The sequence below is a fragment of the Bubalus bubalis genome, chromosome 8, assembly GCF_019923935.1.
Source record: "Bubalus bubalis isolate 160015118507 breed Murrah chromosome 8, NDDB_SH_1, whole genome shotgun sequence".
Classification (NCBI taxonomy): domain Eukaryota; kingdom Metazoa; phylum Chordata; class Mammalia; order Artiodactyla; family Bovidae; genus Bubalus; species Bubalus bubalis.
This window is the reverse complement of record NC_059164.1, coordinates 92,030,942-92,101,068: the sequence shown is the minus strand read 5'-3', so window position 1 is coordinate 92,101,068 and position 70,127 is coordinate 92,030,942. Positions and strand designations below refer to the sequence as shown.

At 47.1% G+C, this 70,127-nt stretch overlaps 2 protein-coding genes across 2 annotated transcripts; both read left to right on the top strand.

Annotated features, from left to right (window-relative positions):
* The first annotated feature begins 19,243 nt into the window (after nt 1-19,243).
* Nucleotides 19,244-29,826, top strand: PRRT4 (proline rich transmembrane protein 4). Its single transcript, XM_006074400.3, has 5 exons — nt 19,244-19,442; nt 20,685-21,388; nt 21,475-21,579; nt 22,465-22,584; nt 26,918-29,826. The coding sequence occupies exons 2-5, from the start codon at nt 20,737-20,739 to the stop codon at nt 28,741-28,743; spliced, it is 2,703 nt and encodes a 900-aa protein (XP_006074462.1). The 5' UTR covers nt 19,244-19,442; nt 20,685-20,736; the 3' UTR covers nt 28,744-29,826.
* Nucleotides 29,827-34,377: 4,551 nt separating this feature from the next.
* On the top strand, nt 34,378-66,360 carry RBM28 (RNA binding motif protein 28). Its single transcript, XM_025291475.3, has 19 exons — nt 34,378-34,622; nt 38,068-38,226; nt 38,523-38,617; nt 39,047-39,122; nt 39,538-39,630; nt 40,401-40,472; nt 41,104-41,272; nt 41,441-41,583; nt 46,080-46,152; nt 48,277-48,386; nt 50,963-51,036; nt 52,039-52,174; nt 53,186-53,250; nt 54,983-55,141; nt 58,212-58,361; nt 58,677-58,751; nt 61,175-61,428; nt 61,993-62,092; nt 64,533-66,360. Exons 1-19 carry the CDS (start codon nt 34,505-34,507, stop codon nt 64,665-64,667), a joined length of 2,256 nt encoding a protein of 751 aa, XP_025147260.1. The 5' UTR covers nt 34,378-34,504; the 3' UTR covers nt 64,668-66,360.
* The last annotated feature ends 3,767 nt before the right edge of the window (nt 66,361-70,127 follow it).

The following is a 70,127-nucleotide window of genomic DNA, read 5'->3' as shown; positions in this document are numbered from 1 at the left end:
CAGGGCCCCCTACCCCATAACCTCTCCCGGGGCCCAGCTCCCCGACTCCGCTCCCCATACCTACTGTCCTCAGGGCAGCGCCCCTCGCCTGCAGGATGTGGACTCACCTCCATCAGCCTCCTTTCCCTTCCCTGCCACTCAAATACGGAGGGAAGATGGGAGGGGTCTGTGACCTGGGAGACCTTGGTCCCCAACTTCCTGCTCCATCCCCCACCCTTCTTAAGCACATTGGCAACATGAGCTTCTGGGCTGGGAGCCAGGGTGTCTGGCTCACAAGTCAGCGACATCCCCAGCCCAGATAAAAGTCTGAGAGGAGGCATGTGGGTTGCAAGGTGCAGTATTCCCCTGGGACAGGTAGGTAGAGACCAGCCTTTCCTAAGTGCCTCCGCCTCATTTTCTCTGTTTGTGATCCTAACCAGGGAAAGAGGAGCCATCCACAGGCACCCCAACAGCTTCTTGTCTTTTTATCACCCCCCAACACACACACACACACACACACACACACATACACACACACACACTCAGCAGCGGCTCCACCTCACCCTTCACTTTTCAGGGCAGGCTGACCTCAGGATGGCCAGGCACAGGGGCTGCCCCAGGCAGGAATCCAACTCAGGAGACCTGGCCTGCACTGAGGATTCCCTTTGAAGCAGGGTGATCGGAGGCTCCACGGTGGGGGTTGGGAGGTGGGGTTGGTCTGACATGCTGTCAAGGTAGGTAGGCAGTTTTTCCCTAGGGAAGAAGAGGGAAGTCCGCACTAGAGCATCAGGGGCTGAGCGGCTGGCAAGGAGGAGGGAGCCAGGAGGGGATGTTGTGTAAGGACCTGGCTGTGACCTTACACGTCATTCTCCCACCCCATGTTAACCTCTTACTCCCCACCCCGCCGCTGCTCTCGGTGGGAAGCGAACGAATGAGAAGCGAAACGTGTGTCTGCACTGCGGAGTCGGAGCTTCAGGAAGCCTATTAAGGGGAGGGGTTTCCTTCGGACCCCGCACCACCGGGAGTCCTGCTCCTCGATCCTCGCCGTTCTCCGGGAAGGACACTGCTCCTCCCACCGCTCCCCGTGGTTCACAGTGCTTCCAGCTCCTTTCCTTTCTTCTAGTCTCTGGGAAAACCTAGGGACAAGAAGTAGGAAGGACTTTTCACGGTGGAGATGCTGGGGCGAGAAGAGGGGCGGGGCAGAGGGTGTTCCCTGCCCGGGGATGCCGGGACTCCCGCGTGTGGGTGCTTTAGGAGCAGTGTGGCACAGTATCCAGCAGGTGGCACCAGAATCCATCGACCTGCTGGACCCCAGGGAACCAGAGTGGGGCAGTTTCCTGGACGACGGGTAGCCTTTCAGAAAGCCCTGCCCTTGGCAACCGTTCCTTGGTTGCCCGTGTCCCTAGTAAATATTTGGTTTCTGAAGGACAGGCTGGGGGTAAAATAATCTAATCTCAGAAAGGATAGAGGCTGGCTGAGGATGAGAGAAGACTCGAAAGACCTGCTCTCTGCTGTTCTTTTGCTAAGGACAGGTCACTGCGGCAGGTGCATCCCACTCTCAGCTATACTGTAAGGCACTCACACGTATCGCTGTGTTGTGGATGGGGAGAATGAGGCTCAGAGAGACAAAATGTCTTGCCCAGGTCACCAGTGATGAGAGGTGTGCCCAGTTGGGAAGCTGGACCTGCCTGGATGACCCTTCCCTTCCACTGCACCTCCTGGTCCTGTGTGAAGGGTCCAACCCCACAAGAGAAGCTGGCGTGGGGGGTGCTTCTGGGGCCCAGACCTGTTGGGAGAACAGGAGAGAGCAGTGAAGAGAAGCCCACCCCTTCCAGCCCAGCTGTTCTCGCCTGGTGTGGGTGGGGTAGTTCTCTATTCAGGGCTCCCTCATCTTGTAGGGGTCTCCCCTCTGTCAGAGGACTGCACAGTTGGAGGGGAGGGGATTTAGGGCTTCTTGGGGATTATGTGAACCCTCTAGGGAAACCAAAGACAGGTGACTCTCTAAGCAGGACACAAAGCTGGAGCCCAGGACTATTCTGGGGAGAAGAATCAGGAAAGGATGCTTCAGCAGCTGTGCAGAAGAGAAAAGCAACTTCCGCTGGGTCAAGGGACAGAGACTGGGGGACTTCCCTGGTGGTCCAGTGACTAAGACTCCAAGCTCTCATTGCAGGTTCAACTCATGGTCAGGGAACTAGATCCCACATGCCACAACTAAGACCTGGTGCAGCCAAATAAATAAATATTGGGGGGGGGGAGGACAGAGATTGGGAGGATTCAGTTCAATGATCGATTCGGCTCTCACTGCCTCGTGATCTCGTATCTCTGCCTACTCCCCATCTCCTTCAGGATACTGAGTAGGATCTCATGCTGAACAGAAGCAGCACCCCAACTTCCGACTCTGTTGTGTGTCCAATGAAACAGAACCAATAGGACATATATACACAATATTTATTTATGCCTGAGAACCGGGAGAGCCATCCAGCCTGAGCCCAGTTCCAAAAGCAGGAAGAGATCTATGTCTGAGTTCAAGGACTTAGGCAGACGGAGCAAATGCTCTCTTAGCCTTTTGTTGTCGTTGTTCTCTTCAGGCCTTCAGCAGATTGGATGAAGCCTACCTTACCCAGTCTTGCAGATTCAGGTGTTCATCCCATCCAGAAATACCTGCACAAACACCCAGAATGTGTGACCAAATACCTGGGGACCACATGGCCCAGTCAGGTTAACACATAAAATTAATCACCACACTCCCTCACCGTCCTCCCAGACCTGGTTCTCCTTAAACTTACCCCATCTCAAAAAATAGCAATTCTATTTTTCTAGTTGCTCAGATAAACAAATAATAACAACCCGCATCCAAACTGTTGGAGCCACCCTCAGTTCCTACACCCCATGTTTAATCCATCAGCAAATCCTGTCTTCACTGTATTCATAATATATCTTCAGTCTGACCGCTTCCTCCACTCTCTCCCATAGCAATGCTGGCCCAGGCCATCACCATCTCTTACCTGGGTTCCTGCAGTGAGTTCCCGTTCTCCCAGCCCCCTGTGTTGTCTCCCTACAGAATCTTCCCAACATAGCAGCCAGGTGATTCTTTTATTTTTTAAAACAGTTTTTATTTTATTTATTTATTCGGCTGCACCAGGTCTTAATTGCAGCATGAAGGATCATTAGTTGTAGCATGCAAACTCTTAGTTGTGGCGTGTGGAATCTAGTTCCCTGACCAGGGATGGAACCCTGGCCTCCTGCACTGGGAGTGCGGAGTGTCAGCCATTGGACCACCAGGGAAGTCCCAGGTGATTCTTTTAAAACATAAGCCAGCGCAACTCATGCCTCTCTTCAAAGCCTTCCAGAGGCCAGGCACCCCTTGTGCCAAAGTAAAGCCCAGTCTGTCTTTTTTTTTTTTCATTTCTTATAAATGTATTACATAATAATATTATGATTATTATCAATAATAATATAAGAAACATAGATGACTTGGGGTGTATCACGTAAGGTTCAGGAGGCCTCGGGACTGAAGCAGGAGGTGAAATCCCTCAGATGGAACTCCATACAAAAGGAGGGGCGAAGCAGAACTGACCCTGTAAAGTTAAAAGCCCCAAGTGAATGGAATCCAAAACCCACAGGTGAGTGAGAGTGTGTGTGTGGCAGTCTGTTACAGTGCCACTGTGTGTGTGACCTGGTCTGTTAGTGAAAGGGTTCCTGGGTGTGAATCTGCCCAGGGAATGGGACCAGTGGGCCAGGGCGAAGCAGGTGGGCACAGACAAGTGTGCCAAACCCCTGGCACACTTCTGCGCTGTGAAAACTTCTGCTTTCTGTATTTTTAAAAATTTTTGATTAAAAAAGCTAAAAATGTAGACAGAAACTTGTGAGTGACATGGATGGAGCTTAGTCCAGAATCCAAACCCTAGGTTTAAAAACATCCTGGGTCCCCCAGCCCACAGGTCATTTCTGAGTGCAAGGAGTCACAGTAAGGGGGGCTGGGGTGCGCACTGGGGTCTTTGCTTCTCCTCAGGCAGTGGCCTGACTCTAGGGGTGCCCCTATGATCCCCTCCTAGAAGCCCAATGGGAGGTGGAGCACTGCTTCCCAGGGCCCTTGGGGGCCTCTCCCAAGCAGCAAGGCTTCACCAAGAAGGCCCCCTCAGGCTCAGCAAGTAAGGCTCAGTCTACTGTGGCCTACAAAGCCCTGTGTGATCCGGCCCCTCTATGCCAGACCTTGTTTTCTCTCCCTCTGCCCTCACCCGCTCTGATCCCACCTCACAAGCCTTGCTATTCTCCAGTGTTTCCACCCAGCCAGAGCCCTCCACTTCCCCAGAAACCCACGGGGCTCACTTCTTCACGTCCCTCGAGTCTCTACTCCAGCTGCCTCTTGTGAGACAATCTTCTCTCTGACACCCTGTATGAAGCAGCAAACCACCACCCTACCCCCACTGCTGGCATTCCCTCTTCTTTCTTTGCTGTTTTTCATAACAATCACAAACATACTCTCTGCGTGAGTGAATGATTCATACATATGCATCGCCTAATACACACCGGTAAGTAGAGCAGTGCTGAGATACAAAGATGGACAGGACACCATGTTCCCGTGGTGGAACCTGGCACCTGGCTGGGCAGATAAACTTGATGTTCTATCTGTGGGCAGTGGCATGTATACATATGATAACATATGATGCCCTTGGAGGGTTTGCCATATGCTGGGCACTGTATAGGCCTGTGTTATGTCATTTAATATAGCCACATGAAGTGGAGACTATGTCCTCAATTCCAGAGGAGAAAACAGGCCCAGAGAGGCAAAGGGATTTGCCCAAGGTCACCCAGCTACTCAGTCACTGAACTGAGATTGTGACACCATCGCTTGCTCTCTAGGCCCCAAGTCCCTCCTCCTCCCACTTTCCCAGGGGATTCCAGGGGTGGAGAAGGAAAAAGAGGAGAGGAAGGGAGAGTTTTTTGCCCCGCAGGAGAGAAGCAGAGTGGGACTGAGCCGGCAGGGGGGCCTGGGTGTCCGTGCACCTCGCCAGCCCCTGCCGGCCTCTCCCCACCCCCTTTACTCGTGTGGCCTCTGCAGCCCTGGGGATTGATGGGGCTCCCTCCCCTGGCACCAGCCTTCTCTGCCACACCCCCACCCTTGCCTGGGGCCTGGCTACACAGGGATCCCTTTCTGGCCCAGTGAGGCATGTAACCCCGGGCTGACAGGCGTCCGGATGCCAGGGCAGCTTGGCTGGCCAAGGGTGAGGTCACGGGCTGAGCACTCAGTGCCTGGCCCCTCCTCCCTCCCATCAGAGTCTCACTCCTCGCCCTGTGGGCTGCAAAATGCCCCCTGCAAACTCCCTCCTGCATCACAACCAAATCTGGCCTTCCCCGGCAAGGCCTGGTGTATTAGTTTACTGTGGCTGCTGTAACAAATTACCACGAGTTTATCTTTTAATAAAACAACACAAATGTTCTATCTTATAGTTCTGGAAGTCTGAAGTTGAAAATGGATCCTCCAGGCTGTTCCTTCTGGTTTTTCTTTTTTTCTTTTTGGCTATGCTGCATGGCATGTGAGATCCTGATCAGGGATCAAACCTACATCCCCTGCACTGGAAGCAGGGAGTCTTAACCACTGAACCACCAGGGAAGTCCCTGGCCTCTGTTCCTTCTGGAGGCCCTAGAAGAGAGAAAACTCCCTTGCTTTTTCTAGCTTCTAGAGACCACCTGAATTCTTCAGCTCTGGGCCCCTTCCTGCATCTTTAAAGCCAGCAGTGCATTTTCAAACCACACTGCCTTTCTGACCTCAGCGCCCACGGTCACATCTGCTCCGACTGACACTCCTGCCTCCCTGGAAAGTGAAGTTGCTCAGTCGTGTCTGACTCTTTGCTACCCCATGGACTGTGTAGCCCACCAGGCTCCTTCGTCCATGGAATTTTCCAGGCAAGAATACTGGAGTGGGTTGCCATTTCCTTCTCCAAGGGATCTTTCCAACCCGGGATTGAACCCCAGTCCTCCATATTGCAGGCAGACGCTTTACCATCTGAGCCACTAGGGAAGCCTCCCTGGAAGACTCTTATAATCATCACTCCACCTGGATAATCCATAATAACAGCCCACCTTGAAACCTTTGATGTGGTCTCATCTGCAGAGTCCCTTTGGCCGTGTGAGACTCACAGGTTCCAGTGACTAGGACATGGGCATTTTTGGAGGGCCGTCATTCAGCTTACCACACCAGCAGGATGCTTACCTCCTCTGTGTTTATGGCCCTTTTACCTGAACCTTGCTCTCTGCTAAATACCACGGACAAGGGACTTCCCTGGTGGTCCAGTGGCTAACACTCCCCGCTCCCAATACAGGAGGCCCTGGGTTCAATCCCTGGTCGGGGAACTAGATCCTAAATAAGAGTTCACATGCCACAGCTTGAAGCTCCTGTGTGCCTCGGCAAAGATGGAAGACCCCGCATGCTACAACCAAGACCCAGCGCAGCCAAAGAAATACATATTGAAATACAGTAGACACTGTGTACCACACCATTCCTAAGAGGTGGTTCCAGATCCCCACTGTATGATGGAGAGCTTGCGGACTCCAGAGCCTGTGGGCTCACTGTGCTCCCAAGATTGCTTCTCCAGATTGGAAACGAACCCCTCCCTTCTGGGAATTCCCACTGGCCGCTATGCTTTAGCTCTGAGCCCCTTGGGTTTGCATCTTGGTCTGGCCAACAGGCTGCCCCGAAGCAGGGGGTTGTGTCTTAGCTTCTGGGGCGCTGGCATGGGGCATGGAGGAGTAGGCACATGGGCAATGTCAGGATGGTAAGAAGAGAGAGGATTTTGTGGGCCGGGTTTTGTGGGCTCTGGCAGCCCCCCGCCATGCATGTAAGGTTGTGTGTCTATTTTTCTGGGCTGAGGAAGCACCAGATTCTTAGAAGGGGGTTGACCTCCGAGAATCAACAAACCCTGCTCTGGCTGGTCCTCACCCGCCTTTTCTGGGCTCCCTTCTCTGAACCAGCCTTCTGCAAAGATTCACCCAGCACCAGGGGCCGAGGCCAAGGAGGCTGTGAGGAGATGCTGGAATGAGGGTTGGTTTGTATTGCACTCTCCCCTGTATTCAGTCCATGATTCAGTATTTTCTGCACTTCCACAGTACGGGACTTCCCTGGTGGCTCAGACAGTAAAGAATCTGCCTGCAATGCAGGAGACGCAGGTTTGATCCCTGGATTGGGAAGATCCCCTGGAGAAGGGCATGGCTACCCACTCCAGTATTCTTGCCTGGAGGATTCCATGGACAGAGAAGCCTGGAGGGCTACAGACCATGGGATAGAAAGGAGTTGGACTCAACTGCATGACTAACACTTTCACTTTCACACAGGATGTCACTCTCTGCCCTCCTCCCATGTCACCCCCACCTCTCCCCCACTCCCCGTATCTCAGTGTCCACTCTGACTTCCCTTATCACCTCCCGAGCCCCTGCCTGCCCCAAGGCTCCTGGCGGTCTCCACCCTTCAAGTTTTTCCTGTCCTTACCCTGCAGACATGACTTCACCCTCCTATCGGCATCAACCCAGCCCAAAGGGAAAAGTGAGCATTCCTCACAGCTCTGCCCGAGCCAGGACTAGAACACTGCCCTCTCGGTTCCCCAGTGAGGCTTCTTCAGACACATCATTAGTTGTTATTATTATTATCACCGTTACTGTTAATGATAGAGTTTGATGAATCGCTTATTTCACATAGTGAAACAAGATACTTGTTATAAACAATCTGCTCCAACTGCCTGAGGCAACAGTATTTCTGATTTGCCCCTCACCCTTGTCTTTCTTCCTAGAAAAGTTTTGCAAGAAACCTCACCGGCCCCCCTCTCACAGGCAACCTGATCAGAGGTTACACATGTGCTGGGAGTAGGGCCCAGAGCACAGAAACACATAGACCATGGGCCACTTGTACCCACAGCCCATGTTTCAGGGTGAGGGGACCCCAGGGCATCCAACTGGGCAGCCCCAAGCCTGGAGCCTGTCTGCTCCCTCCTTCCTCACCCAGCGAAGGTGCTGTGGCAGGTAAGGTAGAAGTGAGTCCCCGGTGTCAACTTCGCCATTTACATAATGAAGGCATCAGGTCTCAGGAAAGGAGGAGATCTGAGATGAGGACAGGAGATTGCTGTGAGGCTCCTCAGCCGGCTGCAGGAGAAGCTGGCTCCGGGTTGGGGCTGCTGGCTTCTCCTCTGGCAATAGAGGTTGAGTAGGGGGCCTCCCCCCATCCATGCCCTGGCCAGACCTCGCGTGGGTGCTGCTGCGGTGGCCGTAGTCATCCCCACCCCGGCCCCGTGGGCCCCTCAGCTGCTTCTCTGTTCCTCCCAGCACCTGAGGGCTGGGGGCATCGCCAGGAGGTTGGAAAAGTGACAGACAGAGGCGCTTGGGCTGTGGGTCTCCACTCCCCTGCTGCGGAAAATGACTGGGTTCTCCTGGCCCTTGTGGGGAGGCTTTCTGCTGTCAAAAACCAAAGCCCAGCTGCGGTTTGCTCCAACCCCTGTTTGTGTGGGAGGAGGGGCCGAGCCCCAGTTTCGGGTCTCAACCTTTTGCCCCCACTGCCCTCTGATCCTAATCCTGGGTGGTCCCAGGGTCTGGGTAGGATGGGAGGGGCAGAGTAGGGACCTTAGCCCTAAGCAGGGCGTGTGCTTTTACACTGGGATAATAGAACCAGGACACTTTTCCCTGGGGCCCACTCTGCCCTATAAAACTTAAACAGATCAACCTCACAGATGGTATCAGTGCTCCTACCAGCCGCAACCTCTTTACTTCTACCTGCTGGGGAGAGTGCACCTTGCCGTCCCTTCCTGGGTAGGAATAATCCTCCTCTCCCAGCCACTTCTATCTCTTACTCGTTCCCACCTGCTCCTGGTACACCATCCCCCTCCAGTCTCTTCTGTATGCTCCCCCCAAACTTCAACCCCTCCACTCACCCCAGAGGCTTTATTTGTCACCCCTAGAATCATAACACCATGGTAATATGGCAGCAAACAGCTCCATAGTATTTTGTGTGCCATTTCTATGTATCCAAAGAATTTTGGGGGCTTCCCTGGTGGCTCAGTGGCTAAGACTCTGCCCTCTCAATGCAGGAGGCCTGGGTTTGAACCCTGGTCAGGGAACTAGGTCCCACATGCTGCAACTAAAGACTCAGTGCAGCCATATATATATATATATATGCAATTCGTGTATATAGACTCATCTAGTGGTCCCAGTTAGTTACTCTATGGAGGAAGGGTTTTTGTTATCCCCATTTGGCAAATGAGGAGTCTGAATCACTGGAAAACAGTAAGGTTGAGTTAAGTCTAAGGACTGCAGAAATCAAGGAGCTAGAGAGCCCCAAAGCAGACATTTGGCAACAGCTGTCCTTGTCAAAAGATGAAAGCACTCTTCTTCTTTTTTAAAAAATTGCACAGTAATGTGTGCAGCAGACCTTCCTGACCCTTGTCCCAGTCACTCCTAATCCCCAAGAGCTAAAGACACAAAGAGATGAAATGCAGGGACTTGCTGGGGAGGCTCTCTGCCAACCTGCCCCAGCTCCTCCACCCTGGGGGCCAGCTTGGTTCCTGGAGCCTCCTTTCTCTTACCATGCTGCTTCTCCTTTGCCCCTATTTGTCTTCATCTCTCTTGGAGAAAACAGGCAATCAGCCGCAGGCACTGGCCTTCTGGGTGCTGGGGAGGTGTTCTGACCTGCTGAGCAGAGGAGCCCCCACCCCAGGCCTGAAACCTGACTCTTCTCAATGGTTCCTGCTGTGGCCCCTCCACCCTTCTGCCTCTGAGGGTCAAACGAAACTCCACTCCCAGGTGGTTGGCTCATGGCTGCCAGGGGCATCCCTGGAATGTGACCTCATCTTCTGTCCGCAGAGAAGGGGTAGGAAGTCTCAGAGCAAGGTTCAGAGGGAGTGTTAGAGAACAGCCGGGCTCAGGAAGGCTGGATTAGGGCAGTATCTGAGGGAAGATGTTAGCCAGGCCACTGGGAGGAGCTGAGAGGGGTCCTAGTGTGGGACTCAGGGAGATTTAGGATTCTTGGGTGATGGAGGTGTTGAAGGTGTTGAAGCACTTGCCTGGGTGATGCATGTTGTACTGAATGTGAAAAGCTCTATTTTTCTGGTTAAAAAGTAATGTTTGGGCAAATCACTGAGTTTTCACGGACGGAAAGTATTTGCAAAAGATGTATCTGATAAAGGACTATCATCTAAAGTAAACAAAGAATTCTTAAAACTCAACAAGAAAAGGAAATAGCTCAATTTTAAAATGAGCAAAAGAGTTGAAAGACATCTCACTGAAGAAGGTGGTAAATAAGCAAAGGGAAAGGTGCTCAACATCCTGTGTTATCAGGGAATTCAAAACTAAAAAAGCAATGAGATTCTGTTACATATTTATTAGAAGGGCTAAAATCTGAAACATTGACATCACCAAATGCTATTGAGCATGTGGAGAAACAGAAACTCTCATTCACTGCTGGTGGGAATGCAAAGTGGGGAGACTGGTTGTTTCAAAACACTTTCTTACCATATGATCTAACAATTGTGCTCCTTGATATTTACCCAGATGAATTGAAAACATACAAAACCTGCCTATGAATGTTGTGGCAGCTCTATCATAACTGACAAAACTTGGGAGGTAACCGAGATGTTCTTCAGTAGGTGGATGGATAAGTAAATGTGATAATGTGAGAATGGATAACTAAACTGTGTGGTTCATCCAGACAATGGGGTATCCTTCAGCACTAGGAAGAAAAGAGCTATTGAGCCATGAGACAAGGAGGAAACTTAGACACATATTTCTCAATGAAGGAAACCAGTTTGAAAAGGCTACATACTATATGATTTCAACCAAATGACATTTTTGAAAAGGCAAAACATATTTGGCCACCTGATGCAAAGAACTGACTCATTTGAAAAGATCCTGATGCTGAGAAAGATTGAAGATGGGAGGAGAAGGGGATGACAAATGATGAGATGGCTGGATGGCATCACCGACTCAATGGACATGAGTTTGAGTCAACTCCAGGAGTTGGTGACAGACAGGGAAGCCTGGCGTGCTGCAGTCCATGGGGTCACAAAGAGTCAGACACGACTGAGGGACTGAACTGAACTGAATGGAGACAGTGAAAGGATCAGTCGTTGCTGGGGGCTGGGGAACAGAAAGCAGTAATCTAGGTGAGACAGTGATGGTGACAGAGGGTGGTAAGGGGTGACTGAGAAGGCTTTTAGAGATAAAGCTCCCTGGGTTTGTTGATGAATTAGATAGAAGGATGAGGGCAAGAGAGGAGTCAGGAAAAACAGTTAGATTTTTGGTTAGTCAACTGAGGAGGGGAAAGTAGTAGCATTACACAAAATAGGAAAGAATGAGGGAGACTGAAGGGAAAGTTCTCTCGGTGGAGAGGTTGCCTGGTGTTTTGTGGGAAATGACTGGGGGATGAAGCTGTGTTTTGGACACGACAAGAAACATCTCTTAGTTGAGCAGAGATGTCAGGTAGGTGGTTAGACAATAGAAGTCTGGAGCCCAGAAGTCAGAGTTGGTATTTAAAGCCAAGTTTCCAGGTGAGATTGCCTAAGCAAGACTATATACCATATGTGGAGGAGGCTGAGCAGCAGAGGAGGGGAGCTGGGCAGGCACAGCGTCTCCAGAGCCAAGAGGACTGAGCAACAGAGGAAACAGCGATGGAGGTTGTCTACTGTTTCAGGGAAGTCAAGAAAGAAGATTCAGGTCCATTGCACTTGGTCTTGACAGGAGCTGTTTCAGGATTGCAGTGGGATGGAGGCCATGCTGGAGCAGGAGGTAAGGAAGTGGAGATGATGGGGCAGACAGCTGGAGAAGTTCTGCCGTGACGAGCAAAGCAATAGGCCAGTTGCTTGGCTAGTGCTTCTTACCACTGCTTTCCCCTACCTGTTGATTCTTGTGCTCTGTTGAGTTACATTTAAAAAAAGAAATCATTGTCTATCGCTTATATGTGGAATCTTAAAAAGTTCAACAGGGATCTCCCCAGTGGTCCAGTGATTAAGTGGGTTTGATCCCTAGTGAGGGAGTTAAGATCCCACCTGCTTCTCGGCCAAAAAGCCAAAACATAAAACAGAAATATTATCGTAACAAATTCAATAAAGACTTTAAAAATGGTCCATATAAAATGTTCTTTAAAAAATAAATAAAAATTAAAAAATAAATAAATAAATAAAAATTAAAAGTACAACAAACCAGTGAATATAGCATAAAAGAAGTAGACTCTCAGATATAGAGAACAAACTAGTGGTTATCAGTTGGGGTGCAATATAGCAGTGGGGGAGTGGGAGGTTCAAAGTACTGGGTGTAAGATAGGCTCAAGGATGTAGTGTACAACAGGGGAAATACAGCCATTATTTTGTAATAACTGTAAATGGAAAGTAACCTTTCATTTCAGTTCAGTTCAGTTGCTTAGTCATGTCCGACCCCATGAATCTCAGCACGCCAGGCCTCCCTGTCCATCACAAACTCCCGGAGTTCACTCAAACTCATGTCCATCGAGTTGGTGATGCCATCCAGCCATCTCATCCTCTGTTGTCTCCTTCTCCTCTTGCCCCCAATCCCTTCCATCATCAGAGTTTTTCCAATGAGTCAACTCTTCGCATGAGGTGGCCAAAGTATTGGAGTTTCAGCTGTAGCATCATTCCTTCCAAAGAACACCCAGGACTGATCTCCTTTAGAATGGACTGGTTGGCTCTCCTTGCAGTCCAAGGGACTCTCAAGAGTCTTCTCCAACACCACAGTTCAAAACCATCAATTCTTTGGCGCTCAGCTTTCTTCACAGTCCAACTCTCACATCCATACATGACCACTGGAAAAACCATAGACTTTACTAGACGGACCTTTGTTCGCAAAGTAATGTCTCTGCTTTGGAATATGCTATCTAGGTTGGTCATAACTTTTCTTGCAAGGAGTAAGTGTCTTTTACTTTCATGGCTGCAGTCACCATCTGCAGTGATTTTGGAGCCCCCCAGTATAAAGTCTGACACTGTTTCCACTGTTTCCCCATCCACTTCCCATGAAGTGATGAGACCGGATGCCATGATCTTGGTTTTCTGAATGTTGAGCTTTAAGCCAACTTTTTCACTCTCCTCTTTCGCTTTCATCAAGAGGCTTTTTAGTTCCTCCTCACTTTCTGCCATAAGGGTGGTGTCATCTGCATATCTGAGGTTATTGATATTTCTCCCGGCAATGTTGATTCCAGCTTGTGCTTCTTCCAGCCCAGCGTTTCTCATGATGTACTCTGCATATAAGTTAAATAAGCAGGGTGGCAATATACAGCCTTGATGTACTCCTTTTCCTATTTGGAACCAGTCTGTTGTTCCATGTCCAGTTCTAACTGTTGCTTCCTGACCTTTAAAATTATATAAAAAATAAGTCATTGTAGCTTTGTAATATAGTTTAATATTTATATAAATGGATATATACCACCCGAGGAGCAAGTTTTTGCCATACATCCCATTTGCCACTCTTCTGTCCCCAAAAGTTCTTAAGTATTTTTGCCTGTTATTCTTACAGCTGAGCTATAGAATAATCATTTCAAAAATTTAAAAAATCTCATTGATATTTTAATTGGAATAGCACTCAACATATAAGTCAAGTTGGAAAGAATTAATGATCTTATAAAATGGTGAGAAGTTCTACCCAGAAACGAGATTTGTTTCTCCATTGGTCAAGGCCTTTTTCAATTTTTTCAGTTTTATTGAGGTACAAATTGACACACAAAATTGTAAGATAGGTGAGCATGTCATGTGATGATCTGGCACGTGCACACATCGTGGAAGGATTCTTAACAGTCTCTATTGTTCTCATACGGTTCTGTAGTTTTCTTCACCTAGGTTTCTTTCATTTCCTGTTAAGTTTCTTTCTTTCCTTGATGCATTTTGCCTATATCAAATGGGATATTTCTCCCAAATCTTGTATAGAAAAGCTATTGATGGGGATATTTAGCTTTAACCTAATCACAGTTTTTTCTAATGGTTTTCCAAGTGTTTCACAGTGTAATGCTATTTTGGCATCTCATTTACTCTTTTCCAATATTTCATACTCATGTTTCTTCTTCCTCCTTCTATTCCTCTTCACCTTCCTCCTCCTTTTTCTTCTCACATTTTTACATCTCAATTTGGCTACAAATTGTGAAACAAAGTCATGTTGGAGAAAGCATTGATAGAAGAATCTCTACTTCTAATTTTAATGAGAATTTCTCTTGTGTTTGACAGTTAAGTATGGGGTTAGCTGTTCTTTTGAAATATAATTTTTATCAATAAAGATGATATCCTCCCATTATTCGTTTTTGAGTATCTTTTGAACATCTAGTAAAACGAGAAAATATATTTTTCGTAGTGGGTCTGTTGATATATTATTTAGTGCATTTAAATTTTTATTGAAAAAGGTATTGGTATCATGCATTCAAAAGAGTTTATAAAATTATATGTAAAAAAAGAAAAAAGTATATATGGTATTATAAAAATATACTAAAATGGACACTCATATATCTACCACATAAGGTAAGAAATAGAACATGACCAGCATCTCATCTTTTATTTTGTTTTTTTGGCCAGGGATCAAAGTGAGGCATGTGGGATCTTAGTTCCCTGACCAGGGATCAAACCCATGCTCCCTGCAATGGAAGGGTAGAATCTTAACCACTGGACTACCAAGGAAGTCCCTCCTTTCCTTTGGGAGGAAGGGAGCATGTTAGAAGCCCCCTGAGTTCCCTTCATCCAGTCTTAACCAGTCCCTGGTTATGTCCTCCCCTCCCCTAGGAAATGAGTCTCTTGATGTTTAGGCTAATCCCTTCCTTGCTTTTGTTTATGGTTTCACCGCATCTGTGTATTTTCCTAAACAGGGCTGAGAAGGAACATAATCCTAACTGTGAAACAAAAGGCCAATCTTGCACTCTTCCAGGATGAGAGATGCTGAACAGAGCTTCTGGGTTTTGGTGTGACTTTGGCTTCCCTGAGAGTTTACAAGACCCTTTGCTGGGAATAACTGTGGAGCACATCTCGAGGGAGTCCTGAAAAACACAGAGCTCACCGCGGTGAGAGCCGCAGTTGTGAACTAGACCTCGGACATCTGGATGGAATATGGTCAGGGCAGTAGGCTGTGCTGCGCTCTCTGCTGCTTCTTCTTTTTAAAACCTTTTTATTTTATATTGGAGTATATCTGATTCACAGTGTCATGATAGATTCAGGTGCACAGCAGAGTGACTCAGCCACACATACATGTGTACCCATTCTCCCCCCAGCTCCCCTCCCATCCAGGCTGCCACACAGCAGTGTGTGCTCTCTGCTTCTGAGCTCACTCCCATCTTCTCTCGGGAGCAGGTCACGCTGGGACCCTTCCTCAGCAGGTGTGGAAGGGTGAACAGCAGCCTCACTGTACTCAGTCAAGACAAGGCAAGTACCGCAAATACCGACCGGAGCAGGCTCACCCAGACATTCTGAGCTGAGAGTCTAAAGACGGTGCCAGGATCTGGTGTCAAGGATCTTGGTGACAACTGTCAGCGTGTCCGTCTCTTGAGTCAGTCACGCTGCTCCGATCTGAACCCATGTCCCTTTCCACGAGGCACACAGCCGACGCCCTGGAATCCCCCTTCACCATCTTCCCAGGAGACCCCTTTGCCTGTCTCCTGTGACGGATTTCCTATGCTTTCCAGAAAACCTGCAGGAAAGATAAACTTTTTGAAATCTTGTATTTCTGAAAAATCTATATGTTCTATCTTTTTACTTGATAGATAACTTGAATGAATCCAAATCCAAAGCCTTTCTTATATGTAATCCTTTGTATGTTACTTTTTTTTTTTTTCCTTTTTGAAAGTTTCTTGACTCTTCTAATTTGCCTGGGTATGGGTTTATTTTCATCCAACCAACCCTTATAATCCAGTAACTCATATCCTTCTGTTCTGGAAAATTTCCTCCAATTAGTTCATTGATGATTTCCTCCCTTTCGTTTTTCTCTTTTTAGAATTTATCTTATTTCTATTATCCTGAAAGTGTCCTTTAAAGTTCTTATCAATAAGAACGTACTGTATAGCACAGGAAACTCTACTCAACGCTCTGTAATGGCATATTTGGGAAAATAATCTTAAAAAGAATAGACATATGTATATGTATAACCGATTCACTTTGCTGTACACCTGAAACTATAATAACACATTGTAAATCAACTATATTCCAATTTTTAAAACGCTCTCATCTTTCCTCTCCTACATTCCTACATTTTCTATCTCTCTGTATGTTTGTTTTACTTTCCAGGGAGATTCAATCAGCTTTACCTGCCTGTCTTTCTGTTGATGTTTTTGTTTCTGCTGTCATGATTTTATTTCTCAAAACATAATTGTTGCTTTTGCTATTCTCTGGATGTTTCTTTGTATAGCACCTTGTTCTTGTTTCATGGATGCAGATCTTATCCCTCTAAGGATACTGTGGTCTTTTTGACCCTCTCTTCTCTCTGGGTAATCTGTTTCCTTGAAGTTACTTTTTCTGACTGTTTTGTTACTCTCTTCTGCATTTGAAAATTCCCTAGATGTCTGGCAATCTTTGGCTATGATTAAGATTGTGGGGATGGGAGGGAGGCTAGTCAGAAACTCTGAGCTCAGAGAGAGGCTGGGTTTGCCACTGCAGCGTGGGCCAGCTGGGCTGTTTCTTATATCAGTAACTTTAGGTCTCTCCTCTTGGTCTGGTGAAATACCCCGAGTAGCGTCATCCAGTTTCCTATCTAGGTCCTACTCCCAGCACTTGGGGAGCCTGATGGTGGCAGAAAGCTCAGCATCTCTGCATTTCACCATTCCATGTGGCAAGGTCAACTGATCCTTTGGATTTCAGTATTTTTCAGTGTGGTATCTCCATTGACAACTGTGCTCCAACCCAAACACCCTCTATCTTATCTTCAGAAGAAAACTCCCCGGACTCTGGCTGGGATATGAGAGGGGCTGTTGCCCAGGAGTTTGGAGCTGGGGGAGAGATGGAGGGATCTAACTGCCCATTCTGGTCCTTATCTTAGCAACCTCTTCCACCTTTCACTTCTAGGAATCCACAGGTACCACGGAGAGGTTCTCTATGCCTCTGAGAATCTTGCAATGCAGATCCAGTTAGTTCTCAGCTCCCGTCAGCCGTGACAGCTGACATGACTCTTTCCTTGGCGCCGATAAGTCAGTGCTGGTCTGCCATTCTGCTTCAAAAATGTTGTGGCTGTTGTCTTTTTCCATGTTCTCTCTATCTTTGTAAGTTTATCTCTTGATTTAAAAAACCTCTTTATTGAAGTTTTAGTGGGGTTTTGGGAAGGAGTGAAAGTAGATACACACATTCAATTACCATCTTAACCCAGAACCTTAACATCCCTTTTCAATATGTTTTTAAAAAGATAATTCCTGGGAATCACCTTCCTTGGTCATGGAGGGCTGTTATTTTAATGTACTGGGGTATGTTTATTTCTGTCTTTCCATTTAGAAGTCTTTCCGTGAACATGATTAGCAGGAAATGAGCCTTTCTATGAGGAAGATTAAAGGAAAATGTCTCTAGTGGGATAACTTTTATTAAGTATATGACAGAAGCCCAGAGGCTGGATCTCAGTATGCAGTCTCCAGGCAGCCCCTAAATTACAAGGTTGTTGGGCTGTGGGGGGAGCGGGCAGAGTTTCCCTACTAGAGGAAGGACCCTGTAGCAATCCCTGAGGGTGCATCCAGGGAATGCCCTTGGCAATGTTTTGTTTAGAGACTCAGAATAAATCCCAGATTTCATCAGTGATGTGCCCTGGAAGGGTGGGGGGTGTTCATTCAGTGGCCTGATTTTATCTTACATCAATTGGGGGGATTCTGTGATAAGAAAGTGAGCCCTGGATGCCTTTCTGAAATGCTACCCATTGCCCATTTGGGCCCCAGAATCGTTCATTCGTTATCCACTTTGCTAATACATGGTGAGCACGCCCCTGGGCCAAGTGCTATGCTGGCCATACCTGAGACAGACCTGCCCTAGGTAACTCTTTGAGCACCCACTCCCCAACCTTACAGAGCAGCAAGTTAGGGGGATCAGGGTAACATCCAAGGCTGTAATCTCGTGACACATTTTCTCCCTATGTGGCTTGTGATGAGGACTAAGTGAGGAGATGCCTAAGCACCCAGCATGGTAGGATGTCTGGGTTTTTCCAGGATAGCTTTATATGGGGCAGAGAACCCACTGTGTTTTATGTTTTCCTGATACTTTCAAATAGGAACATTTTGGGGATTTAGAGATTCAAGTCTGCATAAACCAGCCAGTACTATTTAAATCAGTCACTGCGACAGAAACACAGGGTCCCTGAAGTGTCCACAGTAACTGCCCTGCTCTTGAATAATCTTCCACACTGGCCTGGGTGCACTTATATTCCTGGGCTAACACTCTTTGACTTCACTGTTCTCTTCTTGCCCATTATTAGAAACAAGTTGTAAACCACTTCTCACAAAGCTCTTTAAGGTTTTTTTTTTTTTTGAGAACTCAGTCTTAGCAAAAAGAAATGTTACACATGGATTGAGCCTTGGCTGTTCAGCTATGAAATGTTGGAGGCACTTCCAACTATTGAAAGCCACCAGGTGATGAAGCAGACAGCAGAGAGACTGAGTTCAGGTTGCCAAACGGTGCCATCTTGGACAAATTCCTGAGTTATTTTTTTCCCCCCAAGCCTTAATTTACCCATCTGTGAAATGGGTACACCCACAGAGTTGTTGTCAGGGACTAATGAAACAAGGGGTGTGGACGTGCTTATTACACTTTCCACTCACCGCTTAATAAACATAGTGATTCTTCTTGCCTGGGTAGGCTGCCGTGTGTGTGCACGCGCGCGTGTGTGCACACGAGAGTGCACCCGGTGCTCTAGCCCGCGGTGTTTCCCGGGGAGGGCATGCGAGTGGATGTGTGTGATGGGCCGCCCTGGGAGCGTGCGGCTGCCGGCACCAGGCTGAGAGCGCGGCACCGGCGCCCGCCCCGGTCGGCGGGCAGCGCTGAGTGAGTGAGCGCGCGTGGGGACGCAGGCACAGAGGCGGCGGCGGCTCGGGGCTGCGGTGCGCGCCCGCCTGCCGGCCGGGTGAGGGGCGGACCGCGGGCCGCGGGCCGGGGGAGGAGGAGGGGAGAGGGCGGGCGCGCGGGGCGGGAGCGCAGGAGGCGGGGAGGGCGGGCAGAGCGCGGCTGCCGCGGAGCCCGGCGCGGGCGGCTCTGCCGGGGAGCGAGGCTCGCAGCCAGGAGGCGGCGCGGCGGGTGGGAGCGCGGAGCCCGAGCCGGGCCGGGCCGCCCGCCTGGGGCCAGCGCTGCGGGCCGGGGCCGGGCCGCGCCAGAGTGGGGGCCGCGCGTCGGCGAAGCCGCCGTGACCGGGACGAGCCGAGGGGGCGTCGGGCGCTGGGAGCACCGGCCAGACTCGGTGGAGCGTCGCCCAGCTGGGCGCCTGGGTCGCCGCGACCGCCCCTTTTCGGGGGACTTGGCCGAGGAGAACCGCCTGCGGGAGAGGAGCAGGTCTGCTGTCTGGGCAGGGGGAGAGGGAGGTGTGTGTGTGTGCGCGCGCGTGTATGTGTGTGTGCGCGTGTGCCTGTCTGTAGCGGTGGGTGTGTAGGAATGTGCGTGTGGAGGGGGATGATGGGGTGTGATGTGTATCTGTATTGACTGTGCGAATGTGTGCGTAGGGGTGTGTGTGCCTCTGTGTCTGTGTATACTGTGTGTCTGTGAGGTAGGGGTGTGTGTGTGTGTGTGAGACAGAGCAGGCTGGAAGCTCACAGAGCTTGGATCTGAACCCATGTAGGAGGGAGGGGGCTTGGCAGGACTGAATGTGTGTGTGTTTGTGTGTGTGTGCACTTAGGCGCAGGGATGTGTGAAGGGTGAGTAGGTGAGTGTGGGTCAGGGTGCTAGGTGTGGCCGTGTGTGTGATGTAACAGTGGTGGGTACACATGTGTGCCCCCTGGCTTCCCCTCCCCTTCCCCTTCCAGCTTTGTGTGCCTGGGGTGGGTCAGGCGTGTACTGCAGCCAGCCCTTGGTCCAGCTTGCCTGCCTGGCCATCTTCCCCCCAGGAAGCCAGAGATGGCCAGGCCATCCCTCCCCCCAGTACTTCTAGGGTTAAGGGATGGAGAGCAAGCCAAACCCCAGGCAAGAGGGAAAAGGCTGAAGGGGCAGAGCTTCTGCCAGCCCAGGGCATGCTGCTTCCCTGGCCAGAGCCGCTTTCCTCAACCTCTGCCATCACTCACTCTGTGCTTTATCCCTCCAGGGCTCCCTGGGTCTGAGTGAGAGTGAGGCTGGAGCAGGGGTGGGAATAGGGGGACACTCATCTGTGAGGGGAGCTTGTTCACAGTTCTGTTATCAGAAGGGTGCTCGGCACGTAGTAGGCCTGAACAGATACTCTAGGGCAAAAGGAGGAAAGAGGGAAGAAAGGAAGGGAGGGGATCAGAGGCTGGGAGTCAAGTCCATGCGCTCAGTTATCAGTCAAGGGTGAGGGCAGCTGGATGCAGTCAGACCCCAGGCCTCAGACTGAGCAGGTGGGGGTGGGGGGTGGGTACTTAGGGAAGAGGAGCCTTGGCTGGAAGGGAAGGGGACTGCAGGGGAGAGACTGGTGCTGGGGCCTGAATGTTCAGCAAGAAGCTGGCCACTCTCCTTGGGCAGAAGCCTTTGTGTCTTGCCCCCACCACCTACTTCTCCTGGATCCGCAGCCTCTCTTGGAGGCATCAGATTCCAACCCGGTAGGGCTCATAGCACCTCTCCTCTCTCCAGGACCTTCGTGCGCAAAGGTGCAGAAGACCCAAGTTCACGGCCCCACCAGGCCATGGCAGGGTACGGCTATCTGGGGCTGGGGCTGTTCTGCTGGGTCCTGCTTGCTGTTCCTGTGGGCCCCCAGCCTGCCTCCTCTGTCCCAGGGGCCCCTCTCACCACTTTGAACCCCCCGCCCCAGAGTGAGGCCTCTATGCTCTCTCTCAACCTGGGACTTAACTTCAAATTCCACCTTCGGGGACCGGCTGCTGTCTGGGGGAACCCTGTCACGGAGACCCAGGCACTTTCTCCCAGGCCGAGCCGGGAGCCCAAGGAAGAGGCAGCCAGTGGGCTGAGGACTGACCCGCTTTGGGAACTGCTGGTGGGCTCTCTCGGAAACTCCCCCCCAGAGTGGGGCTCTGCAGAAGGCAGCTCTACTCCGTGGGCCTCCTCCCCAGCTCTGGAGTCCGCATCCCTCCTCTCGGGGCCCGCTGATGGGCCCACTGCACCCTATCGGCCCAGGATGGGCACTGTGACCTGGGACACTGCTCTGACAGCCACAGCGCCTCCATCCAGTGCGCCTAGGCTCCGCCAGAGTGAGCTGGAGCTGAAATTTGATGTGGCACTGAGAGCAGGCGCAGCCCCCACGCTCGGGCATCGAACGCTGCCCCTGCTGCCCAGCCTGCGGGCCAGCCTGGCAGAGATTGCTGGGCGCCTGGGACCCTTTGGTGAGTACCCACCCCCTCCCAAGGAGAGCTGCTGCTGGGCCATCTGGCAGGCAGGAGGAAGCTTCAGCATGGGGCTCCTTTTGCAGGGTTCTTTGGCACTACAGTGTCCCCACTCCGGAACTTATCAGGCCCGAGCCCCCCAGGCCCAATTACATCCCCAGGCTCTGCCGCTGGAGTTTCAGATTCTCCAGGTGAGTGTCTATTTCACTGCAACAAACGTTTATAGAATGCTTCTAAATGACAGTGCCTCCTTTTTTCTCTGACTTAAGGGGAGCTTGCATTCCTTCTCCCAGGCCCTGGGATACAGCCACTGCTCCCATGGGGAAATGCTCTCTTTGTCATACAAAGTCTGGTTTGGCCCTTGTAGTTTAGCTTCTGGTATACACGTGGCTGGGCTTCCCTGGTAGCTCAGCTGGTAAAGAATCTACCTACAATGCAGGAGATGCTGGTTTGATTCCTGGGTTGGGAAGATCCCCCTGGAGAAGGGATTGGCTACCCACTCCAGTATTCTCGGGTTTCCCTGATGGCTCAGACGGTAAAGAATCCGCCTGCAATGCCGGAGACCTGGGTTCAATCCCTGGGCTGGGGAAATCCCCTGGAGGAGGGCATGGCAACCCATTCCAGTATTCTTGCCTGGAGAGTCTCTGTGAACAGAGGAGCCTGGTGGGCTACAGTCCATGGGGTTGCAAAGAGTCAGACAACTGAGCAGTGAAGCACCGCACAGCACATACATGTGGCTGGGCTTTCTAGGTGGCACTGGTGGTAAAGAACCCTGCTGCCAATGCAGGAGATGTAGGAGACGGGGTCCCCCTGGGTGGGGAAGACCCCCTGGGGAAAGAAATGACAACCAACTCCGGTATTCTCGCCTGGAGGAGCCTGGCGGGCTACAGCCCCTAGGGTTGCAAAGAGTCAGACACGACTGAAGCCACTTAGCACGCACACACGCATACATGTGGCTCCAATTCCTGGGACAGTGTCCCCTTTTGGTCAAGCTCTAAGAAAGGACTTGATTTTCTCCAAAGTTCCAGAGGCCAATGCCCGGCTGGCACTCTAGCCCTAATGTGCTTCCTTTGCAGGATTCTTTGGCACCACTCTGTCCCCGCCCCCATCCCCCCAGGAAAGAAAGCTCCCAAGTCCAAGGCCACTGGACCCAGCTGCTTCTCTAAGCTCTGCGTTAATTGCAACAGCATCACTAGGTAAGTGTCCAATTCATTTGAACTTGACGATTATTTATTGAGCACATAATATGTGCTAGCCATGCACTGACATTCTGGGATCCTTTTATTTGATGGTCATCATGATCATGATCACCATTCTCTTCATCATCACCATGGAGATGTATATTAATGGTCTGAGAGCAAGTGTTGCTGAGGATGGTCCCACAGAGTTAAATAGCAGTCCTCTGGGAGTTTTGTAATCATAGGCAGAGCAGGATGTAGACAAATGTATCAGGGCAAACAGACTCAGGAACTCCTTCCTGATTTCCACAGCCTCAGTACTAACCCCGCCCTCCACTTCAATCTGCCTGGCCTGCCTCCCACCCTCCCACTCTGAGCTTGGGGCTCTCTCCTTTGCCGTCTGATCTGACATGACATGCTGTCACATATGGGCAGAGCAGGGCCCCTCATTGGGAAGACATTGAAGAGAAGACCCTGAGCAGACAGACACCATCCTTGTCAAGGGAGCCTTTCAGAACATGCGTGGCGGCAAGCTGGTGGTGCAGAGGAAAGACCAGGGGCTGGGGGATCTTGAAACCTGGCTTTGGATCCCAATCTGCTTCCTAACGGGCCAGTGGCCCCACCCTCCTTCCCCCTCCTCAATGATGGCTGGATAGGCTATTTAAGTTCTTTGAGCCTTAATTTTCTCATATATCTAGAGTTTAGTAATACTGCCTATTTTGCTATTGTAAAGCTTCCATGTAATGTAAATTTCAGGCATGAGGCTGGTCATGAAGTATTAGCTCATTAAATAGTATCTGTTAATGTGGTTTCCCCCCATCATGTTCCAAAAGCACTTCCAGGTATACCTCTCAGACATCGCAACTGTGGCCCCAAAATGTGATAGGACAACACATACTGTAAAAGGCAGAGGACAAGCTGCTTGGGGAGAGGTTCTGGGAGGTGAAGCCAAGGGAGCCATGCAAAGGGCTAACTGGGACTGGGAATGCTCTGAGCCACCCCACACCAGGAACTGGTGCAGCAAAGGAAACCACTGGTCCCCAAGCTTCTTCCAGCTCTAGACTTAACACAGCACCTGACTGTCGCTCACTCCCTAGCGGTCCCAGCACTCCTGGGCATGTGGGTGGGAAGCCTGCCGTGTCTTCCCCATCCATCCCAGTGAGCAGCACTGGCAGGATCTGCTGTGGAGCTGGGGGCAGGCTCTGTGGCCTCAAGGGAAGGAGGCTGGCTGGCGGTCTGTCAGCCTTGGTGACAGCACTGTGGCCAGGCAGGTTTAATGAGTCTGGACAGTATCAGAGGCAGCCCGGCGGCTGGTGGCCCCACCCTCCTTCCCCCTCCTCAATGATAGCTGCAGGAAGCCAGTTTCTTCCTGGCTGTTCCTTCTGGACAAACTCCGGAGAGCTCCAGGCCTCCTGGAGAAAAAGGCCAAAGGGTTTCTTGTTCACGCCAGTACCTTCTGAGGGGAGTAGTGCCAAGTAGTTAGGAGATAAAGGAATCTCTCTGTATCTTCTCTAGGAACTTTCTAACCTAGGTACAGTTAATCTTTGGCCCTAGGGCTTCTCTTCTGTAGTTCCTCTTTGGACCTGAAAGAGGAATGTGAAAAAGCTGGCTTAAAACTCAACATTCAAAAAACTAAGATCATGGCATCCAGTCCCATCACTTCATGGCAAATAGATGGGGAAAAGTGGAAGCAGTGACAGACTTTATTTTCTTGGGCTCCAAAATCACTGTGGATGGTGACTGTAGCCATGAAATGAAAAGTTGCTTGCTTCTTGGAAGAAAAGCTATGACAAACCTAGACAGCATATTAAAAAGCGGAGACATTACTTTGCCAACAAAGGTCCGTATAAAGCTATGGTTTTTCCAGTAGTCATGTAAGGGCATCTGAAGAGATCAAAACATGAGGGGTGAGGGAGAGTGTGTGTGTATTTGATTCCACTACTGTCAGACTGGCTCTGCCCCACCCCACCCCCACCAGCAAACCGTCAGATCCAGCTGAATGATTCTCCATTTTAATTCACTGCTGTGTCTTCAGGAGGTGTTTGGGGATGGTCAGTCTATCCAAATGGTGTTCTTCAAACAGGGTTCACAGAGTGAGACAATGTGTTGATGTTCACTGATTTGGCTAATTGTTGACTTTATAGGGGACAACAGCCTTTTGTTAGTTAAATCAAGAATGAGTTTGAGGCCCCAGAAATGGTCACACTCACACGGACACACACCAATGACTGATGGGTGATGAACATTAGCCCATAATGATGAGACCAACAGCAGTTGTATATCGAATGCTGATTATGCACCAGGCTCTCCACAGAGCTTTGCACACATTGGCCATTTATCTTCATCACAGCCCCGCTCTTAATTTCAGACTCGAGGAATGTGATGGGACAGGAACTAGGGAACATGCTGCCACTGAGCAGGCAGCCTGCTGTAAATATGTAATGTTTTGGCAGCTCCCTCTCTGACCTCCCCAGTTGCCCAGTTCTACCTTTCCCTCCCTTCTCTCCGGGACTGCTTTCAGGCCCCCTCACTCCTTACCCTTGTTCTCAGGACTGCTCAGTTTTGCATGTCCTAAGCTTAAACTCGGAGAAGGCAATGGCACCCCACTCCAGTACTCTTGCCTGGAAAATCCCATGGATGGAGGACCCTGGTAGGCCGCAGTCCATGGGGTCTCGAAGAGTCAGACATGACTGAGCGACTTCACTTTCACTTTTCACTTTCATGCATTGGAGAAGGAAATGGCAACCCACTCCAGTGTTCTTGCCTGGAGAATACCAGGGACGGTGGAGCCTTGTGGGCTGCCGTCTGTGGGGTTGCACAGAGTCAGACGCGACTGAAGCAATTTAGCAGCAGCAGCTCAAGCTGGCACTGCCTGGGGTGGGGTGGGGTGGGGGGGTGTTCCTGGGGCCTTCCTGTTCTGTCCCACCGAGGCAGGGCTGAGTATGGCCAGGCAGTTGGGGCAGGGGTCTGCTTGTCAAGAGATCCTCCTTGCCTCATTCTACACCTGTCTCCTGTGCACCTCCCCATCCCCAGCTGGCTCCCCCATCCTTCACCACAATCTTTCTGCCTCCATCCCTGCCTGCAGCTGTGCTTCTGCCCAGCTGGCTAGGTGGGGGAGGGAGGTTTAGCCTGAAGCATCTTCCCTTGCTGCCTGGCCAGGAGGAAAATCCTTGGGTCTAGCTCTTTCTCATTCCTCTCTTGTTCCAGGAGAGTAGCATGGGGGATCTTAGTCCTCACACTCTCTTACCCGACTTTCCTTTCCCCAAGGGATGTGTGGGGCTGGGAGCCCGAGTTAGCCAGAGCCCCCCAGAGCATCTGAGGGGCTCATTCGCTAAGATGGCATTTTATCCCACTATGACCCCCACAACTGTTCCTTCCTGGGAGTTCAAGGGTAGTCTTGAGACCTAGGGGAGTGATCTCAATGTCATCTTCTGCAAAAGGGGTGAAAACCAAAGGAGTATTAAGGGCCTCAGACTAATAGCTTGTAGTTAAGTCAGGATGGGGACCATGGCCATTGGTAGGCTGAGGGTTGGAGGTATAGCAGGCAGGAAGGCCAGTAAATATGAAAGATTGCTGGCGACAGGAGGGTTGTATCACTTCCTCTGCTGTGTGTGTGCACGCGTGCACATGCACGCATGGTGGCCTTCCCTGAAGAGACTGGGAGAAGAGGGAAGCTATTGAAAAAAGGCTGGAGAAGCTCCTTCTAGCACCAAGGTGTGAGATGGGAGTCAGGGGTGCAGAACAAGAGATAAGCAAAGTAGTAGTATAAGGTTGCCGTGCCATCAAGAAGAGGGGCTCAAACTGGTGCCCAGATCTGGATTTTAGATGCAGCTCTGCTAATGTGTAACCTTGGACAAGTCACTTTGCCTCTCGGCACAGCCTCAGTATCTTCACTTGGCATGTATTCAATGAGTATCTTCTGAACGCCAACTCTGTGCCATGACGTTTTAGGGAGGAGTATTCAGATGTGAGCAAAGCAAACAAAAATCCTTGTTCTCATGACTCCTCCTTCCTGGCAGGAGGGTTCAGTTAGAGGGGGCTTCTATAGCTCCCTTCACTTGTAAAATTCTGTGACCTCTTAAGGAAAACCCTTTTCAGTGGAATCACAGTGTACTGAACAAAGCTGGGAGCCAGGCCTGGATGGGATGACCGGAGGGGATGAGAGCTGAAACTCTGGAGGAGTTTGATATGGGAGGGGCCGGTGAGTGGTGGCCAGGTCCGTGAGTCTCCTATTTATGACAAGTCCTTCCTGGATGTCAGAAGGACTCCCATTGGCATACAGGCTACTGGCTGTATGGTGGGTAAGGGGAGGGTTGCACGAATGCCTCAGACTAACATTCTTTGCCCACAGAGTCCACCACCGCCCCCTCTGGCCTGGACGACCCCTCTCCTGCCAGCCTTGGGAACCTTTCGGTGCAGCCAGAGTGTGGGCCAGGGTCCTGCAGTATCAGAGAGCTGCCTGAACGCGAGGGGCAGCCGCCTGCGGCCCCCCTGCCCCTCTTCTTCCTGACGCTGGAGGCCGACTGGGCAGAGGCCAAGGCTCGCTGGGGTCTGGCCTGGGAGGCCCACGTGTACGGGGTAGGTGCGCTCTTCGGCCTGGTGGCCCTGCTGGCGCTGCTGGCGCTGGCCCTCCTGCCCTGGCGCTGCCCGCCCGGCGCCCCCTGCCTGGCGCTGCTGGACATGCTCCTGCTCTCGGCTGGGACCACGCGGGCCTTCCCGCTCTTCTACGACGCCTACGGGCACCGCGACCGACTGCCGGCGCTGGCCTGGCTGCTGCTGCAGGACCTCCCGCTGCCCTGCCTGGCCGCCGGCCTGGGCCTGGCCTGCCTGCTGCTGGCCCGGCCGCGCCCGCCGCGCTGCCCCGCCGGCCTGGCCGCGCTGCTGCTCCTGGGGTTGGGGCTGGCGGCCGCCGCCGCCCTCGGGAGCGCCGCCCACCGCCCGCTGCGGGCTCTGCGGCTCGCCTCCCGCGGGCTGCACGCCTTCCTCGCCGCCCTTCTTTCCGGGCTCCTGCTGGCGCTCTCCTGCTTGGGGGGCCGGCGGCGGCGGGCCGGAGCGCCCCTGGGAGCGGCAGGCTTCAAGGGCGCCACGCCTCTCCCGCAGGCGCGCAGCCCCTTCGGCCCGCGTGAGTCCTGGCGGCGCGCGGCGCGCACGGCCCCTGTGGCGGGCACCTTTGGGCTGCTGAGCGGAGCTCTGCAGGGCTACGAAGTGCTGCACGCCCTGGGCTACGGCGGCCAACCTGGCCTGGAGGGGCCCTGGCCTTGGTGGGCCTTCCAGCTCGGCCTGCGCCTCGGCGAGGTGGGCGTCGCGCTCCCGTTGGCGCTGCTGGGCCTCTACCCGGCGCTCTGCAGTCCCCGCGTGCCGCCGCGCTGCTGGGCCAAGCTCTTCCGCCTGTCCCCCGGCCACGCCGCCCCGCTGCTGCCCGGAGGCTGGGTCACCGGGGCCCCGGACAAGAAGCCGCTGGGGAGCGCCATCGCGCGTGGCGACGCGGAACTGCTGCAGCTGTGCGCCCTGGCCGGACCGGGCCCCGACCTCCTCCTCCAGGGAGGAGGCTGCCGGAGCTTCGACGGCGCGGCCGCCCACCCGGCGCCTTCCCCGGCCTCGTCTCCCTGCAGCGATGACACAGTGGACTTCCGCCCGCCCTCCCCCATCAACCTGCGGCGCAGCATCGAGGAGGCCCTCTGCAGCGAAGCACTGCTGGCGCCCGGCCTCTTCCAGGTCCCAGCCTTCGGGGAAGCTCTGCCTAGCCTCGGCGTCTACCGCACCGCCTCGCTGGGGGCTCAGACCGGGGTCGGGCCCATTGGGAGGTCTGGGGAGGCCCTTGGCTCCCCGGCGCCCCGCGAGCTCCCCTCTCCCGGGACCTGGCCCGCGGGCAGCAGCGCCTCCTCCGGCTCGCTGTGCGGACTCTCGCGGGACAGCTCGTCCGTGCTCCTGTGCTCCAGCCCGGACAGGGCCCCGCGCTGTCCGCTGGTCTGCGTCCTCAGCCCCCCGCGGCCCTCAGGAAGCAGCCCCAGCCTCCCGGCCTCAGGATCCTACCAGGCCCTGTCCCCACCCTCCCGCGACTCCCCAGAACCTGCTCCTGAGCTGCAGGCCGAAGAGGCCTTGCTGCAGGAGCAATTCCTGGACGCCTGCCGACAGATTGACGAGCTGAGCATGGGCAGCGACACCATAGACCTGTGAAGAGGTGGCCCCCCAGCCACCCCCGATCGCACGCCCCCTTCTGGCGCCTGTTCTGCCCCCCCACTCCCCACCCAAGACCTGCACACTGTAACCCTTCCCCAATCCTGCCTGGCTCAGATACCTCTCCCGGCTTCCTTTCCCATCCAGAGATCCCTGGATGGGTGGGTCAGCAGCCAGGCTCTGTTGATGGGGAACTAGTGCCACCTTCTCTGGAGCCCCGGGGCGTTGATGCCCTCAGCTGCAATTCTAGGCTGGCAGGGGTCCCACTGTCCTTGGCATTCACCAGCAATAAAGCTCCAAGGTGCTCCACTCCAGACCACCACTTCCCACTCTGGTGCTGAGTGAGAGGGGCTGTCCTTAGACGACCTCAGGACCCACCACTGTCCCCAGACCCACCTCTGCTACGCCCAGGAATCCCATCCCTGCTGAGTGAGACTCCCATGTCCTCCACATGATCCTTCCCCGTAGAAGGGTCCATGGCCCATCTAGGAGACTCTGCAGCAGTTGGGTGGGAGGTGAGTGCTTTCAGAGTTAATTTATCAATAAAATATTTTCAGAGGAGAAAGGTCTGACCTTCTTGGAAAAGCCTAGATGAGGCAACAGCAGCAGTGGTTCTGCGAGAACAGAAAGAGAAGCAGTGTTTGGGTGGGGTGGGTCCATCTCAGACCCTAGTGACTCCTGACCCAAATGAGTCTTGTCCTCCACATGACCTTTCCCCATAGATGGCTCCATGGCCCATCGGGATGAGCGAAGGTCCTGGGAGTGGCCCCTTGAAGATCCTTCTGACTCCCCAGGAAGTGGCTTTTCAGAGATGGAACACAACCCTGAGAGGTGAGGCAGAAACTCTGCAGTAGTTGGTGGAAATGTCTCTATTCCTAGGGACCTGGCTTCACATCCTGGGGGACAACTGGTTAGGGACTAGTTAGTAGCAAAGTCCTTCTTGGAAACGTTGATACGCATCTCAAAAGCATGATCACTTTGAGCTGGGATTCCCAGCAATCTCCCTGCCACATATCTAGAGGAATTCACAGAGGCCTTTTGGATTCACAGAAGAAATTGTTCGCTCCATCTACCAACAGGACCTCTTCGAGTCTGCACTCACAACCCTCTTCCCTGGAGAACATTCATCTCCCACAGGTGCAGAGCTTCCCTGGGGAAAGCCTGTCTTCTCCAAGCCCCAGCACCGTCCTACCCACCAAAGCAGAGCTCACAGTGCAGAGATCCATGAATACATCCAGCCACCAGGCACTCTGTAATCCCTCCCTTGTCCAGGGCATTTGGCTCTGAGCGCTGTAGTGTGCATTTGTCATTTGGCTCAAATGCAGTAAGTTCAGAGTGGCACTAAAACAGAGTTGTAGATTTTAGAACAAAATTCTGGCAGTGTTTTGGCAGATGTCCTGCACATCACAGGGAGGCCCACAGGGGCACAAATACTAGGCTTGAAGTGGAAAAACAGGAATAGGAATGGTTTTTTCTTCCAACTCTGCCCATCAGCTCATGAGGATTTGAGAAGGGAAGCAAGGGAGCCAAGAGGGAAGCAGGCTGGGAAGGGGTGGGGCGCTCAGCAGACCAGGTCTAATGCTCTAGTGGAAGAATTACAGCACTGTTCAGCTTGCCCCTGAAGCTCTGTCTTGGCTGAAGGGAGCATCCAGGGCTTGGAACCTCAGAAGGAGAAGGGCAGTAAGTGAGGGTCATAGTAGGGAAGAAAATGAGAGGAGGATAGGGCAGGTACTGCTGAGGGATGGGACCCGAGTGGTTCTGACTGTGTCTTCTCCATCACCTGGCTCAGCTTGGCTCAGAAATTCCTGCTGCATCGTCACTCTGGGCTGAGGCCCAGAGAACTGCCATACTCCTAATTACAGGCATTTCTCACTGGTGTCATAGCGGCTGTAGCAGCCCCAGCCTCAGAGCTGCTTTGTGTCATGGAAGCAGTGCTTGCTGTTCTGAGAAATTGTTTCTTTTCTTCCCCACGTACACCTCCATCTGCCTCTGCTCACACTCAACTCCTCTCTGCTGTCTCTTCCTCATTGTAATGCTTTCCAGCTGCTCTTACTCACTCTTCCCACCATGGGTCCTTGAGTTCAGGTACACACCTCCCAGCAAAGCAGTCCAAGACCCACGTACCTCCAGTCACTCTGTCTCTCTCTCTCACACACACATACACAGAGGCTCCTTTTCTGTCTGGACATTCTGAATGGGGCTGGTGAGTTGGGAGTGGGGTGGGGGAATAGAGCTTGGTGTCCATCGACTCCATCACTTCTATGATTTTCCTCAGTGAGAATCGCCTAAGCCCTTTGACTTGATCAAGAGGCTGAGGCTTTGGTGAGACAACCCTTCCCTTTTATCTCATGCCTCAGCCCTTCCTAACCCAAAGCAGTTTCCCAGAAGAGCCTGGGTAGACCAGGATGTAATATATACACCCTCAGTTCCAGTTCTTAGTGCTATAGGAGACTGAGAGACAAACTCATCTTCATTCATTCAATCTCTTTAAAACATTTTATTGAGTTCTTACAATGTGCTAGATGGTGAGAGTAAAAAGGTGACCTAGGTGGACAACCGGAGAAGGCAATGGCACCCCACTCCAGTACTCTTGCCTGGAAAATCCCATGGATGGAGGAGCCTGGTAGGCTGCAGTCCATGGGGTCTCGAAGAGTCGGACATGACTAAGTGACTTCACTTTCACTTTTCACTTTCATGCATTGGAGAAGGAAATGGCAACCCACTCCAGTGTTCTTGCCTGGAGAATCCCAGGGACGGGGGAGCCTGGTGGGCTACTGTCTATGGGGTCACACAGAGTCGGACAAGACTGAAGCGACTTAGCAGCAGCAGCAGCAGGTGGACAACAATCCTGAACTCGTGAAGCTGAAGCTCTTTGGGGGAAAGCAGACATTAAAGAGCACATCATATAAGTAATTCCAATAACACAAATAATTAAATACAGTGATTAAAAGTGCTAAGAATGAGAAGTATGCAGTATTATAAGAATGTTTAGCTTGCAAGCAGGAATGGAGCCAAAAGGATGGAGCTTGGCAGAGGCTGGCTGAGTACAGCCCAGCCCTCTCCTACATCCTTTCCAGCCTCCTGCAAGTGATGGATGAGAGAGAGTCTAGCAGTTTATTTCCCCTGGAAGCCACATTGCTGATGTGGTGCAGGGTACCATGACTCCTGCTATTTAATAAAGAACCCTGCATGTGTCCTGGATAGATGAATGAGCAAATATTCCTGATTGAAGAACCACATGGCCTTCCTGATATGAGTGGATACGAGGGGATGGGGCTGAGGCTGAGGCTGGGAGACTGAGATGGGGAGCCAGGTCTGAAAGTTGGGAAGAGTACAAAGGGTCAGCTGCACTGTTTTCCTTCCCTAGGGGCATGGAGCTCCTCTGCACTGTGGGTGGCTGCTGCCCTCTGATGGGCACAGGACCGCAGTTTCTTTTTGTTCTGTAGGGAAGGTTTGGGTCCAAAGCATCTCCAACTTAACACTGTAGGGGGTGTCCCAAAGGGATGCTGGAGCAGCCTTCTCAGGGTTCTCTCCCCAGTGCACACTGCAGCCAGGACTGGGAAGGTGTCCCCACAGCTAGGGCCCTGATGCTTGTCATTTAGATTTTGGGTATGAAATTTTTATTTCAAAGGTGGTGAGGGGGCAGGAGAGGAGGAGAAAATAAGGAGAAATGTGGAATTCCAAACCAACTTTATTCAAAGGGTCCATTTTCCTTTGTCTATTTGTCTCTCTTTATCCTGGATGGAATTAACCCATTGCTTTATAAATCTGTTTCATATTTCAATACTTCCTCCATTGAGTTATGTGTTTAAAAATAACTGTGGCTTTTTCTTTTAAGCATAAATGCTTGGAGTTAGGGTTTCATAAATCTAATGTTAAACGTTTTCCCTTTCCCCCCCATTGCTATCAACCAGTTATCCACCAATCCAAAATATGTGGAAAGTAGATGGGGTTTGAGGAGAAAGGGAAACCCTTTTCACTGTACCTTTTGTACTTTTTGAATGTTCTACCTGCTCTGTGTTCAGGTTATACCGTTTAAAAGTAATTACTAAAAAATCGCATTGGGTACTTTTGTTCTATACAAATGTTCTGCAGGGTGCTGCAGTCTTGCACACAGGTCAGTTCCTGAGCCCAATGGGGTGGCAAACACTGTCTGTGTTCTAGGATCCAGGAGCACCCAGATCTCCTGGCCAGTGAGATTACACAGCCTTGGGTCCATCTAATAAGCTGACCTGAGGAAAGCTGTCTCTGGGAAGACCTGGGTTCTAGGTCTGTGTAAGCTGGATGTATTGCTTGTTCTGGGTGTGTTCTCTTGTGATCTTGCATGGTGCAGGCTTTGCTTTACTTGTAAGTTTTTTTTGTACTGATGTTTGCCTATCTCCCCAAAACTATTCTCCATGAAGGCAGGAGCCCTGTCTTTTTATAGCTCATCAATTTTATCTTTAGTGCCTGGCACACAGTAGGAGCTCAGTAAATATTTTTTGAAAGAATGATTATGTATGACCTGTGCCTATTTGAACCTTAATAGCTTTAATTTGTCAGCGAAGTGTTAAAGGCACAGATTTAGTTATCTGTTAAAGTGTGACAGATGTCTCATATTCTCTGAGAACTGGAAATTTGTTCAAATGATACATGTGATTACTTGTTTTGACTTGCATTATGGCTATGTTTTATGCACGTAATCTTGGTGCTCCTGGATCCTGGAACACAGGCACTTTGGAAAATATTTATTAAACATCCACTATGTGTCAGATCCTGGGTTAGACCCAGAGCAAAAACAGCTTCTCCTGCCTGCCCTGCTGAGTTTGATATTGATCCCCAGCAGGTTAGATTGTAATAAGCCTTGAAACTGCTGCTGCTGCTGCTAAGTTGCTTCAGTCGTGTCTAACTCTGTGCAGCCCCATAGACGGCAGCCCACCAGGCTCTGCTGTCCCTGGGGTTCTCCAGGCAAGAACACTGGAGTGGGTTGCCATTTCCTTCTCCAATGCATGAAAGTGAAAAGTGAAAGTGAAGTCGCTCAGTCGTGTCCGACCCTCAGCGACCTCATGGACTGCAGCCTACCAGGCTCCTCCATCCATGGGATTTTCCAGGCAAGAGTACTGGAGTGGGGTGCCATTGCCTTCTCCGATTGCCTTCTGCTGCTGCTGCTGCTAAGTTGCTTCAGTCGTGTCCGACTCTGTGCGACCCCATAGACGGCAGCCCTTCTCCTGCTGCTGCTGCTGCTAAGTCGCTTCAGTCGTGTCCGACTCTGTGCGACCCCATAGACGGCAGCCCACCAGGCTCCCCTGTCCCTGGGATTCTCCAGGCAAGAACACTGGAGTGGGTTGCCATTTCCTTCTCCAATGCAGGAAAGTGCAAAGTGAAAGTGAAGTCACTCAGTCGTGTCCGACTCCTAGCGACCCCATGGACTGCAGTCCATCAGGCTCCTCCGTCCGTGGAATTTTCCAGGCAAGAGTACTGGAGTGGGGTGCCATTGCCTTCTCCTAGCCCTTCTCCTAAGGGAAGCCAAATTTCCCTGCAGAGGCGGGGGCGGTACTTGGGTTAGGGGGTGGAGCCCCGCTCAGGAAGCTCCGCCCTCAGGCGGCACGATTTTTTCTTCCCTTCCGGACTGATTTTTCCCTTTCCACTACGTCTTCCTCCGGACTCTTTTGAGTGACGCGCACTTCCGGAGTCTCCCGGCAACTTTAGTAAGCGTGGTCCGCTTACTAAAGCCAGTTACTTGACTCGCGTGCGCGACCTTGCGCGCCTGTTTCTCGGCCTCATGGCCGGACTGACCCTGTTTGTGGGCCGCCTCCCGCCCTCGGCTCGCAGCGAACAACTGGAGGAGCTATTCAGTCAGGTGGGGCCGGTCAAGCAGTGCTTCGTGGTGACTGAAAAAGGTAGGGGGCGGGGCGATCGAGAACAGAGTTGGGGTTCCCGGGAGCCGGATGGAGGCAGAGGACATTCTCCCAGTCTTAAGTGAGCCCTTAAATGAAAGGCCTTGGAAGTTGAATTTCTTTTCCAAACGGACTCTACACTAGATAAATCCATAGGAGCCGTTTCTGAAAGTCAAGTCAGGCCCTTAAGTTTATGTAGGTTTCCTGTTTATCATGCGCGCTCACATACAAGATCTTATTTATTAGTGAATAACTTAATAAATGTGATGGACAGGGAGGCCTGGCGTGCTCCAGTCCATGGGGTTGCAAAGAGTCAGACACGACTGGGCGACTGAACTGGACTTAATGAAACACCATCTGTTACTTCCTTTAATTTCCCCATCAGTCTTGTTGGGTGGAGAGTAAACTCCATTTTACAGATGAGAAATCTAGGGCTTAGGGAAATTTAGTAACTTCAGCTTAAGTTCGTACTGCTAGTAAGAAGTGGATTCAAAATTTGATCACCAGACCCCGAGCTCTTAACCAATATGTTATTCATTCACCCATTTATGTATTCCGTAAATATTAGTTGAATGTTTACTAGGATCCAGGCAACTGTTGTAGGTCCTCGGGATACATTAGTACACAGACCAAAAGCCTTGATCTGTGTTCAGGATGTGGAAGACAGCCAATGAGCAAAATATATAGTGATGATGGCGATAAATACTGAGAGAAAAATAAGTCAGGGAAGAAAGATAGGGTGGTGGTGGTGGGGAAGCTGTAGAGGAGTGAAGAATGGACATGGGGAAACCTTACTGATGTGAGAGAGTGAACTTGGGTTTCTCAGTGCGAGGAACAGCTTAGGCAGAGGGAGCTCAAGGATACTGAAGAGGAGTGCATATAGTATAGTGGAGGAATATAGACGAGACCAGGGTTACTGGTGTGCACTGAGTGAAGGAAAGAGAATTAGCAGATGCCACCTGGTCCTTCCAGATCATGTAGGACCTTACAGGCCATCAAAAGGACTTTGACTTTTACTCTGAGATAGGAAACCACTGATTTTGAGCAGGGAGCAGTGAATATGATCTGCCTTGCATTTTGAAAGATTCTCTGAGACTGCCATGCTGAGAATAGGCCGTTAAGAATAGGACAGGAGACCAGTTACTAGGCTCTTGTGGTAATCCAGGTGAAAGCTCATGGGGTTGGACCAGGTGCTCTAGCAGCGAAGAAGGTAAAACATGATTGGAATATGGATCAGATTTGGGGTCTGAGGAAAAAAAGTGTCAAATCTGACTCCAGGGGTTTTGATTTGAGCCACTGGAGGTATTTACTGACTTGTGGAATACTGCCATATGCCTCTCATTCTATTTGATGTTCATGGCATCACTATGAAGGAGGGTTAGCATGTATTAGAATGAGTAAGAATTGTAAGGGTTTTAATTGTAGAAGCATTTCTTCTTCTTACCTAGACTATATTACATGGCACCTGATGTTGCCCAGAACACAAATTTAGCTTCCTTCCAAGTCATCAATCTGTCGCTGTAGGTGGCTGCTTTCTTGCCTTTCAGGCTAGCAACTGGTTTGAAGTAATATCTTGGGTACCCCTCTTTTCCCGCGTGGTACCAGAGTGTGTGAGTAGGCAGTCCTAAAAGTGCGCTAATAATCACTCCATCCTTATCTTCTGTTTTGTTAGTAACAGAAATTAGATTTAAGATCATTGACATGGCTCTGATTGGTATACACACAGCTGGGGCCTTTATCATTTTAAGTATACATATGGGCGAATGAGAGAATGAGAGTGCTGTACAGCAGTGTTTCTTAAATGGCAGATCATTGTTCATTTGTGGGTCTTGAGTGGTTAATGACTGGAGTGTTGTTTTTTTTTTTTTTTAATGAAATAGTAGTATATCTATATATGGTAAAGGAGAAGTTTTCATGAGACTTTTTTTTTTCAGGATATAAACAACTGGGTCCACTGTAAATCACATTTGTTACTGTGGGTCATCAAACCAGTCTGAGAAACACTGCTCTGCAATGCTTGGTTGCGTTCCAGGGAGGAGCAGGCCTTTGAATGGGAATTCTCCTTTGGGTCCTCAGAATATAGGCTACGTGTAACCTTACCTGTAGCTATGTACATAGTCAGCATCTTTAACAAAAGCTCCTATTCCCATTAAACAGCAACAACAAAAAAGCTGCTTTCCTGTCTAGACAGCCAAATGTATTGAGTACTCTACTTCAAAGGATGGGAGGGAGGGGATGGCAGATAAGGTCTTACCACTAGTGGTGACTTGAACTTGCCACTTACCCTCTTTAAGATGGGAATAATTTCACAGGATTGTTGTAATTGTTTATAATGGGCGGTGTTTTTGTGACTATAGGCTTTTTTGTGACTACGTGCTTTTATTTTGTCAGCAAACTTCTTCATGTTTCAGCTGCTTTTTATTTTTGGTTGTACTGATTAAGAAGGGCCCTGATTTTTCTTGTTCTTGTTTTCTGAAAGGTGAGTGGGCAGGCATTTTGAGAAGGAGTTTCAAGGAAAAGAAATATATATAGTATGCTTTCCTAGTGCCAGGTGTCAACTTTAACCAGTTTATGTGGCTCAGCATCCCGTGTTAGAAGGCTTGTACCCTAAAGCAGGTAAGGGTGTAGTTGTAAAGGAGAGTGTGTGGAGTTTTGTTTCTTTTTCGGGTAGACCAAGGCAGACTGCTTGGTCTTTTTCTTTTTTGATGCAGTAAATTACTTAAAATTTTATTACACAAAAATATTAAACTAAAAAAAAAAAAGCATACCAGAAAGGGCAAAGGTGGGTTACAGTTGACATTTGCAACTGTTCATCTTCAACGATTCCTTTGGAAAAAAGTGATGATAATATTGGCTTTTCCCTTCTTGGTATGTTCTGACAAAATGAGATAAGAGATTTACAGCTGCTTTGGAAAGGTTTAATTTGATATTGATTTCTAAGGCTTGGTAATAACAGTAATAGTATCTGCAGGCTCCTGAAGCAGTGTTTATTGTTTGAGGTTCTTTTCTCAGGGTCACCAGCATTCATTGCTGATCTGTCCTCTTTTCTGAGGAGGTGTAACTGAATTATTTCATTGTAGTTTTTGAAGCTACCAGCCTTACCTTTCCTACCTTCTCTGGTGATGTTTTGTTCTGTGTGATGTGAGTTCTTCTTTGGAGGTGTAATGCATATTATGGGTCCTCCATATTCTTGAGATTACCAGGAAAGATGGAAGAAAGGGAGCTAACAGCCAAGGCACCACATTAGAAGAGGAAGCCTAACAATTTTTGAGGAAAAAGGAGATGGGGGGAGGCTCTCATGTTAATCTTGTTTCTTTCCCTCTTGAGAACTTTGGCCAACTGATAACTGGCTGGCCTGGCTGTATATCTGCCAGTTTAGGGCTGTGAGAATTGACTGGTTTAGAGATCTTGGCTTACTGTTAATCCCTCCCCACCCCATACCTTCCAGGGAGTAAGGCATGTCGAGGCTTCGGCTATGTCACTTTTTCTATGCTGGAGGATGTTCAGAGGGCCCTCAAGGAGATTACCACCTTTGAAGGGTGCAAGATCAACGTGACCATTGCCAAGAAAAAACTGAGAAATAAGTCCAAGGAAAAGGGGAAAACTGGTGAGTTTCTAGTAACTGAAAGGAGTTTTCCCCCAGGATTGAGGGGACAGTGGATTGGTTGGGGGTAGCATCTAGACCTAAAAGCTTCCTGAATTTTCTTTTGATGTCCAGAATCATCCAGTGTGTTTTTTACTCATTTTAGTCTTTTGTTTACTTATGAGTTTGGAAAACCTGGTGTTGCTGGGCATTGCCGTACTTAACCCTGAGATAAATGCCTTCTGTTGCTAGTACTTCTTCCCTGTGATATCCTGGGCTGAGAGGATCACAGACTTACTTCACTGCCTGTTATTTTTCAGAAAATTCAGAGTCCGCAAAGAAGGAGCTGAAGCCTAAAAAAGCCAAAGTGGCAGATAAGAAAGCCAGATTAATTATTCGAAACCTGAGCTTTAAGGTAAGAGAGAGGAAACAGTGAGTGTTCTGAAGGCTCTTGGAGCCAGGGCCTGCTTGTTGGTTGAACTCCCCACCAGGGTGGTATAATTGGGCTTCATTCCTCCTGGGAAAGACCTTTAGCAGCGTTGAATTCAGAAAATGGGCTTGTATAAACAAGAATTTATTGAGGATAGAAAGCATGAAGATGTCTTCCTTTTGTGGAAACCACTGCTGAGATTGGGAGAGGAGGACAAGCTCTCTCACGTCTGTCCTTTTTACCATTTAGGTACAAAGCAAGATGTCCTCTACTTGGGAATGTTTTATGTCCTAGTCTCAAAATTTTAAAAGGAGTAAAAATACTCAAGCTCTTCCCAGTGAACTAATTTAATAGTTGATGTTTTATATTTATTTGCCATGATAACATCTCTTTCTTTCTCACTTTCCGGTTCAGTGCTCAGAAGATGACTTGAAAACAGTATTTTCTCAGTTTGGAACTATCCTGGAAGTAAATATCCCCAGGAAACCAGGTACCTGCCAACCTTTATTTTGTGTGGATTAGATTATTTTACATAATGGTGTTTTTCCAAGTCACCTTTCAACTAAGTACTATTTGAAATAGAAATATAAGGTTGGGGTCATACTCTCCAAGCCCCAGATGATATGGTATATATAAAATATAGTGCTTGACACAGAACAATGTTTATTCCCCAGATGGTGTTTTTAGTTAGATCAGAACTCCTTTTAGAAGACGAGTGAAATGCATTGCTCTCCTGAGCCTGTGTCAGGCTAACATCAGCAGGATAAAGGCTCTTGCTTTGGGCAGGGGGCTGACTGGCTGGCAGGATTTGAGCCTTCTCGCCAGTCCAGGTTGCTGTATAGTCCGTCTTAGTGTCTGTTGGTTCCTCCTGCTACCTCTGATTTCTTTGTTACGTTTGCACACAGATGGAAAGATGCGTGGTTTTGCTTTTGTTCAGTTCAAAAACCTCCTAGAAGCAGGAAAGGCTCTCAAAGGCATGAACATGAAAGAGATAAAAGGTAAGTTTTCTGTGCCCATACTGTTGACTCAGATATTTCTGGTGTTCATGCAGATTAACACAGTAACCCGCTTTCTACATTTCCGAAAGGTGTTTGCCTTGTTGAGAGTCTCACTGCTAATATAGAAGTTGCTTTGATCTTAGGGTTAAACTCAACAGGACCCTTCCCAGCCTTCTCTTTTTCTTTTTTCGGTGATGAGTGTCCTTTAAATCTCTTAATGAAAAACCATTGCTGAAATGATCGTTGGTATACAGGCAGATTGCTGTCTAGGGGATGTGAGATTAGCGGATTCTTCCCTCTTGATTATGATCCCTATTAAGCATATGTGGGCTCCTAAACTGACCTTGAGGTTACTCTGGGTATCGATTTACCAGGTACTCTGCCTAAAGAAGGGATTGGCTTGGAGACTTCTTAACTTCTGAGTAATGTGCAGATTATTCCAGAATGTCTGTTTTCGTTCTTGCTAATATAACTGGAAACTTGATCTAACTGGAAGCACTGTACTAATGCTTTTTTTTTTTAAGTCTATCTTATCCCAGGTGTAGTGACTATGTAGAAAGGCAAAACTTCTGTTCATTGATAAAAAAGGTTAAGGGTTAAAAGAATAGACACCTACCAGGAGTTTTGTTTTAGGACCGACAGCCTCTGAATCTGCAGTTTATATGCCTCCTTTGGTTCCATTACTGTCTTTGATGACTAGGAAGTTGTTTATAGGAAATAGGAATGTTAAAGAGAAGAACGCCTTTCTGATGCTACTTTTTGTCTGACAGGGCGGACAGTGGCTGTGGATTGGGCTGTGGCAAAGGATAAATATAAAAGTACACAGTCTGCTTCTGTCCCAGGTAAGATGCAGTGGTGTTGAGTAGGCAGGGTTGTGTGTCCTAACTGTGTGCAGGTCCGCATTGTACCATCTGGTGATCTGGTCTCCAAACAGGACCTTTTGAGTCTAAGCTCACTCCTTGATGTGGATGTGAGTAGTGGAGCCCAAGTTCATTGTCCCTACTACTTGCTGTCCTTTCCCAGCTTTCGTAATATGGAGTGATGGAACATTATAAATAGGGAAGCTTGAGACTTGAGTTTTATTTAGAAAACAATTGGCTTTTAAGCCACCAGGAGCTCAGAGAACAAACCCACAGAGGTTAAAGCTCATAGCTGGGCTCCAGAGTGTTCCCTGTGCTGGCCGTGGCACACAGTGGTGGGCTGTTTGCAGAGGCTCAGTTGCTGAGCCAGGTTTTAACCTTAAGGCTTCTGATGAATAGAACAGCCTCCAAGGAAACCTCAGGGATGAGGGGTTTTTGTTGTTTGTTTTTTGCTTTTTTTCCTCATACTTTCTCCTGTTAGGTAGAGAAAGAAAAATATATGAGTGTTTGGAACACCATAGGAACCAGTAACTTGGGGTGTTAGGTACTGTTGTTTAAATGGCCTTGTTTTGGATACTCGATGAATTCCTAACTTTCTTTATCGACTATGAAGGTGAGGAGAAGAGGCCTGAACCTGAACATCAGGAATTGGGTCAAGAGAATGGCAGGGAAGAAGAGGATATGGAGGAGGAGGAGAATGAGAGTGATTATGATGATGACGAGGATGAGGAGGAGGAGGATAAAGAATCAAAGCTGCCCAAACCTGTACAGATTCACAAGAGGTATGTGGCTCAGTGTGTTCTGAGACAACAGAGGAAGATTTAGGACTGTCCCTAAGAGGAAGATGGTATCTTTCCCTGGCCCCAACATTGGAGAATTGGCATGAGTGGTGAAGTTGGATAGGGCCCCCTCTCAGCCCAGAACCTCAGTTCTGATCTGTGCCATTGCAGGGCAGTCAAGAGGCCAGCACCTGCAGAAAGCAGTGACGAGGAGCATTCTGATGACGACAGCGACCTGGAGGAAAGAGATAGTATTGATGGTGGAGAGGACCTGGCTCAGAGTGATACCAGCAGTGAAGAGCAAGAGGAGGAAGGTTTGCCTGGACTTTTTGTAGACACTTAAATTTAAAATAGTTTACTGAGAAGTGGGCATCAGTTCCACTCGGGCTTCTTTTTAAATAGGACCTTAGGATGTCCTGTCAAACTTGTGTTTAAATGCTGAAAGGGAAACTTTTATATTCCTTTCTTCTAAAGATGTTTTTGTTTTTTAAATGAGTTTGGAGTGGTTTTGAGGATTAAGATTCTTAGGGAATTTAAAACCTAGCTTACTGCTGAGGTCTTGTCTCTCTCTCTCTCTCTGAATTATCCATGTTGAATGAATAATTGGATAAACAGGATATTGCATCCTGCCACCAAAGTAGGTCCTCTTTCATTAATCTAATTATTTTATTTTTGTACTAAAATTACATTCTATTAAATGTGACAAACTCATTTTTCCATCCCTGCTGTATTTTTCCATTCTTGCTGTTGTCTGTAAACAACAAATTATATGAAGTAGATTTGAAAATCCAAAGAGGGTGTTTTTTCCCCTCAGTGATTAAGAGTATTATTTGAAGTGTCTACAGTGTTAGCAGTGGAGAAGGAAATGGCAACCCATTCCAGTATTCTTGCTTGGGAAATCCCATGGACAGAGGAGCCTGGCGGGCTGCAGCTCTTGGGGTTGCAAAAGAGTCAGACACAACATAGTTACTAAAACAACAACAACAGTGTTAGCAAACCCCAGAAACTCAGCTTAGTATATGCTACTCAAAATCAGAGGTACTTGAATCACTGACACCTTCCAAGATGGAGACTAACAACAGCAATAAAGTAATCCATTATTATAGCAACAAACTACTGAATTCAGAATTTTTTATCTGGAAAAGTTCAGTTCTTTTTAGCAGTCATCTCTGCCTTTCATTGCGTGGGCTTAGGAGTCAAATCACGTGGGTTCAAGTTCTGACTCTTTCATTTCCAGCTGTATGGGCCGGTCAAGTCCTTGCCTCTAGTGTCCTCATTACTTCATATGTGATTGGATATTAGAGGTCCTCATCTCCTGACATTTAGAAGAGTACCTTCCCTACAGTAGACTCTCAGTGGTATTAGTTGTCTTTGTTGCTACTGTCTTCTTTTTAGAAAAGAAGGGCTTCCCTGGTGGCTCGGAGGTTAAAGCGTCTGCCTGCAGTGCGGGAGACCTGGGTTCGATCCCTGGGTTGGGAAGATCCCCTGGAGAAGGAAATGACAACCCACTCCAGTATTCTTGCCTGGAGAATCCCATGGACAAAGGAGCCTGGTGGGCTACAGTCCACGGGGTTGCAAAGAGTCTGACACGACTGAGCGGCTTCACTCACTCACTCACTCCAACAGTCTTCTAAAAAATGTGCAAGTCTCATCAAGTTAGATGTGAGATGGCTGCTGATAGAATCTTCTGGCTTTAGCGGTAATTAGGATGGATGTAGAGGCAGTTTTTGAGTTCTGCTAACTAGAATGTAATCTTGGCATTCCACTACTCCATCCAGTTCAGCAAAACAAGTTCCCTCTCCTCTTCATTCACTTAAAAGAAACACTTATTGAACACCTACTAATGTTAAACTTTGAACTGAAAAAAAAAAATCCTTGTTCTCCTGGAAGTTTTGATCTGGCTCTGTGACTTTCAGTCCCAAAGAATTGGCAAGAAAACAAGCAAAGACCAACGAACACTTCTGCATTTGCAGAGTTTTTTTTTTTCAATGTAGATAAACAAATTTGGAACTGATGAATGAATGTTATTCTGTGCATACCCTTCCAAATTGTGTGCAAATAAATGCCCAGTGTTTGCTCTTTGAACTGTTGTAATAGATGCTGCATGTGACAGTGATTTTTGAACCTGTCAGGATAGAAAAATGTACCTTTTCTTTTTTTTTTTTTTAACTATTGTACAGTTGCTCAGTTGCGTTTGCCTCTTTGGAACCCCATGGACTGCAGCACGCCAGGCTTCCCTGTCCTTCACCATCTCCCGGAGTTTGCTCAAACTCATGTCCATTGATGATGCCATCCAACCCTCTCATCCTCCTGCCTTCAGTCTTTCCCAGCATCAGGCTCTTTTCCAGAGTGAGTTCTTCACATAGGTAGCCAAAGTATTGGAGCTTCAGGATCAGTCCTTCCAGTGAATATTCAGGACTGATTTCCTTTAGGACTGACTGGTTTGATCTCCTTGCAGTCCAAGAAACTCTCAAGAGTCTTCTCCAACACCACAGTTCAAAAGCATCAATTTTTCGGTGCTCAGCTTTCTTTATGGTCCAGCTGATTTTTCTGTAGCTCAGATGGTAAAGAATATGCCTGCAATGCAGGAGACTTGGGTTCAATCCCTGGGTCGGGAAGACCCTCTGGAGAAGGGAATGGCAACCCACTCCAGTATTCTTGCCTGGAGAATCCCATGGACAGAGGAGCCTGGAGAGCTAGTCTGGTGGGTCACAAAGAGTCAGACACGACTGAGTGACTAACACTGCTACTACTCACATCCATACGTCTGACTACTGGAAAAACCATAGCTTTGACTATACAGACCTTTGGCAGAAAAGTGATGTCTCTGCTTTTTAATATGCTGTCCAGGTTTGTCATAGCTTTTTTCCCAGGGAGCAAGCATCTTGATGGGTGCATTCACCATCTGCAGTGATTTTGGAACCCAAGAAAATAAAATATGTCACTGATTCGACCTTTCTGCATCTGTTTGGCATGAAGTGATGGGCCCAGATGCCATGATCTTAGTTTTGTGAATGTTGAGTTTTAGGCCTGCTTTCACTCTCCTCTCTCACTCTCTTCAAGGGCTCTTTAGTTCCTTTTCTGTTTCTGCCATTAGAGTGGTATCATGTGCATATCTGAGGTTGTTGATATTTTTTCTGATATACACACCTTGATTTATTCAGATAGCAGATATTCAGAATGCCTGCAGTGCTGGATACTGGGTGAACAGGAGTGAATTAAGAAAATAAAACCTCATGTTTCCTAGAGATCACAGGTGTAGCTTGTTTAGCAAAGGGTTTCAAATCCTGTCTCTGCTCCTTTCTTGAGGTATGACTTTGGGGCAAGTTACTTAACCTCTTTATAACACAGTTTCTTCATCTATAAAAGGGCTCTAATAACTACATAGAGTTGTGAAGATTAAATTATTTTTACTACTAATGACTTGATGGATGTGAGTCTGAGTGAACTCCGGGAGTTGGTGATGGACGGGGAGGCCTGGTGTGCTGCCATTCATGGGGTTGCAAAGAGTCGGACACGACTGAGCGACTGAACTGAACTGAACTGAATGACTACCAATATTATCATTGGTAGATAATAGTAGAATGACTACTACAATATTATCATTGTTACTGTTCTGTGCCAGGAGTATAAACAACAATTTTGAATTGAAATGGGGATAAAGGACCTCCTGGGGCATTTTGTAAAACTGTAACCAAACCATCTTACTACTTTCATCAAGAATGTTGGGTTTAAACTCCACTTATTTATTGAGTGAGGCAGGTCATTACAGAATCAAGAGTGGTCAGTAAGTGGTCCTTTAGTTTCTTTGGAGGTTTTTATTCACTAATCAGGTCTCCCTTCTCCCTTTTTTGTAAGTCTGGCATGTTGATTTGACCATATGAGAAATCTGAGGAAATAAACTTTTTCTATGAGGAGAGAATGGTAGACACCTTAGAAGCAAAGAAGGTTTTACACTGAGAGAACTGAGAGACCTTTAATTCTACAACCAGATTCAGCTGTCTCTTCTTTGACTTGAAAAAATGACTGATAGACACTAATGAGAGAAAATTAATTTAAAATATATGTGTGGTTCAAAAGGGTGTAATACAGAAACTAAAAGTTCCTCACCAATCCTCCCAGTAGTCCCCCCAAAGTAACCTCTGTTATTTCTTTTGTATCCTTCCAGAAATTTTCTTCATGTATATATGCGTATATGTCAGTTCTTAAAATCAGTGAATCTCCCTTAAACCCAAATCCACAGCCACTTAAGGCCCTTCCCCAGAGACAACCTGATGGGCTACAATCCATGGAGTCGCGAGAGTGGGACACAACTTAGCGACTAAACCACCAGACAACCAGTGTTCTTATGTATCTGAGGATGGTCAATATAATATTCTGTAAGCTAAAACATGAATGGATATGCACTGGTGTAAAGTGTAATGTATATTTGTCTATGTGAATGTATTTTTTTTTCTCTTCGGATGTTCTACATTTTACATTTCTAGAAAGTTTACCGTCAGACAGTGTAGGGGAATCTCTTTCTCTCTCATTTTCCCCCACACCCTTACCACAATGAATTTAATTTTTTTTGATTTTTGCCAAACTTCAGTGAAAAATAATATCTCATTTCTGGTGCTGTGTCTTTCTTTAATTATGAGTGAGTTTGAGGATTTTCATATATTTAGTTGCATATCCTTCGTTCATTTTTAATTGGATTTCTTCTTAATTTACGTAAGATCTTTATATATTTAACAACTTAGCTCTTTGTTATAAGGCTTGCACTAGTCCTAAATTCAGTTTGTTGGTTTTCTTTTTACTTTGGATATAGAAGTCTCAAAGAAGAAGAGGAAGAAGAGGAAATTACCCTCTGATGTGAACGAAGGGAAGACTGTCTTTATCAGGTATGACTTTCTGTCTGGAGAACTGCTGTTTCTGTTGCCTTCGTAAGTTTTTCTTCTCTTCTTCCTCTCTCCCTTCTTCTTCTTTTTTTTCCACTAATTCTGTTAGCTAGGCCAAAAAGTTAGATGCATGTAAGACCATCAGCACATCTGCCTAGGAATGTAGCACACAATGAGAAACGTGTGGGAGAATCAACTATACACAGGAGATAAACAGCAGGGGTCTTTGTATCTTGTCTTCATTTAGATTTCATTCTTTGTAATTGGGGTGGCGTCATTGGAACAAATGAATTCTTTAACTGTTATTAATAGAAGCATCTTGCTTCTGCCCTTTGTTTTAGGGTGAGTACTGGGGAGGGATTGTACCTCTTGTCCCAAGTTAATTCTCTCCTCACGCCTGACTGATCTAAAGTCACGTCCATAAAGTGAAGCATCCCGTCTGTTTCCTGGAAAACCGAGAGAGGGGGACCCCATGTCATGTTGCCTTTGCTGTTTCAGTTGCACTGACTGCGTAGGTTGGCATTTTCAGGAAGTCGGGATGTCCTTGGCACACCTCAACGGCCTTTACGTCCTTTCTTAAGTACCATTTTTGCTAGGGCTATTTGAGTCCTATTTTAGAGATTTCTGTTTCATTCTCTTGTACAGTCTTTTAAAGATGGTTTTCATTATGCAAGTAATTTATGTTTATTGTGGAAAATTTAGGAAATGAATAGGCAAAAAGACATACACACAAAATTAACTTTCATCACTACTCAAGGAATACCCACGCATGTGTTCATATCATAAATACTTAACAAGGATGATTTCAGCTTATACATGCTGTGCTGTAGCCCATTTTCTTCCTTTATAGCACATCTCTCCATTTTTTTTTTTTTACTGTGTTATTTGGAATTTCCATATAAACAATTTCATGTTTGTAGAGAATTCTGTGTAATAGGGATGAGGAATGTCACACTTAGAAGCCTGTGACCTCAGTACCAAGATTCCCTTCCTTACACATCTTTTTAATTTAAAGAGAATTTAGAAAAGTAAAGGGATGGAAGAGATAAGGCTATGAACACGATGAGGCAAATTAGAAGCAATAATGTAGCTAGGATGTGTCTTATTGCAGAAAATCTTTTTTATCTTGGTTGCTCAATAAGATGAAACTGTTTATGGAGCTGTTAATTGAGCAAAAGAGAAGTAAAATTGTAGATATTTATTTGGAACTCTTTTTCTTGCCCCTGGAAGGCTGTGCATAACTGGGTTAAGAACCTTTATACTATGTTGAAATTTAGTAGAACAAAATCTCCTTCCAACATTTTTTAATCCCATCAAGGGAAATAGTAGTTTTCTCTCTCTCTTCCTCTTTTTTTTTTGTACTTAGCTAATAAACTTTACCATGTTTGGTTTTGAGTTATTATTTTGAAGGATTTTCTGACTTTTGTAAAATTTTAACTGAAACCTAGATTTCATAGGAATACAGAGGAGACATTGAGATGTTTGATTTCTCATTTGCTGTCAGTCTTTTGGTTCTAAGGGAAACTAATTTTAGCCAATTTAAGTGAAAAACCTGGTTTGTTGGATGAGCGTTAGGGTAGCTCACAGAATCAAGGTTGTCAAAGAGCAAACCTCAAGAAGGGCCCTTTGCTGGGTCCTTTGCTGTGGGAGACTGTGTGATCCTTTGTCTGAAGACACTCATTCTTGTTTTATCCCTTGTTAAGTTATAACATGTATTCTGTAAAGTGTGTGTACAACCCAGTGACATTTTTCATATATATAGCCGCAGATATACATATACCTTTATATGTGGAGATACATATATATGTTACAGAACATTTTCAGCTCCCCACACTGCTGTTTTGAGGTGAATCTGTGTCTGCAACTTCTGGTCTTTGTATATGTGTGTTCAAGTTTTATATTCCTGGGAGAGAGAATCTGATTAACAGAGGAAGGTCAATCGGTTTTGGCCAGTGGGCAGTCATACATCGGTGGCCTGGCTAGTGGGGGTCACCCCTTGGTGCTATCCTTGGGGAGGGTGGTTCCGAGGAACCACTCCAGATGATGTCTGACTCACTCACCTGGTACTGGAACACAGGGTCTCGCTTTTGTAATTGACCTCTCTTGTGACCTGATTGTCCTCTATAGAAACCTGTCCTTTGACTCAGAGGAAGAAGACCTTGGAGAGCTCCTGCAGCAATTTGGAGATCTTAAATATGTCCGAATCGTCTTGCATCCAGACACAGAGCATTCTAAAGGTATTTGCTGTCATCTGGTCAGGCCCAAAACGATGGAGACCACTGTCATGGGCACTGATGAGGTTACATGAGAGCATAATGTGTGCCCTCCCAGGGGTCCACCATCATCCAGGTTTCTGTGATCCATAGAAGCACCAAGGACATTCTGAGGTTGTCTTCCAGTGATGTCAGACTCAGCATCTGTCATGGTGTTGCCAGGCGTAATTTTGTCTAAGCTTTTAAACTCTTGCTTATTTACTTTAGGGTAATGAATTCCATTTGTTGTTCTTTGAATTTAAATGTGATAGCATCTCATGGGTATTAATCATTCCACAGTGCTTGAAATTATGGAGATATTTTTCAGTTGCTTTTGTTAGTGAGGGAAGCTGATAGAAACTTGGTTGCAATGCCAACAGTCAAAAGGAAAAGCAGAAGTGCTGCCTTAGTGGTGGTGCTGTTTTTTTTTTTTCCCCCCCAAGCTATTTCTTTTGAGCTTAAAGATTGACCACTCCTCATTCTGATATACTGTTGTTAGATAAGCATCTTTTCAACCCATTCATAATCTTTGATTTTTATCAAGTGCAGTTGTTCTGCTAAAGCAGTGACTTTTTAATTCATTCTGGTTCTTGATCCCTTTGAGATCTAGCAAGAACTCTGAACCCTATCCTCATAAAAATGCCATTTCTGAGTGTTTTGGAGCTCTCTGGAGCCTACCTATGGATTAATTACCTCCATTCTAAGTCTTATTTTCCAGTTTGATGAAACCTGATCATTTTTAGTTTTTGCTTAGCTATAGAAGATGTAAAATGAGGTAGTGTAATGGAAAAAAGACTAAACTGCTTTCTGGAGGTTAGGGGTCTAATCCCAGCTAAATCACCAGCTGGGTGATTTTTTGGCACCCATTTAACCACTGTGGGCTTCCGTTCCTTATCTGTAAAATGAGTGAGTTCAACTAGAGTAATCACTTAAGGTGCCTTTAGCTCTGATACTCAATTATACTTCTTGGACCTTCTTCATTTTTATTTTTCTGAAAATGGGCAACTAGAATTGCATAGAATGTTGCAAGTACTGTCTGATACTGCTTGACTTTGGTCATCTCTTTTATCTCTTTCTGAGTGCCCTAATGTATTAGGTTGACATTTTTAGAATGGAGTCTGTGGTTGAACTGCTCAATCTCTTTCTTGGTCTGTTAATGTTAGCTGAGAGTTAATGGTTTTAATAAGCGTAGTTTTTTTTTTTTTTTTCCCATGATATGTTGTCTTTCCCTAGCTCATATTAGATTTTCCTGGCACTTTTTCTGCCTACTCATACAGCCTTGGCTGCCTCCTACCCCTCATCCCTGTAAGCTGCTATTTTGCTGCCTGGAAGGGCTAAGTATTATCTGAAGACTTTTGGGGAAGTGTTAAAACTGACCTAGTATATACCCTGGAAATTCCCATGATAACATTCGTACCCATTCAGAGAGAAGAACCCACCTCATTTTCTTCATATTGGACTTCTTTCTGTATTACTTGTTGCTTCCTATTGATTATCTACTAACGGTGGATGTCATGGTAAGTGCTTTGGATGTAGAAACAGCTAAGAAACATGAGCTTTCTTCCTGAGACGTTCAAGTCTTTTAGGGAAGATGCTCTCTGACATCCATAATAGAAATGGGAGTGGAGGATGGCCTGGGTGGAGTGTGGGGCAGGGGAGGGGTGCAGGGGTACTTAGCCCTGCCTGCAGGAGGCAGGGAAGGCCTCACTAGATGTGGCCTTTGGGTTGGCCTGCCACATGCGTCCTTGCAGCTAGTTTGCTGCCATTCATTCTTAGAGGGGCAAAGGGTCAGTGCCCCAGTAGCTCTAGGAAATATGACACTGCCTTCCTCTGTGAGGGAAGAACTAAAGTTTATAGGAATGCTAACAAAATATTATGGAACTTAATTTTTTTTTTTAGTTTACTGTAAAATGAACTTTTTTTTTTCCCTTATAAAAGCTGCTTTTTATCAAAAGCAAAAGATTAGCGTAGCTGATAGGCCCTGCCTCTAACCAGTGAAAGATACACCTGTGGAAATTCTATAGCAGGAGTCAAAAGTTGAGCTCATGACTTTGCAGTTCACCACTATATTCACAGGATAGAGGCCGGGGACTTTTACTCCAGGAACTAGACCTGCCCTCACTTGATGCCTCCTTAGGGACTCTGATGACAGTGAGATCTGTAGTTTCAGGCTTAAGTGGTTGCTGCTTCTTTTTTTTTTTTTTTTTAGTCCTCTAACAAGCACGTAGAAAGTGATACTGAAACATTAGCCTGGAATTTCTCTAGTATTTCTTGTGGATATTTCTCATTGCATGAGATGGAGCAACTAAAGTTTCTAAGAAGCGTTAGAAAAGATGAAGCCTGTAATAATAAAATTTCATTATGAGCAGGTGTGCCGTCTTGCCTGTCTTGAACCCCTGGTGTTGGACACAGTACTTTTTAGCTAAGTTTCATTGTACTTAACACAAGGATGCTACTACCCCTTCCCCTTCAGTCAGGCTGCCACCATGCGTAGTGTTGTCTTTGGCTTCCAGTGGGCCGTGCGAGTTTGGGATCTCACTTGGTTTTGTCTCTCTGTGCAGGCTGTGCATTTGCCCAGTTCATGACTCAAGAAGCAGCCCAAAAATGCCTTGAAGCTGCTTCTCCAGAGGCTGAGGTAAGGAAGACATTTCCTTTACTCTTTAATTTAGGTGATTGCCTCCCAGGGGCAACAGCTGATATTTCCACAAAACTTTATTATTATTATTGTCAATGATATGAAAATAATAAAGCTAAGACTTATGAATACATAGTGTGTTAGGACTTCCTTGGTGTCTCAGATGGTAAAGAATCTGCCTACAATACGTGAGACCTGGGTTTGATCCCTGGGTGGGGAAGCTCCCGTGGATGAGGGCATGGCAACCCACTCCAGTATTCTTGCCTGGAGAATGCCATGGACAGAGGCGCGTGGTGGGCTACAGTCCATGGGGTCACAAAGAGTCGGACACGACTGAGGGGCTAAGCACAGCAGAGTGTGTGTTAGGCACTGAGCTTTACACGCATGACCTTGTTACATCCTCACATCAGCCCTATAGGTGTTTGTAAGGTGAGTAATCCTTTATAGGTGAGGAAGTAGGTATAATAATCTTTATTATGGGTCAGTTTCTTATATCAGTCTCTATCGTAGGCTGATGGCGTGAAAGACTGGGACAAGAAGGGATTAAGGCCATCTATGAAGTGGAGTAAATGAGAGAGAAAGTGTGTAGGTGATAGAAAATTTTTCTGTGTATTCTATAACCAAGTATAGATTGTTTTGAGCTGAGTTACTGTGTGTTGCCATTGTCTCTTAAATTCTCATGAGTAGAGTTATCAATACTATTTTATTAGCTTTCTTTAGCATACTAAAAATTTGCCTATTTACAGGTCGTTTTCCTTAGTTTGGTCTACTTTGGGACTAATTAACTCCCTGAAAACAAATGAACATGTGGCCTTTGCACAGCTGTGCTAAATACTGTTCGGCTCAGTGATCCACTTGCATCCAGCTGGCCTAAAACACCCTCGCGGCAGGGGTCCACACAACAGTGGGGGTTTGCTGTTTTCCCTTTCCTTGGTGCTCCTTGTCAGGTGCTTAGTTTCTACTCATCATGAATTTTGAGAGAGAGGTCGCAATCTGTTTCAGGGTGGTGGACTTAAACTGGATGGCCGGCAGCTTAAGGTTGACTTGGCAGTGACCCGTGATGAGGCTGCAAAACTCCGGACAAAGAAGGTGAAGAAGCCGACTGGGACCCGTAACCTCTATCTGGCCCGAGAAGGCTGTGAGTAGTGGCAGGGAGAGGGGAACCAGGCTTCGGAGTAGCTGGCCACTTGTCATGACAGCAGCCTGACAGTAGTATGTTTGGAGCATGTTTCAAATTAAAACCCTGCGTCCTCTTTAATGGTGGTATATTATTATTATTCTACTTTAGCAGATATAGCAGATTCCACTTTAACAGATGCACAGCTTTCTGTTAGGAAGCCTTCACCCAGTTCATGGATTAGCCAGTCCCCACTCTCCTTTCTGACTGATTGATTGCTTTTAGACCTTTTCATTAGAAGATTATCAGGGCAAAGAGGGAGGAAAAACCCAAATTACCTTTGTCCCTTGTCATCATTTCTGATAGGTTTTCTGAAGGAGTTGAAAATTATGACTAAAATTACTCTTTTGGATTACTCATGGATTTAAAATATGCACTGAGTACCTTTCCCTTAGTGTCAGAAAGATAATCAGAAATTAGCTTTAATTAAGATAAAAGAGAGAATTCCTTCCTTTAGGTCACACAGTATTGCCTCCTGCTGCAAACCGCCCAGACTAGCAAATGGAAGGCCGCTAACCTTTGAGGCCAGGCCCGGTGTTATACAGTGTGGCTGTTCTCTTGGTTGGCTTATCTCACCGCTTAGAAATGGCTCCCAAATACATGAGCAGGGAGATTTCCAAGGACAGGTCATAGGTAGAGCATATTGGCATTCCAAATGCCTAAAATGTACTTATTTCCAAAACTTCCTTTAGGCCTTCCCATCTGACTTTGGGCACGACATGAAATATTTTGAAGGGAAGGAAGAAGAAGAACAAAATCACAAAATGTTCAGTTTTAGTCCTTGAGAGCAGCTCATAGACAAGAACTTAGCCCTGTAGCCTATTTCTGGACCTACCCAGATACCACTGTGTCCTGGCCAGCATAGTCCTCTGGGCCCTCTATAGAGAGCTTGCATCATTCACATCACATTCCTCTTATTGCTCAGTGAAAATTCCCTTGCTGATGTCTTGGCCTTTTTCCCTCTTTCTGCAGTGATTCGTGCTGGGACGAAGGCTGCAGAGGGTGTGAGCGCTGCTGATATGGCCAAGAGAGAACGAGTGAGTAGATTAGGCACCAACTTCAGGTTCTGCAGGACTCAATATAAATCGATAAATAATAATGCTGAAGGTGCTCATCAAAGAGCCAAGCAAGTCTCGGTCACAGGTGCTACTTACACTATTGTTAGAAAACAGGTGTGCAGGTGGGACAGCTGCTAACCCAGCGGTGCACATGATACCATGTCAACATTATGTGCTGGGTCTTATTCTTTGTTTTTGTAATGCTCAACAGTATGTGTTTCCCAGATAGTATGCTTCGAGATCATGAAGCAGACACTTAGAGGCTCGGGCTATATATAATTAGGTGTCAGTATAAATGCAGAGTAACATGAGAAAGGAAGTTCAGTGTGGGCTAAATAGAGAGGGAAGTGCGGATGTGGGTCTTGGAAGGGAGAGATAAGATGTATTTTGTTTGAGGGAGGGTATCTCCAGATTATGAAATCATTTTAGGAAAACCCCATATTATGGGATTTCTAGTGATAACTGGTACTGTTGAGTTCCTTTGCTGCTTAGCAATCTTTGTTCCAATAATTTTTACTTTTGCCCGTATAGTTTACTTTCACAAAGCTAAGCCAGCCTAGAATGGTAAAGATGCATGATCATGAATAGAATTAGCTCTGGAACCTGAAAGTGCAAAAGATGACGGACAGAGACGAGAATATAGTGAGGCCGGAGGCAGCGTGTCTTTTCTGTGCAGGCTCTAGACTGGTGTCCTCGACGGTTTTTGGTAGTGAGCATCTAGAGATTATGGTATGTGGGGGGCATTGGATGCCCTTTTCTGATCATAGTGCAATAGTGACACATTTAATTCTCCTTAAAGTGAATTTTCCTAGCAAAAGGCTCGCTAGATTATACGCATTATAATTAAACAGCAGACACAGCTTTTCCTGGGAGAAAAATCGCACTGTTGAATTTAAGCATGATAACCCTTCAGATAGCCCTTTTAATATTTGTTTCCAGGGTATTTATTTTGTGAGTTGCTGTAATAGTACCTTTACCAAATAAGAAGTGGCAAAAATGAAACTTAATAAAAGTTTAACTTAAAACTTTTTTCGGCTGAGTTGCCCTTAAGAAACAAGTCAGGAGAAGAAGGTCACCCTTTCACTTTAGAGATAGATTGTCCTGGGGCCAGTGCTTTGAGCAACATAGGTCAGGCTCTGGAAACTGTTTGTTTCTATTGACGTTTCTTTGCCTCAAGGTGGCAGAGTTGAGACAAGACAGTATTCTGTCACGTATCCTTTAAGTAAATCCATTTCCTTTTGGAAGGAGTAAATAATCAGTTTGAGTTGGTGGATAGGTAAGGACTTGGCATAGATGTTAACTACAGTATTATTTATTATTTGCTCTGGGCCATATTTGAGCTTGGGATTTTATGCATATTACCTTATTTCAGCCTCACATCAGTACTGAAAAATCGGTATTATATTTTGGTTTGCAGTTCTACCCTGTAGGTGAAATTATTGAGGCTTAATAAGTGTTACGTAACTTCTCGAATTCAGCCCGACTCCAGAGCCCATGATCTTATCACCCACCCACCCACCCTCTTGCCTCCTCGAACTTTTCTTTCTCTGTGTGCTGGGCATCATCAAAAGGCTGCAGCGTGGGTGATTTCCCTTATTCTTTCTAGATGTGTGGTTACTGGATTGGGGTCATGGTTCTTTCTTGTTGGAGAATTATGTGCCTGTATCTTTAAAGAGTAGATTGTACTGTTAACAATTTGTTGTTCTTTCAGTTCGAGCTGCTGAAGCATCAGAAACTCAAGGACCAAAATATCTTTGTCTCCCGGACCAGGCTGTGCCTGCACAATCTCCCAAAGGCTGTGGATGACAAACAGCTCAGAAAGCTGCTGCTGAATGCCACCAGAGGGGAGAAGGCGGTGCGCATCAAAGAGGTGAGAGTTGGCCCTGCCCACTCGGGGCTTCGCCGCTCATCCTGGGTCAGAGCACATGTTTAGTTCAGGCTGTGGTGCTAGTGGGTTTCGCTGGTGGCTCAGCAGTAAAGTATCCACCTGCATTGCAGGAGACATAGGAGACGCAGGTTCGATCCCTGGATCAGAAAGATCCCTTGGAGGAGGAAATGGCAACCCACTCCAGTATTCTTGCCTGGGAAATCCCGTGGGCAGAGGAACTCGGCGGGCTACAGTCCATGGGGTCACAAAGAGTCGGACACAACTGACACGACTGAGCATGCATGGCCATGGTGCTAGTAGATTGACAGATCTTCTTTTGGGCTCATTGTCAGCAGACAAGACTGAGTTTGGTGATTTTCATGGTTTGGGGAGGTTTAAAAAACTTTTTTTCCCTTCTTCTAAGAACTGCTTTTCACCTCTGACCAGTTGCAGCAGAATGTGCAGAAGTATCTGCGCTCATGACTTAATTTAGCAAGCATTTATTGGATACCTGCTGCATTCTCAGCATTATACCAGGTGCTGTAATGCTAGTTTTCTTGCAGAGAAAATAATCTATGTCCTCTGCTCCTTAGAGGAGCATTTCACTATCATTTAGGCTCTTGCACTATAGTAAGTTCTCAGTGCCCCGTGGTGAGCACAGGGAGTCACTCGGGTCTTCAGCAGTTGTGTTAGACAAACTCTGAGCTCACACCAAGGCGTAGTCAGGCTCTGTGCGACTACAGGAACCGCTGTCCTGCCCCCACGGCGCCCCCACATGCCTGCTGTGGGATTTATTGCTACACGGTCCTGTAATTGTTCGTCAGTCATTTCTCCCAGCCACACTGAGCTCTTTGAGAGCAGGTGTCATCTCATTGTTCCCAGTTGTTGGCATAGAAACTGGCACATAGTCATCTTTTGATCAGTGTTTATTGAATAAGCAGCATAGCCAGTATTATGAATCTGCTTTGCTCTGATTCATCACCATAAACTATTTTCCTACTACTGGAAATCCTCTTCAAAATGTATGATATTGCTACTCAGGGAATTATAGGAGAGAATGTGAGCATAGCTAACACCACTCTTGGTAGAACCATTCAAAGAGTTACTGTCATAGGAGTCAGTTATGTAATTTCTCATCAGCATCTGCGGTACTTAGTAAGAGTCTGTATATCTAACACCTGTCATCGCTTAGAGACATGTATGTGTGTTTTACAGTATTTGCATTATATTGAATTTTCTCTTTAAATCTTTCGTATGTGTAAGTATAGTGTTCAGCTTAGATAGTAAGCTTTTTGAAGATTAAGAGCCTCATTTTATGCTTTTCTTTTTTTAAACGAATACCTGAATCACTTTACTATACACTGAAAGTTAACAACATTGTAAATCAATTATACTTCAAGAAAAATTTTTTAAAAAGCAAAAAAATCAGTTATATTTTCTTTTGAAATACAATCCAAATTTCTTAATCAGTAAGAAAACTAAGGAAAAAAAGAGTATCAAGACACAGTTCTATGGCTCTGTTATAAAGCATGCCAGACTAGCCACAGGTGAATATAATGTAAATGTTCATCTGAAAAATAAAAACAACCCACCGGTAGTGCCAAGGGATGGAGTATTTAGTAACATCCCCACTGAGGATGAGAATATTTCCACATTGTTTTGAGTGTACAATTTTAAAGTTTTGTTAAGGTGAGTCTTCACATACCACTTCATCGATGCTGTGCCCAACCAGTCTGCCATCCGCAGTGGGCCAGTATCTCTTGATGGCCCCTCCTCTAGCCACGGGTGGTAATCACTTCACCTGCTCAGTGCTGTCCTGACTCAGTCCTTTCATTCTTCTACTGTGTTCTAAAGACTGTCAGCTTCTCTGCCTTGGGCATCACAGTCGTTAACTCTGAAGGTCCAGAATAAATCTGGATCCAGGCGAGTAAATTCTCAAATTGGCAAAAGCTGCCATTTTTATGTAGGTTGCTAAATAGCCATGGTCCCGCCAGGTGTGCACTGACTCCGTCATCACCTGCTCCCAGAAAATGGACTAGCGGCCTTTGGAACGGTCTCACCATCCAGTGGTCTCACTTTGGCTCTTGAGCATGAAGTCGAGGGTGCTGTGCCATGCTGCATCGAGGAGAGGCCCTGGGCCAGGCCTGGGGGAGGCAGCTGAGGAGACTGGAGGGCTGCGCAGCGTGTCCGGCTGCCTATATGCTTTTCTCGATTTCCCTGCAGTACATGGCACCGTTCTAGGCACAGAGTAGATACTGGACATATACCAAATGCGGCATCCACATGTCCCTGATACCTAGACTTCTCCATTACCCGACAAACACAGCTTCCTGGGAGTGAAACCATGTAAATGATCAGTTTTCCCAAAATACCCTGCCATTCCTTGGTGCCCCAAGATGCCTGGTATAGCTTAAAGTTTTAGGAAAAAATCATGCAAGAGAAGATCTGAGCTCTGAGCAAATACAGCTGAAGCTCCTTCCTGTATTTCTGAGGCTATTTGTTGGTCAGGATCTTCCTCATGCCAGAACTTTCTTATCTAAAGCCATCAGGCCTTCATCCTTCCCTTCTTCAGTAATATTTCTTCTGAGGGGTTTCTTCAGTGAGGAGACCTGCAGACAGCGCTTCAGGCCCGGTGCTGATTTATACCACCCCAAGTACCACGTACCTCTCAGCTTGTGTGTGCTGTCACGTCAGCAGTTAGCCATTAAAATTCTTCTTGGGAAGTTTATCTGCATGCTTATTTGGAGGTCTGTGTGGATGTTTGTAAACCCTTAGAAAGCAAGAAAATACCTATTTAATGTGTTCTGTGCTCTCAGGTATATTCTAATAAAACAGACATTCATAAGTGTTACTCCAGTAAAAGTCTTGTGATGGTGATATAGATGAAGACTGTTTCAATAACCTGATTTCTTGTTGAAGCTGTTAAGGGTCTTTATCCTCTAACTATGGCTGATTCATGTCAATGTATGGCAAAAACTACTACAATATTGTAAAGTAATTAGTCTCTAATTAAAATAAATAAATTAAAAATAAATCCTCTAACTACTGATTCTTTTCCTCACTCTACTGGTAGTGTCGGGTGATGCGAGACCTGAAAGGAGCTTATGGGAAAATTAAGGGTCAGTCCTTGGGCTACGCCTTTGCAGAGTTCCAGGAGCACGAGCATGCCCTGGCAGCCCTGCGCCACATCAACAACAATCCGGAGATCTTCGGGCCTCAGAAGGTGAGCCGTCCTGTGGCGGGGGGCCTGTCCTCTGGGGGCCATTTATGGGAAGCCCTCTGACACTTGTGTGATGGATAAGAGTGGCAAGGCCTTGGAGAAGTGAGCAGTGACTCAGGTGACGGGATGATTGGAGGGAATTCTAATTTGGGTAGTCTGCTTGCAGAACTGGCCTCTTGCCTTTAAGTAGAGGGAAGTGAGCAGCACCCTCTGACTTGCAAGCAAGAGAGTAGTGGGAGCGGGGGTGGCGAGCATCTCAGCTCCATTGCATGCAGAGATTAAGAAATCAAATGAATGACAATCTGTCTCCTGCTGCAGAGACCAATAGTGGAATTCTCTTTGGAAGATCGAAGGAAACTTAAAGTCAAGGAACTGAGGATCCAGCGCAGCCAGGTACAGAATTGAAATTTTTTTCTTTTCTTTTTGTTTTTTTAATTGTGGTAATATATGCATCACATAAACTCTACTGTTTTTAAGCATACAGTTCAATTTTTTTTCAGACCATATTTAAGCTCCTGTTTTGTTCAGTTGTGGTTCTGTTTCCTTAAATTAGGTCTCTGCCTTGCTAGGTTCTTGGTTACGCTTTCCTCTTAGTTTCCTAGAACTCGGCAGGCCGTCTCTCCTCCGCTGGCCTGGCTGGCGATAGCTCCACAGAAGGAAAGGGAGAGGAGAATCAGCCCGATGCTGTTGGCAGTCAGCAGTGCTTGTACTGCAGTGTTTGGTGATGGTACATGTCAGAATTAATAACCAAGGTTAAGTTGTCCGTTACCTGTAGATTTCAGCTATCTCTTCCATAATTCTCTTTTCATCTTGTGTGCTCCAGAGGTGTGATGCCTGGTTGTTTTAGTACTGTTTCTAATCTAGTGTAGTGTAGAGGAACTCTGGGAACAGGAAGACTCATGTTCAAACTCAGGCTCTGCCCCTTTCTGAGTTCCTTGGCAAGTTACTACCCCTTTCAGCTTCAGCTTCTAGTTTATAAAAATAGGTTTACTGTCATCTGTGTTACCATGTGTAAGTTGTCTCACAAGCTCCACGGTCAGTACACAGTCAGTACTCATTCTCTTGTCCATCATGCCACAGGACATAGAAGACCAGATTATTCTTGATACCATAACTCTTACAGTCTCATCGATAGTGTACCTTAACTTGGATATATACCAAACATTTGCTGTGTTCTGGGTCTTTATGGTGTATATCATGAGCGTGACCCATAGAAGAGGAATTTCAGTGATTCATACCATGACCCTAGGTTGGAAAAATCTGGGTTCTGCTTATTATTTAAGGCAGCTTTGTTATTGTAGTTATAGAATTATTTACTGCCTCAATTAGAGGTGATTCTGTAGCTTCTGGCTTAAAAAGAAAATTCAGGTGGCCTTATTTGTTATCTATACTTAGGTACATACCCGTCTTTCTGTGTAAAAGTGCCCCTTTCCCGTGACTCAGGGATCCTTCTCAATTTCCATGCTCATATTCCCCAAGTGACATTTCCCCACCTCTCTCAGAAGAGAAGAGACTTTATTGCTTGTGCTTTCATGAATGTCCTTAGGCTCTTTTTTTAGTTTTTTACTTGGTTTATATCTCTTTTCTCCACTGGGCTGTGAGTTCTAAAAGGTAGACACTTCATTCTTTCATCTGTACCCTTACCACTTAGAGACTGGCACATTAGAGGCATAAAATAGATCTTTGTTCTCCCACTATGCCTGTTTAGATTTCTGAGGTGAAAAGGACAGAATAAGATTATTATTACTGCATTGATTTCACATGAATGTTCTTTGTCTTCCCCCACTTGTGCAAAATAAATATGTAACATACTTTATGTCCTCCTCCTCATGTCTTTTCCTTATCTTCATTTCATTTATTTTTTTCCCTAAGGTTCTTCCTTTTTTTTAATGTGGATTTGAGTTTCTAACCTGTCGTTTTACCTTTCTTAGTAAATTCATTTAGTATTTCTTGTGACGAAGGTCTACCAGTCATAAATTTCCTTAATTTTTTTTTGAGGTGGGTAGGTGCCTCACCGAGCGGCTTGCAGGATCCTAGTTCCCTGACCAGGGATCAAACCTAGGGCCCTGGCTGTGAGAGCACCAAGTTCTAACTCCTGGGCCCCAGGGAATCCCCATATTTCTTTAATTTTTGTTTGTCTGGGAAAGTTTTGTTTTTCCTTCACTTTTGAAGGATAATTACATGGATACAGAACTCTAGGTTGGTGATTCCCCTGCCACACACACATACTTTAAACACTTTATTCTGTTTTCTTCTTGCTTACATGGTTTCTGAAGGGAAATCCAGTATAATCTTAACTTTGTTCCTCTGTGGGTAATGAATTTTCCCTACCTCTGGGGAAAGATTTTTCTCCTTGATTTCTTGCAATTTGATATGATACGCCTGGATGTACTTTTTTTTTTTAATCCTGTTTGGTGTTTGTCTGAGCTTTCTGAATCTGTGGTTTAGCGTCTGTTGAAGTTTGAAAATCTTCAACTCTCATTACTTCAGGTATTTCTTCTTTCCCATTACACCTGTGCCCCATGCTGCTCTCCCTTTCTTGTTTGTTTTCTGTTGGCTTTTGAGTTTGGGACGTACCTACACGTTCCCCTCATTTCTGCATGGGAAAAGGAAAATGGTTGTTTTGTGTCCCCTACGCAGTAACCCTCTGTTACGATGTCAGGGCCTGTGACCTGCCTGTGTTCACTTTCTTAAAGTCTCTAACTATTTGGGGGAAGAATTCCCCTTCTCTCACCAAACTCAGTCTTCTTCTGCTGAGTGTTTCCAGCAAATAAATCTCACCTAGTAACCAAGTAGCATTCTCTCGTCTTCTGCAGCAAAAAGTGAAATCCAAGCCTGGAACTGGTGAGCCCCAGCAGGTACCACCAGAACCTGGGAAAAAGCAACAGAAGGCAGCTCAGAACCACATGCAGGAACAAAGCCAGGCCTCCGTGCAGCAGAAGAGGACAGCAGACTCTGTCTCGTGGGCAGGGTTCCAGACCAAGGCCGAAGTGGAGCATGTGGAGCTGCCTGATGGGAAGAAGAGAAGAAAGGTCCTGGCACTCCCTTCACACCGAGGCCCCAAAATTAGGTGAGATGTGGGATGGCTTCTCAGGCAGTTTGTCTTACTTCGCCATTTTTCCTCTTTGGGGCTTTTGTGTGAATGAAAGGGATGCTGGTTGCTCCAGTCCCGCATGCAGTATCTCTATGCCGGCAGAGTCGCTCTTGGACCAAATGGAGGCCAGAACAGGACTGGCCTCGGGCCCCTCAGAGGAGCCTTCCGGGGTGGGCTCTCATGCCGCTTTTCTCCTCTTCTGAAGCGCTTCCTCTTGTCTTGATGGTTGGCTGTGAGGCCCACCTACTTGAGGTTTCTGTCTGGAACAACAGATTAATGCTGTCAACAAAACTCAATCTTTACAAAATTTTTGTTAAGTAAACAGTGGTTTTTGAAAGTCCCTTGAGGTTTTTAAGCCAAAGCAAAAGACAAGTATACAAATGTTGAGCCCTAGGACATTCTGTTGCAGTATGCCTTGATTTCTCAGGGGCTTAGAAAGAGCCAGTGTAAGAAAAGGCCTTTTATCTTTTGGGCTGAGAAAACCTCAGGAGTGCCAATTAGAGGAAGAACTCAGGGCGACACTTGACCATGTTGTTTCAGGTTGCGGGACAAAGGCAAAACGAAGCCTCTCCCTCCCAAGAAGCCAAAGCCCCAGACAAACCACCAGAAGCAAGAGAAGCAGAAATTACCTTCCAAGCAGGTAAGTTCTGTGGGCCCTGAGGCTTTGATATGGCACAGCTCTGCCGGGGTCAGCAGCCACTTGAGCCTTGATTAGTTAAGCAAAGGAAAAGGCTTCTTCTAGATTGCGATTATGTACAGGGCTGCAGATGTGGAGTCCTAAAAGTAGGGAGAAGAATACAATGGACCCCATGATTTTGTTACTCTGCTTCAACAATTATCTTGTTTTACCTACCCACCCCCACCCCATCCTGTGAGTATATTACAGTGAACTCTACCTCACTTGTAGATGTGCCCCATGTAGAAACATATCTCAGGATTCATCTCCAGCTGATCAGGCCTTACACACATATGGTGGCTCATATGGTAAAGAATCTGCCTGCAGGGTGGGAGACTTGGGTTTGAACCCTGGGTTGGGAAGATCCCCCTGGAGAAGGGAATCGGTACCCACTCCAGTATTCTTGTCTGGAGAATTCCACGGACAGCAGAAGTCTGGCGGGCTGTAGTCTGTGGGATCACAAAAATTGGGACACGACTGAGCGACTAACACTTGCTTTCACTTTAAACACACATACACACAGACACATGTTATGCGATCATCACATCTAATGAAATTAATAAGAAACCCTTACTAGCTAATATGTGGCCCATATTAAAACATTCCCAGTTACCTCAAAAATACATATTTTTAAGTTGGTGTGTATAAATCGGGTTCCAAACAAAAAGCCGGATTACTTACTCGAGCGGGGATTGGAGCAGTGCCGCAGCCATGACGGTGTCGGGTCCTAACCACTGGACCACCAGGGAGTCCCCTGTATTTGGTTTTTAAATCTCTTAAATCTCTTTTCCCCTATAATATCCAGTCTTCCTTACTACACCCTTTTTTCCATGCTATTAATTAGCTGGATCAGCCAGGTCCTTGGCCTTTTAGAATATATTACCTTTTGAATTTAGCTGCTTTCTTCCTTGTTGCTGTCATTTAACTTGTTCCTGTAGTACCCCAGGTTGCTTACAAACTGGACTTTAGGTCCGGAGCCTTGATTAGATTTAGGTCCAGTTTTCTTGGTGAGAGTATTTCATAGGTGGTGCTGTGTGCTTTCTGTTGTATTGTACTGTGAGGTGCATAGTGTCTGGTTGCCTCTTTTTTTTTTTTACTTTTTATTTTACATTGGATTATAGCTGATTAACAATGTTGTGATAGTTTTAGGCGGACAGCAAAGGGACTCGGCCATATAAATACATGTATCCATTGTATACATGGGTCTAGGCTGCCACGTAACATTGAGCCGAGTTCCCTATGCAGTGCGGTAGGACCTTGTTGGATATCCATTTTAAACAATACTGCACTGTGTGCGTGTCAGTCCAAATTCCCTAACTGCCCCGTCGCTCCATTCTTCCTCCCTTGGTTGCCCCATTTTTAGTGATGCTCTGATTCATCAGTAGCCTTAGAGATTGTCTGCTTTATCCCTCCATTTGTAAAGTCTTAGCACCCATTGATGATTGCTGTTTATTTAGATCTGTATTTCAGTACAAGTTGCATAATGGTAATTTCTTAATTTTATCAATCCTTATGTGTTTTTTAAGTAAAATTCTAGAAAAAAGAGCCTTCCCTTATCAACTGTTTGGTTACCATGGAATACCATTTGTGTAGGAAAAGCAAAGTAATGGCTTGAGTTTTTTTTAATTTTTATTAGTTCCCAGAGTAATGAGTTGTTGCCCTACCAACCTTCTCTGAGAAAATAAGGTTTTTGTAGCATTGTGACTTCGCGAGCTTCTATGTACTTGACATGTTTCAGTCAGATGCAGTCATTATTCTGTCCCATCTGAGGCCAGCAGAAGCCCCTTCAGGTTGACTCCTGAGTCCTGATGCAACCTAGCCTGTGGTAATGTCCTTGCTTCTAACACAGTGGGATGTCCCCACTTATCTATTACTTTGTCAGTCCTGGCATTAGCTTCCAAGGGGCCCTGGCTCTTTTTAGTAGAAAGTGGTGGTCATGCATTCTTGATCATTTGAGGTCAGATTTTCTTTTTTCCTTGCCTAGTCCCTTTATTTTAAGGGTACAAGATGCATTTGCCTTCTCATCCCACTCAAGAAATCTGTGTCTCTGGAAAGCCTCTGACCCAGCAGACCATCTTATAGAGGTCTCTTTGAAGCCCTGTAATCCTTGGTGAAGGAAAGGGCAAGTGAGACCATCTGGACTCGAGGCTGACTCATCCTTAAGGAGATCTGTGTGGGCATTTGGGAGTTGGAGTGGGAGCAGGGTTTTAGTGGGGTCCTTCTCTTAGGCATTCCTGGTCTGTTTTCTCACCAGTGGATGATCATTTTGGGGTAACTTCCTGGAAGTCCCTCATGTGGTGGACAAGATCTCTGAAGCTAACTCTCTTTCTCCCTTGGCTGGCCTGAGGGTAAGGTAATGCTTAATGCTTGAAACTGATTATCTTATGTTTCCTTTCATTTGTAGGTACCTAGAAAAAAAGCTAAAGGAAATAAGACAGAAGTTCGCTTCAACCAGCTGGTGGAACAATATAAGCAGAAATTATTGGGACTTTCTAAAGGAGCTCCTCTTGCAAAGCGGAGCAAATGGTTTGACAGTTGATGATGCTAGAAGGCGGGGTAAGGAACTGGATTGTGTGCATCTTGGTAACGCTTCCTCCCCCCACCACTTGTCACTTACGAGGGAAGAAGCCCCCTGAGAGCACTGCCACTTCGGGATGTGAACGTTTGGACTTTGGTTCCTCCTGTGCGTGGTTAGCTAACCACAAAGAGGAATATCAGAAAAACATGTGACGCTTTTTACAAATTCTGAGTGAAGTTGTGTCTATTAATTCTTACTTATTTTAATTGTGTTTCTCAAATGGAAACAATTATAAAAAGCATTCTTGACTACCAAAGTTTTAAGATGTATATTTTGTTAAGTGTCTTCTCTAAATGAGTTAATTTGTGGCTTTTTGAATAACAGACTCTCATTTTTAATATATGTGACTCCTTTATTATAATTTATAAATGTATTCCCAACTCTCGTTCAGTCATGTAGGCCTACATACTGCAGGAATTAAGAAAGAGCAGAGAAAAATGATTTCCAACCTAATCTCTGAGGTTGGGAGAAACTTGGAAAGTAATCGAGGGCATGGGGCCTGGCCAGGAGCAGCGCTTGATAATTGTCTGTCAAGTGAGTGGGGAGTAGCTGGTAGTAACTTGGAGTCGTTTGCAGTGGCCCACAGACCCAGCCTGGCTGGTGCTAGCCTACGTTTCCTGTCTTCCAGCACCACCTCCTGTGGACTCAGAGACGGAGTGGGTAGTGGAGAGAGCAGTGAGCAGGAGGCCAGAGAAAGAGTTGGAAATACAGCACAGAGTTCTTAGTTCCCCAGTCCAGTCTGGTGCTATCATGAGAGAGGCTTTCTTCAGAACTGTTGCTGACCTAAGGATATCACTATTTCATTGCAGTATCTTGGGAAACTCGTGAATGCTCAGAAATGCTCTTAACTGGCTTAATGATGGGTAAAAGACCATGAAAATGCTGAAAGCTTTTGGAGAGAACTTGTCTCCAGAGTTACCTTGAGACTGTGTGACCTGGGGAGTCCTGGCAGCAGCTTGGCAGCCCATCAACCCTAGGATGGAGTCAAGACACGTTATTAAGGGTGTATTAATGCATAGAATATCCACAGCCTGTCTGTCCTTTGCTCTGTTTTCCCTTCTCCAACTCTCTGCCCACCAGACAGTTTTTCCCCTGTTGTCCAAATATCTATAAATTAACCTTTAAAAATAATCTTAACATTTAGGATAGAGAACAGTTGGTGTTCATTCAGATAGCTTTGCCAGATTTTCTCAGATCCAGATGTTTCTCCTGACAGGTTTAGCAACCCGGTATGTTTAAAACATCATTCAGTTGCCTGAAAAGTTCTTTGAAAAGTTCTTTAAAAATTTCTAGGGTGAATCATCCACTTTCTCAACACCCAGATTCCTTGTGTGACGTCCTCCTGGGGGGCACATTACCACCGGTTATCTGGGCAGCCTCTTACGGTTGCCTTGGGAGTTTTAACGCAAGGATAATTGTGCCCACTTCTTCACTTCAAAGCCTGATGTTTCATGAAATGGAATTTTCTGAATTAAACATGAAAGTGGACTTATGGGCTCCTTGGTTCAAAAACAACATCAAGACAAACATTTCCTTTAACATCCAAGACTGAAGGCTGTCGGTCAGAACTGTCAAGCGTCGGTAGATTTTCTGGCTCGATTATGCAGCAGCTTGACTCAGAGATACTTCTTTTAAATAAAGAGTCTTAAGATTGTGTACTGGCTGTTTCTTTGCTTTTTTTTTTTTTTTTTAATAAGGGGGTGGTGTAAGTGGGAGACTCGGTCGATGTGAAGTCTCTGCTTTGATCCACAGTGTACAAGTCCCTTCCTCTAGACTTCACCTGCGGCAAGGATTCTGCCTCCACTGTCTTGAAGTGAGATTTCCAACTCCCTCTATTACAAAGTCAGGGCATGTGAAGTTGTTCTTGGAAATACTTCCAAATGTCCTCTGGTATGTTTTTGTCTTGAAAAGAGGTTTTCCAACTAAAAATTCAGAGTACAGAACCTCAAGGCTCCAGAGAGCTCCTTCTCAGCATATATTTGACCTTCAGTCATCTGAGGAAGCAGGAGGTCACGTACGCCTCTGAGTGCTGACCACTCAGAATCTTCGGTTCACAGGCCCTCTGGCTGACCCATATAGCCAGTTCATTGCTTAATATTCTTGTCACTCACTTTTTGAGAAGTGACTGACGGGCTTCTGCCAATTTTGTCATGGAACTGGCGACGCTGCCCACCCAACTTGGAAAGTTCCTGAGACTCCTCCATGGACTGCTCCATCATGACAGTAGCCACATCATCAGACTGAGGATTCCCGAGGTAAGATTGCATTTCTGTTTATCTCAGATGATGCTCAGCTGTGCTTTCTCTCACTCAGTCCTCACTGGCACTTAAAGGGTCAGGATAAGGTTGCTTTGTTACCTTCGGGCAGAGTAAAAATTTCCAAACCTCCCTTTGCCTATGGTTGACTAATTTAGAAGTTACACAGATGCACTGTCTTATTTTGGTTCTTTTGTTCTTGTCCTGACGCCTCTTCCTCTCCAAGATTAATTGCAGAGTCCGAGACTGCTCATTGATTGGGATGTTATTCAGTGGCCCGGTGGTAGATGAGTTATAAGTACATCTACAGTGACTTTGGCTTTTGATTCTGAACTGGTGTTTGGCTGCAGACGGGCTTCTGTGTTTGTGGAGTAATATAGTGGGAAGAATGTGAAGGACAGACTGACTTGAGCTCGGTAACCAATTCTGAGAAGGAAACTGCAGAGTCACCAGAATAACCTTTTGGACCACCCCCAAATGGAGCATCTTGACGGATGGTAAATCCAATTTTCCTTGGGCTTGTCCACGCCGTCCAGAGCCTGCTGCTTTTTGTCAGACATAAGACTTCACTGCTGCAGAGTCGTCCTGGGATCTCCTTCCCTGGCCTTTTGACAGAAGGGAAATCCTTTTTGTCCTTGAGGGCAGGGACTATATTTTACACTTTTCTATATACCCTGCAATACTTAACAATGATTTACCCGTAGTAGGAATTCATTTAACTCCATTGAACTCCCTGGAACAGAAGACCATCTGTTCCAGGGTTTAGCAGGGTTTGTGAAGGACGGCAGAGTCGTTTCCTGGGGTGATGTATGTGAAAGGGATCCAAAATACAAAGTGATAGAAAAAGAATAATACATTGTTGGTCACAGTCCCTTGAGCATGCCACCTGTGTTCTCTTTGCTGTCCCTGGTCCATGCCAATTTGTCCCTCTCCACTCATATCCACCATTTCTCCCTGGGAACTTCATCCAACGCAGGGCATTGCAGTCCCTTCCCTGGTCCCTGACACTTTCTGGTTGGTGTCCTACTCTTTTGACAATATATGCAGCTAGCTGACTAGGCATTTCGTTGGGTCTGACCTCCCCGAGTAGACTGAACCCATGATGGCCATCCCAGCCCCAGGGCATGGCCAATGGTGCCCTTAGTGATTGCTAATAAGGATGATGACGATAAGGGGTTCAGCAGTCACCTGCTGTGGTGACCTCTCCCCAGCCTATCATTTGAAGTATTTCTTTTTTTCTTTCTAGTTCATCCTTGTTCCTCATAGTAGGTGCTCAGTTAATGTCAGTTCCTGTCTCTCATTTTCATCTTCCCTGGACTACTGTCTGAGCCTCAGTCCAACAGCAACTTCCCTCAGATATTGTTCAATCTGCCTTGTGGCTGGCGCCCATCCCATTCCTGTCCCCCTCTGCCCGAGGGACTCCCAGCCCTTAAGTACAGGGCTGTGCATTAAAGGCTGTGTGCAGAAACCCTATTAAGAAGCTAATTCTCAAGTGTCACCTTCTCACTCTCAGCTTCACTATTTTCCCCTCTTCCTTTCCTCTGTCCTGGGTCTGCCACGCCATTGTCTGCATGCATTTTTCAACCAAAAGATACTCAGGTGCTGGGCTTCTGATGAGGTTTTCCCCTTGGAAGCTACTGCAGGACAGATGCTTTCTATTTTAACCTGTGTTGGGGAAGACCTTATCGTGGTAGTTGGCACCTCAGATGGAGGAAGACGTCCAGAACATTGTTCCTATGAGAGGATTTAGGTGTACCCTTCTTAAAAGATAGTGTAATATTGTGATTTATAATTTGAAATGTATATTTCGTCTTTGTCCCTGTTCGTGGAACAGAGGTCCTAAAACTCTTGGAACTTCCTGTGCAGGGAGCAAAAGAGGTGTCTTGTTATAAGGTGACTTTTGGAATGTCCCTAAAGATGCCAGTGGAGCCAACCCAGCGACCAGAGGGTTGGAATTTTCAGGCCTCACCTCCCATCTCCCATGCAGGGAAATGGGCTGAAGATTCCGTCGTCAGTGGCCAGGGATTTAATCAATCACACCTCTTTGAGGAAGCCTCCATGGAAACCTGGAAGAACAAGGTTCTGAGGACTTCTGGGTTGATAAACGTGAAAGCAGCTGGGGAAGCTGGCTCACTTGGAGAGGGCATGGAAGCCCCCTGCCCCTTCTCAGTGCTTTGTCCTGTGCGTCTCTTCCATCTGGCTGTTCCTGAGTTACATCCTCTTAGGATTAATTGGTAATCTAGTTTCTCTGGGTTCTGTGAGCTGCTCTAGCAAATTAGGAGGGGGTCACTGGAACCTCCGATTGGTTAGAAGCACAGGTAACATCCTGAATGTGTGATTGGTTTCTGGATTTGAGGGTGGGAAGCAGTCTTAGGGGACTGGGCCTTTAACCTGCAGGATCCGATGCTATCTCCAAATAGATAGTGTCAGAATTCAGTTGGAATGTAGGACACCCAGCTGGTGTTGGAGAATTGCTTAATATGGGGAAAAAAACACACCCTTTGGAGCTGGATGCAAAATTGTAGTTAGAATTATAGACAATATTCTTTTAAAAGTGCCCCAACAAACACCCCTCCTCCAGGAGGGCAGTGGCCATCATTTGCTGGAGTATATGTGCTTGTCCTGCCCTCACGATACTGCCGCTGCAGGGCCCTAGGGAACAAAGTAGGCCTGTGTCTTTAGAGGTGGGTAATGCCATGAAGCAAGCTCCGGGAGATGGTGAAGGACAGGGAGGCCTGATGTGCTGCAGTCCGTGGGGTTGCAAAGAGTTGGGCACGACTGAGCGACTGAACAACAACAACGCCACAGAGGAAAAGAACAACTCCGAGGCAGAGTGCTCTGGCTCCTCCCAAGCCAGCAGGGTCAACTCTGGTGTAACTCCTTCGTTATATCAGACCCCAGACCCACCTTATGTGTTAGGCAGGCCAGAGAGCACTATCTCTTTTGGAGACGGCAAATTGAGGCCCAGACAGAGGAGCCGGCGCAGGACAGGGCTGGTATGCGAGCCCAGATCATCTGACACCCAGGCCAGTGCTCTGTCCTCCTCTGATCTCTGCTGCCACCTAACCTGCCCCCCTCAGGGCCTCCATGTCTCCCTTTGCATAAAAAGAGTTTCTTGAAGGAGCATGGGCTTCACTTGTCCTGGCTGTCACCAGCTATGGCAGGA

Bases quoted from the DNA above. Each gene is read 5' to 3' on its own strand.
- RBM28 (XM_025291475.3), top strand. From the start codon at position 34,505: ATGGCCGGACTGACCCTGTTTGTGGGCCGCCTCCCGCCCTCGGCTCGC. The intron at 40,473-41,103 runs GTAAGATGCAGT...TCGACTATGAAG, and splicing joins ACAGTCTGCTTCTGTCCCAG to GTGAGGAGAAGAGGCCTGAA. The intron at 62,093-64,532 runs GTAAGTTCTGTG...TTTCATTTGTAG, and splicing joins AGAAATTACCTTCCAAGCAG to GTACCTAGAAAAAAAGCTAA.
- PRRT4 (XM_006074400.3), top strand. From the start codon at position 20,737: ATGGCAGGGTACGGCTATCTGGGGCTGGGGCTGTTCTGCTGGGTCCTG. The intron at 21,389-21,474 runs GTGAGTACCCAC...CTCCTTTTGCAG, and splicing joins TGGGCGCCTGGGACCCTTTG to GGTTCTTTGGCACTACAGTG. The intron at 22,585-26,917 runs GTAAGTGTCCAA...CTTTGCCCACAG, and splicing joins AATTGCAACAGCATCACTAG to AGTCCACCACCGCCCCCTCT.